This window comes from Battus philenor, unplaced genomic scaffold (genome assembly GCF_028537555.1).
Source record: "Battus philenor isolate CCGP_79_NKW_IND1 unplaced genomic scaffold, ilBatPhil1.0.hap1 SCAF_23, whole genome shotgun sequence".
Taxonomy (NCBI): Eukaryota; Metazoa; Arthropoda; class Insecta; order Lepidoptera; family Papilionidae; genus Battus; species Battus philenor.
The window spans coordinates 7,230,193-7,302,281 of NW_027181686.1; the positions used below are offsets into that span (position 1 = coordinate 7,230,193).

A 72,089-nucleotide genomic window follows, 5' to 3' on the forward strand; every position below is an offset into this window, starting at 1 on the left:
ATGTTAATGAAAAATAATCTGTATAAATTGTATTACCTATTCTGCGATTAAAATTTATGGTTGATCGGGTAAGAGCCACTCCTTAGAATAAAATTAATGATGGCCTAACAGTTCCTGACAGTTCTAAAATCAATAAAGCACATCAACTAAATTAATTATATCAAAAATATTACAGAACATCCTATTCAGGGCCATTTTACCGGAAGACTCCAAATATGACGCATGTTTCATAAATACAGCTGATTTCTGTAAGTAAACTTGTATATACATATATGTACATTTATTTATGTAATTTAAAAACCTAAACCTATCACGTGTTGCATATATAATTACAAGCGCAGCGTGGACAATCTCTGACAAGTTGGATATATGACGGTTAAGCAGGCCGCTTCCATCTGGTCCCGATGGAGCCTTATATGTCTAGCCCTGGCAGTCTTTGTCATCGTTTCAGCTTCTAGACGCAAACTGTAAGGCCTTGCTATACGATATCTATTTAGGGATATACTGCAATCGTTACCCTTGAAATTTCGCGATTTTGGTACACAAAGGATGCTGCTGCCTATCCTGCCTGCCTACTTTTGCAAATTTCAATCTTCTACCGCTGGGTAACTACTGTTCATATATAGACGTTATATAGCTGAAATAATGTTGATGATGATGCGGTCAAGTAATAAATGGCTGTCTTATCTTTTTTTCCGTATAGTGCTCTAGTCTCAATGACATATAGTAGTAGACGTTCCACTCCCGCTTCTTTAATTTACGGATGGAGTGTTAATTTAGCTCCTCCTCTTGCAGAGCGAATTAATTAAAATCAATTCGCAGCTGATCTATACTGGGCAAAAAGTATATTCTGTCCAAATTTGAAGTCTAGATATATGGTAGGAAGACAGTAGATAGGTAAAAACTGTATGAATAGATATGTATATATATGTGGCGTGCATATCGCGCGCCACTCAAACACCAAGCTCTTACCCACGTGACCGTCAATCGCATGGCGGCGGCGGCAGTGAAACAAATACATGACAGATGGCGCCACAGTAGACGCAACGAAAATATGCATCGCGCTGTTGAGAGTCTCCGCGCTCATTAGAAGGGCTAGCGGAGGTGCGGTCAACGCAGGAAGAAGTAACTGAAGATCAAGAAGCAATCGACGAACAAGATACAACCGACGAACTACCGAAGCACAAGAAGCTACCGTACTACGACCACTCCTACATATATATAAATATATATATAAATAAATATATATATATATACTTACACACACATACATATATGTACATATATATATGTGTGTGTGTAAGTATTCCGGGCCGGTCTTGTGTCGTTCGCATCCAGCGATTTCCCGCGACGGTATGAATTACGTAAATGTACCAAATAAATAATAAAATCGTCGATGTCACCTTATGGTAAAGGAAGAAAAATATTCAAGACAACCCATAAATATATTACGAAAAAATATTGTTGTATCGATCGTTGCATATTTTGTCTCTCAACCAACTTCTAGATGTCTTCGAAATCAATGTCATACACGAAGATATATCACTTTATTTATAAATAGTGACATATTGGAATTCTCGTTTTACAAAGTATTTATTAAAAGGTAATAAATCTTTTGAGTAATAACAATAAGCAAAAAAAAAACATATAGCAGTCATGGACGATCTTTTAATTTAAATATTTGTTTTGTCTAATGATATCAATTTGTCTATTAACAACTTTGAATCAAAATTCCTAAGCTAAAATTACCGTTGACGATTCATTCATATCAATATGAAAAAAAATGAAAAGCTAAATTTGTTGATAAATCCAAAACTCAATAACGACTCAATATATTTGACTACCTTTTTAATTTTGATAACAGGTGGTTATATTGCAAATAAAATAGTGAAAACATTGCAAAAACTATTTCAAAGAAGACACGTCTCTAGTTTTTTATTTATGTATTTGTATGATATGTATGTATAAACCACAGATTAAATTGAAATAGATTGGCTGTCAAACATTAGATGTTATTAAAAAGCAAAAAAAGTTTAACCAGTTTTCAAGCAAAAAATAAAGGTGTACATTGAAAACAACAATAATATACTTATTAAAAGGCAATGTTCGACACGAAGAACGCATTTATTTTAATAATCTTTTTTAAATTTAGATATTAACCTACTAATTCGAGAGAAAACTCCGAAATACGTTTTTCCATTTTCTATGGATATGCGACAGGCATATAACTTAGAACTTAACAGTTAGAAAATAATATAAATTAATTCTGTCTTTGCAAACGGACGAAAGAGTTTCCAATGTGATTATGAAGGCAAAGTAACAACTTCGTGGTGTTTTAAACATTGCAAGTCTAATAGATTACTTCTCACATATGTCGTTGGTAAAAAAGCATTACGATAAGTATTTGATAACGTATCTAAGACTTATAATGTTCACCGCGTTCAGTAGAATTTCAGCCACATGACGTCCAATGCTGGATATTGGCTACTCCATAGACTTCCAATAGCACCGGTTGGAAGCGACTTAGTTCAAAGAAATTTATTTATTTAGATTGACGTTAAGATTGATAAAATTGTTTTGCCTTGTAGAGACACAAAACACTTTTATAAAATACTTTATTTATTCTAATTATTTAGTATATATAATTAATCGTTTTTGTTACATTTATATCAAATTTGCATTAAAGAGGAAAATTATAGATTGTTCAGTATTTTTTTTTTATATAAGCACATTGTGTTACTAGTAGTACTGAAGTAAATTTCAGCTTATCTCGCGTTGGACCGGGATCTTCAGCAAGTTATGGCTTAAATAAGTTATAATTATCTGTGTACAAACTCTCATTTCTTAAAGAATATTTTCATTGTAGTTTACCATTTGGAACATTCAAACCATAAACTTTTAAAGAATTCATAAATCTCCTACAAATTCAGTACAATTAAATCAAAATTTGACATCTACAACACTATATACCTTTTTCTATGTAACTACGAGAGATTTAAAATTATAAAGGTCAGATTTATCAGGAAGGTCAGTCCTTTATAAAATATATCGCAGTCATAACCTTCCGTTTAAATTGGACTGAAATTGAATTTGTCTAAATGATGATATATGACGACTTTAAGGTGACTTCGTCAAACGACGAAGGCTTTACCGGTTTACCATTTCATATTTAAGTATAATACACTAAGGTACTTGTGTTAAATTATTCTTCATAATTTATTATTAAGTTATATACCAAACTCTAATGATGTTATAATATATACATGCAATTTGATATACATGTAGTGATTAACAATATAAGTTGGATAAATTTGCCTCTGTAATTATCTTTAATTGTTGTACGAACTCATAATCTGAGAATATACGAAAAGAAATATCAAGCGTAGCGAATTATAAAACTTCTCACCGATTTATTTAATTTATATAATGTATATTATTCATATTATAATAAAATATTAATAAATTACTTTTGTTTTTATGTATTTTAAAGATTTATCGGACAGATTATGATTTGACTCCGTATGAAATATTATTTTTGTCTTATGTGTTCTTATGTTTCAAGGTGTTTCATAATAATAGCATAGCAAAGGATTTTGGTTCAAATCCGTACTAAGGGTTACTAATATTTATCATCTTAATATAATTAATAGGAAAATGTTGTATAGTTTTGACATTACTAAATATTCATGAAAATTAATTCGTAGCTAATCTTGAGATGTTGTGTTGATGTCTTCAAAAATAACCGATTGCAAAACGTTTTAATTTTAGTAAACAACTGCTAAATCATTAATAATTTTTAAGCAACTTCTTATCAATCTCATTAACAAACAAATGACGTTACTTTTAATGTGATCAGTTCATTGCTTGCGATCTATTATTTTGACAGAATTTCAAAATGTAGAGATGTAAGGAAAATTTGAATTACTGCAAAACTCAAAGTAAAGCTACTTTTAAACATTTTTTGTAAGACTACAATTTTGCAAATCTCACTAAACTCTAAGCACACGTGCACAGGTCAGTGTTCACAATAATGCTATTGGTATATTATACTATACAAAGGTTGGTCTTAATATTGACACATTTTTTCCAGTTATGCATTTATTGATAGTTCTCATAGTATCAAAATTGAACCTAAAGGCAGCATAAAAATTAAGTATAATTTTGTGCATGTATATTCTATTTATTTTATTTATTTACTTTATTGGAGATAAACAGTAAGAAAAGGCATTAAGAAAGTATAAACAAATAAATATAAATTAGTTACAATTTTAACCTTATAACTATCTCACTAAGAACATTTAATGAATCAAAGTCAAACAATAACAAAACAAAGTAAAAAGTTGAACAAGGATCAAAGATACAGCGCATTCTGCAGAAAAGACAGTAATAATTACGAGTCACAGCAAGCTGCCACTTTCCAATGAGGTTTAAATTGTATTGTGTGTATTCAATAATTTTGAATGAAATTGTCTTTTGATAGATACTAGAAAGGACGAGAATATATCAATATCACTCATACATGAATTTTGGAGGTCACACATCCTGTATAAGGGTACACGTTGACCGATATTTGTATTAGCAGTTGATAAAAAAGAGAGTTTTAGCACGCGTTCTTGCTGCAGAAATTCGAAAATTTACCTTGGACAATAGTTCTGAACAGTTAACATGACCAGCACAATTATTTTTAAAAAGGCGGCGTCCATTAGAGAATGTCGATCCTTCAATGATAACATACGATATCTGTTTAACAAATATTTATAAGAATCCCGGGGGCAATGCATTCGTTCATTCAGAATACGAAGGTATTTTTTTACTCTTTCAATTTTATTTTCATAGATTGCATACAGTGGATTCCAAATGGGGGATAGATACTCTAAGTGAGATCTTACTAAAGATTGATGAAGAAAGATGAAAGTGTCTGCGCTTAATGGATTTTGTTATACGTGTAACAAAACCCAGCATGCGGTAAGATTTATTAACAACTTCGTCAATGTGTCTGTCGAGAGTAAGTTTTGCGTCCAGATACCTTTAGACCTTTTAAATAATTTTGTTCTGTTGTGATAAATAGAACCTAGATGAGAGTTTACGACTGTAATCCGGCTTTTTTAATATTTACTATGGCTATGTCTTCTATGAGATCAAGCAGACCACATTGCGACAAAACCAGATGGCCGCTACCGCCTTAACATCCTAGAATGGAGACCACAATCGGCAAGCACGGCGAAGTTCACCCACAAGTCGAACAGGCGACCTTATGAAGGTCGTTTTGGGACGGCTGATATGTTCAGCAGTGGATGTCTTACGCCTAAAATGCTGATGATTAATATGTAGGTACTTAAACCGCGAATTTTTACAGGCAAGGAAATGGAACACATAATAGACTCACTCGATCTATGGCTTAGTACTAAAAATAATAAGTTGAAATGAACTACCTCATTTAAACTTTACTAACCAATTACTTAAGTTGTGAATTTTACGATACTAACAATATAAAGCGAGTGTAATAAATTCTGATTAGTATTTAATTTTAAAAAAGTTATTTCTTCTCTCATACAAACACTTGTCATTAGTTTAACTAAAAATTATAAAAATCAAAACATACTGACATTTAAGTACAGTACATTGGAGTTCATAGTCCAAAGGCAGCTAATTTTGATATCAAATAACCATAATTGGCGTTAACATTAATCGTAATGGCCCATTACTTAAAGCCATAAAAACGTCGATGGGCCTTAATGAAAAGAATTTTGTTTGTCATTTTGACGTTTCGTCGATTATATAATGGCTACGTTTAAAGTTAACCTTAAAATAAGCTTGTAATAAACACCACTTTAGTTTACATTTTTCTGGAAAACTACCCAAATAAACCTAAAATTAATTAAAAACTTTCATTAATTACAATAACATGTTTCATTAAAGCATTGTATTGATGTGTATGCTTTATTGATTAACTGCCTAAATATTCCTTCCGTCACATAAAAATAAACAAATCTTTTAGTGAATGTCTTCAAACAATATTTACATTTATTACTCCTCAGCGAAATATTAATATGTCTATTGTCTGTGGTGTGGATTTAATCTTTTATTTACTTGACAATTATCAGACTTGGTTCAATTAAAACCCATTTTTATAATTTGCTTTTTATTCAATTTCTAGATAAATATTAATCTATAAATTTAGGCATTATTACATGAAGTACTTTGCAGTACAATTTTCTGATAAAATTAGAGATCATTTTTTTATCTGTTCTCATTATTAATATAGTGATTTTCTTGAATATTCTTTTTATCATAAAAACCTGCTAAATATGCGTAAAGCACTGATAATTTACGTAACATCTGTAGTCATGTCTGTAACAATAATTTCTCTACTTATTTTGAGCCTACCTAACCTATGTCATCCGCACGCTCGCTCGTTATTTATAACTTCTTCACGGCTTTTAGACTTTTGTTTTGGCAAGAGTGGACAGTATTTTTGGTTAAGTATTATTTTTAATAATGTATAATGGTTTTTTAATCTTAACCAAAGCGATATTATCTAATATTGGAAATCCAAAATATGCTTAGCATTGACTGTTTCAATCTTGTACGGTAAATTATTCTCGCTCCACCTTTTTTATAATCTCTTGGGGAAAACCTGTATGGGATAGTCCTCCGCTGTGGTGGGAACAAAAGAATTATGCCAGGACATATGTTTGGTTGACCACTGCGAACCCTTCTGAAAGGCTTTGTTGTGAGGATTAGAGAAGGGCGCGGTAAAACTCCTTCCGTCGTCCAGGTGCGCGGTTGCGGATATGGAGCCAACCATGCCCTGAAAGCGCCTTCGCCAGCTGGAACGTTAGTACACCGTGCCTATTTTTACAGTCCTCTGGGACCGAACGAATAGCTTCAAGAGTGTGCTGCCTGATCTTGAATTGTTTAATCTTTATTTCCACTATTTCAACAGCAAATGTTTTTTTTCTAGTTCTCTTGGCGGGGTTAAATCGCAAGCCATTAGCTCCTTGCGACATTAATAGATCTTTGCTTGTGGTATGGCTTCTCGATCCAATAGAGAGGATTCCGATGAAACACATACTTCCTCAAAGGGTAATTGCCCCTTGTTAAGTAGCCCCTTATAGAGATAACATCGACAGCCACCATTCTTTGAGATCCTCTGAGATGAACGATGGTACTTTCTAGTTTTTTTTTTTATTTACAAAGTCACAAATTTTTCTGTCAAAAGCTACATTTAATACTTCTGACGAGTATAAATAAAAAATAATAAAATGTTAAATAATTTTGATTTATTACCTATTTTGTAATACTTGAGCTCGAAGGTTATTTTAAATTCATTGAATAAATTACATCGTAAGCTTCGGGGTCAATGAAGTTCTTAATTGTCAAATAACTTTCGTGTTTCCGGATTCTACACATCATCGATTTCATAACTGTGTTACACGTCCAACACACAATGTTTAATTCAATTTAAAAATTTGTAATATTTTTTTAAGTTAAGTTATATAAGTTTTATAACGTCGATCCGCCTGGAAGTTATGTTTACATAAATCGTTATGCAATTATAAAAGAGTTAAATTTAGAGTCAATCTGTGGTATTAAAAAATCGTATATACCGCAAAAGTCACTGATCAACTTTTTTTTAATTTTCATTCACACGTTCGTTCAATGCAAATCATTATAGCAAATTTTTTACATACGTTTTTATGGTTATAACACAGTTTTTATGACATATATTCAATTTCGTTCGATAGGATATTTAAAAAAATTAAAAAAGGTATTACGATTTTTAATTAGTTTTAATTAGATTGAGTTTTTAGGTAAAATACGTATAAAAAAATTATTAAGAAAATAATTACCTTACTAAATAGATCTTGATATTTTTAAAAAATTTAGTACTACTTATCTATTTAATTAGTTAATATAAAATATAAATATAAATGTATATGTACATATTTTACTGTCTATATATAATATGTATTATAAGATATACACTATCGAAAAATCAATGATTTCTGATATAATAAACAATATTCATATTTATTCTATATTAGTAACAAAAATCATTTTCAAATTCGAATTCCTACATATTAAAATAAACTACCATTTACTTTCTATCATCATTAAATTGCACTGCAAGAAAATACTGGCCCGCTTTATCTCAACAGAAAAATTAAATTATTGACATATATTTCAGACTAAAAACTGTATCGAGGATAACAGAAATAGGTAAAAAAAGGTCAAAAGATTTCTGCTTACAAATGTACATTTTCACCTTTAAAGGTTTTACAGCCATAACCTATTATCTTATATATGATCAATAACTTTGTAAAAAAGAATGAAAGAGCGGGTCATAACATTCAAGTAAATTAAAATAATATTTGTACTTATACGAGAGTAAATTAGATCTATCAACAAAACTTGTTTTAACATTTTGTTAATAAGGTTTCCTATTTTTTCTTTTGGACCCACGAGAAAGCACTTATATTGGTATTACTTTTAGAGAAATATCCTATCCTACATATACATGTAGCGACTGAAATAATTGGTTGCGGTGGCACATTTATAAACACTTGCATCAGTTAAATTATTGTACATATAAGTGGTATAAAAAGATGCGTCTAAGTTCATCACCATGATGTTACCGATTTATGATCAGTACAAAATTAATAATCACGTGAGCGTCACAAAATGTAACAAAGTAGTTCTAAGATTTTAGCCACATCGTCCGCTGAAAACCATTTCAATAAACTTCTGATTCTTGGGAAAATAGACAACAAAAACCATGTGTACAATCCTACGTAAAAAGTATGTAAAACCTATATATTGGTCTGATCAGGTAAAATCAATGGACTCTACATTACTACTACTCAATTACTATACGGAAAGAAGATGGTAAGATGATATGAAAAGAGATTGTCAAAGAATTCGTCAAGGAGTTTTAAGACGGACATCATCATCTTTTCAGTTGCAAAACATTGTAAACTGGCAATTAGCCTCTCTCAGAGATTTCCAACAAGACCGGTAGGAAGCAGCATACAACGTCTTCAGATGACCTTAACATCGGTCGTCTGTCCTTGTGGGAGGACGTCCTGGACCGCGCTTGTTGGTGTATGGTCCACACTGACGGCCGGCTGACAATTGACTAGAAGAATTTTAGTTAAGAATGATAAACAATAATACTTTTAACATTTTTTTTTTTAAATGTACTTATGAGAAATTAATTGGTTTATAATAACATGTATCAACTCTTTTGATGCAATTTGACGAAAACGATTGATAAGTTAAAATCGAAAAAAACGATGAAAAGTGTTTCAACGAACGATTAATAAAAGTGTAATGAGTATAATAATTGTGTTAAAATACTGAGATATTTTGGGAACAGCATCAAAAGAATGAGCAGTGGTAACCCAGCGGTAGAGGTCTGAGATTAGTGATTATAGGGTGCGGGTTCCATTCTCAGGATACAATCTTTTATAATTCACACTTTTTACATTAATTATACAGGGTTGCCCCGTACGAGTTTTCTGCGTACCATAATACTAAACTGCGTTCGCCAAACCGTTTGCCAAAAGTGGCGATTATATTATATTCTCCATAGATATCTTTGGGTAAGTCCTATGCGTTGCAGTGAGCGTCTATAGGCTGAAACCATAACGAAGATCAAAAAAGATAAAACGCAAATCGGTACTTCTATTTCAATGTAATTTATAGTAATGCGGTCAACTTACCATTTTTTTAAATATATCTGTGATACAAGCGGCAGTAATTGAAGAGAGCTTGCATAAAATCAAAATTAAGCGCGTCCTTTGTTCATTCGAGATTTAAATAATATCCTTTCTTCATATATTCCTTTTTGTTTTATTTACTGATAATTATTTTTTGCATTAGCATTGCATTGTGTATTTTTTGTTATTCTGTTATGTAATTATGCGTTAAATTTTACATTATTTTTAACAACTTTAATAATTTTTTCATTAGCGCTTTGTTTTTGTTTCTACTTATTACAATTGTATGTTTCCTAATATTACGATTTCTTTGTGTAGTGTTTTATATAAGTTTATGTGTAACTTCAGGTAACCATTGAAAACCGGATTATTAAGGCGTAAGGCTTCTTATGTTTTGTCCGAAAGGTTTTCTTTTTTAATAAAATAAATGAAAGGCCAAAAAACATCTTTTTTTATTATAAATTTAACATTTTAAAGTAGGTATTAATTTCTGTTATAAATAAATTAAAACATGTTTTAGTTTTTATGAAAACAAATTGCCTTTAGTTTCAATAAAGCGAATTATTATGAACATTGAAAGTGGTTAATTTCTCTTTAAATTTAATCATTGATTTAATGTTGCAATGAATCCTTTATCAGGACACATTTCTTCCCAGAGAGAAAGATAAACGTCAGTTACAAATTGACTTCTTTGTAAAATATGTTTCACTAGAACAGTCCCTTTTTAACGTTATTGGCAAAACATTTTAACTGTGTCTCGCCTGACGATAGGCGATGACAAAGTCAAAAGTAGTTACTTATTCACTTTTGATTTTAACTCTCAAATTATTTAAGCCTGTAGGGTGTTCTATTTCTTCGCTTTTCGCTTTGTAAAATTAGTAGCAAAACGTTTAGTGCGCTTTAACCCGCAGACCAAGAAAAGTAATAAAGTGATATAGAATAATAATACAATAAAAGTAAAAAATGTGATATAGAATATAAGAAAATGTAAAAGTAATGAGGAACGAATGAAAGGCGATACAGAGCGAAAGGGAGAGACAGTGGAATTGTGGAAAGAAAGAAATGAACGAAAGATAATATGAAGTATGAAAGAAGAGAAAGAAAATAAAAAAAATATGTATAAAAAAATGTAAATAAAAAGTCCCTGTCCCACACCAGATAGGGGGTACAATAGGCTCCCAATAGCGGGGGGCCATAAAAAAAAACATGTATGGATGTCGTAAGTCGGTGCATCTTGATGACTATTAGAAGAAAGGAGACAGATGAATTAATTCATGTAACCTAGATCACGTCGATGAAAACTAGTTATATTTAATATTTAACAGAAAAATTGATCATTGAATGGCTTACTCCCTTACTGTGATCTCTATATTGACTGACGACTACTGGTTCATCAGATATTAAAAATATGTTCTATGAAAAGAAATTAGGGTTAAACGAAGAAATCAATCCATGTAGATTGTTTAAAGTGCAAATTACAAATCGTATAAATACAGCGGAAAATTCAAGAAGTTCTGATCTAGTTCACGAACCCTTCCGCTCCGTGAACTCAGCACCGATGAAGCTGTAAAAGCCTTAGGGCTAACAGCATTAACATCTTTAGAAACAATAGACAATAAAATAGAAGTTCTGAAATGTATTGTTCTTAGAGAATAGTATGTTGATGAAAAAAAATGACACTTCTTAGAGAAAGACTGATGAAATTGCCATTATAACATTGCCAAATTTATTCAATCTTTAGTTATGACTATGGTCTATAGATATTCTTAACAGAAGTAGTTGTGCAAACGTTCTAATTCCAGAGGACTAACTTTTAGCGCTTCGTTACAAGCAAATTGGAGTATTCGATATCCTTCCAATCGTAAACCACAAAAGTGGTAAACTTCCAGTTTTGTGGTAGTCTTTTGGAACAATTACACCGACTAGAAAGCCTTTGTGGTAAATGTTACATTTAAAAAAAAATAAGGATCTATAAATAATTACAGTATTATAAAATGCATTTAAGAAACTAAAATTTTCAAGACTAAATATTGTATTAAAATCAAAATTTCAATTAATTAAATATATAATATTACAATATTATGACCGACATTATTATATTATATTCGATTTAATATATTGGTGGGTGAATGTATTAACTTTAAGCATCAATTTAACTTAGGTTTAACAGCCGAAATAATTTTTCTTCGGAATCATTCTTTCTTTTAATCGTAATATTCATAGGTTTTCAGTTAGAGAACCAGTTGAAAAGGTTCTGTGTTCAGTATGTTCCGAAGTCTGTAATAAGAAGATCGGGGATAGAAGTCCTGCGCAGCGCTTACGGCTTCGTGATCACTCAAGAACTTTAAGGATCCGGAAATAACCTGTGCTGCGCACTATGTGGTCTGTCAACTGCTACTTCGATTTTCTCATCAATGGCGAGGGTAGCCCTCTCAAGGCTCATTGTTCACTATGAGTTTGCCAACGAAACCTGAAGAGACAGACCGCGTTTCAGTAATGACCATATTTGACTGTTCAAACTACGAGAAATCTATTCTGTCTAAAATTGTGAAGAAAGGTAAGTTTTTCAGTTTCTTTATAAATATCTTTTATTACATGAATTGTTTCTGACGTCATTTATATATTTTTTTAATAAATTATGGGAATATCAAAGGAAACAATGCAACATCACTTTGAAACATTTGTTGCAAAGCTTTGAAGGTTACAACCAGTTTATAAAAACTTTATTATATGATTGTTCCTAAAGAATTTAATCTCAATACTAAGTCAAGAGTCTGTTGCGACACACGCGTTTTGAACACGATTCATTTTGAATTATCGTCTTCGACAAAATAAATTTACGGTGAGTACTAACAATCTAACTGTTTATCAGAAAATAGAATATATAATTATAAACTAAAAATTACCAAAATGATTATAATTTTGGATATAGTTAATAAATACCCAGTGTGTCTTTTTAATTTTTCCTCGCTTGTAGAAGAAACTGAAAAATTATGTAAGAAAGATTTTTAACAGTACGGTCAGTTTACGATGTTGAAGCGAAAGTTTTATCGCCGTTCAATAAATGCTAAAGAAATTATTGAGAACATTTTTTTTTAAATTAAATTAATGTTTCTTGGGGTATAAAATGTTTTAAGTTATTTATTTTAAAAAGGTCAATTTAATACTGTTTGCCGTTTTTTTTTCAAAACATTGTTTCATTTTGTATAATAATATTTATTATTAGCGCCAAATCAACCTTTGGCTTATATTTCGGTGCACAATTTTTATTTGGCCTTGTGATTTTCATTTACTGTCAACTGCGTCAATCTGCAATAAAAGTTGCAATATAAAATAATTTTATTGGTTTCGTGACCGGAAATTTATACATGATATAAAAACACTTTATGAGACAATACAAACGGAAAAAAATATAGTTAAATTTGTCATTTTTTGATTATATGTATATAAAGGTCACTCTAAATATTGAAGGATTTACTGGCGACTACTTAAAGGAATAAATGTCGCAATATGGTAGCAACATTGTGTATTTCTACTTATTCTGGCCATAAATACTTTTTTGTAAGTGTAAATAAACAAAATATCAGTTTTGCATTTCGAATTTATCATTTTTATATGATTGCTCATTGTGTGTTCTTATTTTCCCGCTAATATTTTGGTAAATATAATGTGATATTAAAATATAGTGAGGTGATAAAGAGAACCAAATCGCTGTAGATGCATTACATAAAGTAGATATTGTGGCAAATAATTTTTTTAAAATCCTCTATACACTTGATATTAGTAAAATTTTTGTGAGCCGAGCTTTTGACAGGTACAATGACACCTCCTCTGTTTTGAGTAATATTTTAACAAACAAAATAACCGTATTCATTTCGAAAGCTCTAAGGAAGCTTACCCGTTAGTTAAAAGAGTACAATGTGGGCATTATCTGACTTCAGTGAAGGTTTGGTGAGCTAGATTTTTGAAAACATATCAAAATATCTAGAAGGTACTTAGGCCCCTCAACAACGCCATGTTAAATGACCAAAATTAGTGGTTTCTGCAAAATAGCGCTGGGTCATAAACTTCAACCACCTAATTTTAGTTAAAAACGAATGTTTTGGACTTTACCAGAGCTGAAAACTAACCGTCATCTTGTCCTGATCACTCCATCCACTGTATTATGATTTATGGTTAGTTTTAGAGATAAAAGCTAGCTGTGAACGCCATGATAATTTAGTCCCTAAAAAATCAACAAAATTGACAGTAATGAATTGTCTTATAATAAGAGTGCGTGCTTCTATTGATAAAAATCACTGTACCATATCTATTTATTCCTCCATGTTTAAAGGACTTTATTGTAGCTCATGGAGACCTTTTCGAACATAATTTATATTTTTAATAATAATAATAATTTTATTAATTAACACACTGTTATAGTACTGAATAAATGTTGTTTTTCTTTGTACCAACATTTGTGGTAAGACTTAATAGTTATGTATTGAGGGTTAAAATATAAATTTTATCTTCATAACATATATATTTTTTTCCTTATTTCATCTGCGATCAGTCCCACGACTATAAGGGATTTGTTGAGTGGTTATAGCTTTGGAAGGGGTCTTCCCGGCGGGAGAGACTCCTAGTTCACCATCGCGTCTAGTCTCTGGATGTCATGGCGTTTAAGACGTTTCCTATATTTCTGTAATCCTATATTTATTTCTTATATTCCTATATTTATTTAAAATAACACTTTTTGGTAGGTAAAGTTAATGTAAATATCAAATTATTAAAATACACAAATTACTTTACACCCAAAGTAAATTTTAATCGTATTTCCAAAAAAGTTAATAATTATTAAGTCACGTGGAAATTATAACATACTAAATAAACGATGAATGCAAACATGGATTAATAATTGATATAGCAATATACTTATGATCATATAAAATGTAATTTTTATAATAATATAAAAATATGTTCTAAAACTTCTTCGTAAATAGCGTGATCATTTTGTTGTGTCAAATCTTAAATAGAAATTCATTAATTTATTTGAGCCTTAATTTTCGATATCCTATATCATTCCATATATCACGTGTATTAATAAATTGTTCAAAGTATTAAAACGGAATTAAAATTATATTGAGTCTTATCGTAATTATAATTTTGGAAAACGATAGTCAAGAAAATTGTTAAATAGTGTGTATCCACTGTTCTTTCACTCTCAAACTTTAAGCTGCCATTTAACTCCTCCGGGCTCCTGTAGCTGTTTCTTATTTTAAATAGTGAGGAAGTTATCAGATTACTTGGCCGCCCGAAGATCGGTGCTTTGCTGCGGATTATCTTATTTCGGTTTCAATCTCGCAACGAAGTTCTGAGCATAGCGTGGTTCATTGCTCTCTAGGTCACCAGGTGACGAAGAACCTTCTTGAACCTTTTGAATTCGCCTCGATCACGTCTCGAATTCTTTTGTCATTACCAGCATCACACTGTCTAACTATGTTCAGCCATTACGGTACTTTAGACGACAACATGTTTCGGTGCTTTCCAAACGGATTCGGCAAGTGACGTCATTTTTAAAGTTAATGATTATAATTGATACGTCTTAAAACTGTAATTTAAAAAATAAGCCCAACTCATATAAGGCACGTCGTATATATTTTTCGAATATTAAATTAACTCCTTATAGGCATTCGTGATATTCACACCCTTAAAGATAATTTTTAAATGTACTTTCAATTTTTGGCTGAAAAGCCTTATGATAGGGAATTCCCTACTTACATTTTTTCGCGTCTCTCATAAATCAAATAAAAACCAAATTGTACTATTTTAATGTTAAGACGGTTAAATAGCTGTACGTAATACATAATCGTGTCAATTTATGTTTATCTGAAACTTCGTTTTTCACAATAGAAATAATATATTATTTTCACACGTTAATACTCAAAAAAGTTCGATATTTATCACTAAACATTGAAATGACGTGATGTTCTCACAGATGTTTTATATATATAATTTACATTTAATTAATTTTTGGTAAACAAAATTTTAAGCTCTCAGTAATTGGTTACATAGCTCGAAGAAACTTGAGTGTATTTATTTAAGTTATGAAAATAAAAAAGTTCAAGTCATAGAAAACTTCCATTTATACTCTTCAACACACTTCTGTGCAATTATCCGCATGAAACTATCTAGTACTAAGGCAATTTATTGGCGCCGTTCAATAATAGCGTTCCGACATAGTATAACGGCATGATATTAACCTCGACATAGACCTAATGTTTAAAATATACCCCTTTAAAGGAGGTCGGCGGTCAAGCTTGAGTCACTATGTGATATATAAAGACGTTAAACTTCTGATGATTTTTATATAGGGATAAAACGGCGTCAGTGTGGGTTCCTATGGTGTACTGTAATGTAGTATTGTAAGTTATACTGGGTTATAATTTTTTTTAATCTCGGTTCGCACACGTATGGTTAATCATGGGACCTTGATGTAAAACTAGAAGCCTGGGTATATTAAAGGCGCTTGGAGTAACGGGTTTTCAATCAATTATCGCCAAGGGAACTGGAATTGCGAAGGACTTTCACTCGATAGCGGCTATTGTGGTGAAATGGTGAAATAAAATGGTGAAAATAAATTTTGAAACGATTCGTTCGGTCCTAGAGGACTGGATGAACAGGGCTTTCTCGGCATGGATGTTTTGTAAATACCTGTACTGCAAAGGCCTTCAACCATTCGCCACTTTTGTGGTAACAAAGAGGATACGGATTAGAACACCTACGACGATTGTACAGCTTGGGATGAACTGCACCGAGAACTCACCGATATTGTGGGGAGTGACCTCTCGTTACCAGGCTTTGTTAGGGCGACGATACAGCAAAAAGGAGCAGTTATGGAGAGCGTATATAACCTTCAGCGAAATAGTGATTTTGCAGAAGGAAGCTGCAAAGATAGAGTAAAAGAACATCCGGGCTCCTCAGCCGCAATTGGAGACCTGGACGTCGGAAGAGATTATACCGCGCCCTTCTCACATGGCCGTGGTGATGGATCGGGGTGATCGGCTGCACATATTTCCTGGCCCTGCGATGACACGCAAACTAAATATCTAGTATTTATGATAACGGGTGGGGGACTGCAGATCTGTTTGTGTATGGAGTTGAGGCGATAGGCCACCGCTGATGAAGCTACGGTAGTATGCAAAGGCGTTTCCGTAGTTTTATCAAAAGCCGTCAAAGAAGACCATAGGGTATTTTGCAGGATTTCCTCCCGAAAAAAATAAGGTTATAAAAATTTTCTATCTCAATTAATTCTACGGGGAGAGATTACCAACGTTTATGTACCAAATATTTGTACACTATACCTAAGATTTTGTTTTTAACTTTTACAGATGCATTTGCAAGAACATCAGATGTTTCTTTACACTGAAGAAGATAAACAGGCGGAGAAAAAGGCTATAGGCTTGAAGGATAGTGTTTTGGAAGAAGACGTCGATGCAACACTGGAATGGGTCAAGACCCAACCACATTTGTCCGAAGCACTTATAGGTATGAGAAATAATATAAAAAAAATTATCTCTTCATGTTCAAATGGCAATTAAACGTAATTATTTAAATTTTTAACCGCATATTCAAGATAATTTAAATTTAATTTTCTCTTATTTATATTATGTCTTTGTGAATATTAATAAGATGCAACATTTTTTTAAAATTTTTTAACTTGTCTGTTTTGTGAGCATAAGTCAAATAGCTTGCGTTTTTAGTTTTCAATTCTAGTTCACGGACCCTTCCGTTCTGTGAACTTAGTACCGACGAAGCTGTAGCTGTAGCCTTAGGGCTAACAGTAGCTATATAGAATATCATGGTAGACGAGGCATGGGTATGTCCACTTCTAGATGAACTAACGACATAGTTAAGGTAGCAAGAAATCGCTGTTGAAAAGAAATCATAGTTATTTTTGTTAAATTAAATCAAGTAAATTGTAACAGGAAATTTAATCGCATTTTTAATTCTTTTTTATAAATTTATAAGCAAATAAACTTTGTGGTCTTTCACTTTTGGGCCTCATTGTCAAGCTATAGAGAAAGAGCTATAGAGAGAGCTATTGTCAAGATTTCTCTATGAGATTAAATCAGAAGGAATGAAGTTAGGTGGATAGGCACAACGTAATGGCTTGAAGTGACAGTTGACAGGCTACATTACTAGCAGCACAGATAGCTATTGGGGTCTGAAGTTTCTATAGTGGGGGAGACCCGGCAAACGCAGCGTAGGATGTGTATCCAAAAGGAAGACAGACGACTTTGTTAAGGTCGTCGGAAGACGCTGGAAGCAGATCGTTTCCAACTGGTGATAGCAGAAATCTTTTGAAGGGGCTTATGTATGAATAATTATCAAATATATTTCAGAACGTCACATTGTCGAGAAATTTCTAATAGCTGGAAAAGGCTATCGAGAAAAGACGAAGAAAAGACTTGATAATTTTTATAAACATAGATGTTTGTCATTCGAATTAATACAGAGCAGAATTGCAGCACTCTCTAACCCGAATATTAAAATGTGGTCATTTTTGTAAGTACACGTATTTACTTAATACATATATGGTTTTTTTATATACAAGGGAATGTAATGGATTTATTCTTCAGAAAAGGAGTGTCTTTATTTAATAAATATATACACAAAACATGCATTACGATCTGCGCTTTATATTTATCTCTGGGTGAAGGTTCGAGTATTAACCAGATAGTCACCAAAGTCTGTTCTCAATTACAATATTAAAAAGATAATAATTTTACTCTCACCGATGAGGTTAGATATTCGATGCTAATGTATGGTTTTTGTATTCAAACTATTGCAATTAGTAGCTTTTATTGTTTTTATATAAATTCCAAGAGCCTTACTTAAATCGACTCTTTAAATCTACTAAAATAATCGTTGTGGAAAAAGTTGTATATAATAAAACATAAATTTATTTTCAGTCGTCAAGCAGTAATTCCAAAGCTATATAATGGAAAACGTATTATAGCGATCGCTTTTAGCCCAGACGCGAGTGCACTTGACACTGAGATTATGTACCGAAATTTCATACTTGTAAGTATGACTTAAACAATAACTCATATTTATGGCTGTGCTATTGATACGTGTGTTGGTAAATGGTTGAAGAATTCAGTCTTATTTCTGACAACTGTGTGTTCAAAATTTTAAATTCTTATTAATGATTTCCTAGTCAGAAAAAAATAATAAGAGATTATCTAGACCAGTGTTTCCCAACATGAGGTCCACGCTTCACTGCGGGACAATCTAATTATTAAGGGAGGCTATTACAAAATGGATTCGAAACGTATTTAACCCTTTCCTGTTAAATATTAATTATGTATGTTACGAGTTACGGTTCGAAAAAGTTTGAGAAACGCTGATCTAGATGAATGTCTTCGTGGTACCGACAATTGCTAAGAAAGGAATGATAAAACTCAGCTGATTCCTTTTAATAATTACCCTGTTATTAAGCAACCAATAGATCTATGGTTTGGCCTTCAAACGACAATCCAAATTAAAATTCAAAGGATTTTGTGTAGCATCTCTAATTCAGGCTTGAACTAAAATAAAATTAATGCTTAGACTCTATGTAAGGACTTCCAGTACTACCGTCCGTTCGTGTACCTTTGAAATGTGTAAATGTCAAAATACTTGGCATATGAAATGTATCGATCTGCTACCATCTTGATGTGCATAGTTTTTAATTCCAAAGTCGTGAGTGGCAGTTGGCATGTCATATAGAGTGAAGATGAGATGGTCTAGCAGAGATTACGAACCGGTAAGCACAGAAGACGTCCTCCTACAAGGTGGGCAGACTCCTTGATAAACTCGTTGAAAACGTTGGACGTTGGCTGCTTTGAATCAGTCCTATTAGAAATCGATTTGGGAGGTTCATGTCCAGCTGGGGAGTGAAATATGATGGTGAACCATCGATTTTTAATAAGACGAAGACCTGTGATTGTAAAGTACAATTAGGAATAATTTTCTAGTGACGAGCCACGAATCAATATTGATTGTTTAGTATCTCCTTTTTCAGTAATTTAAGAATAATGATGTCTAATGTCAATCATCAAATTAACGTTTTTTCTTTACAAAAAGGAATAGAATTGTCTTTTAATTCTAACTTGTAAATAAGATTTTTTTTTTCCAGACTTTCGATATGCGACTGAGATATGATTATATGTTTAGTGATATTTGGATACTCGATTTGAATGGAACCGGTCTCTCACACTTATTGCGTTTGAATCCAGTTCTTCTTCAGAAGGTTGTAGCCATGTACCAGGTAAAGAAATAAACATTAATTATTTATATTTGCGTTGATACACTTAAATGCTTTATCAATTTTTTTACAATTATAGTTTAGATTTTTATCACCGAGAGAAGCAAGAGCCATTCGAAATAACAAAGAGAATTTTTAATACAACTTAAAAGCATTTATTTAAGTCTAGGAGCTACAGTTACCAAAAAGCTATATGTATAAATATGAAATAAAACGAAATGGTGGTGCTATTCGTTATAAACGTATACAGTAACATAACAATTTCGTTAAAATGTAATAATTAAACAGGTCACTAAAGATATGAAATATTATTTAAAAAATAACGATGCAATGTTTGAAACCCAGATTTAAAATTTCAGAAAAATCAAGAACGTATCTTAAATACCACAAGGCCATACGAAACAAAATAGTATAAATTTATATGTTTCTCAAAAGTTCTTCCAACGCTGACTTATTCTAAGTAACATAGATCTTAAACACAAAAATTTGCAAAATACACATATTTACACGTTATATAATCAAAATAATTTTAAAGATATAATCCACTATTTTATTTATTTATTTTTAACGGAACAGTTTTAAAAATGTCAACCATAATTTCCAATTTTTGATATGAAATGTTTGAAATCAAATCAATCAAGCATCATTAAAATAATTTTATAAACTGCATATAAAATCTACCTAAACATCATATCAAAAAACATCTTAATGATGATAATTTCAATTTATTCAAACAAAAATAGTGGGTTTATTATAATGTGCTTACTTATAAGTAAATAGTGTCCGGTGGCAGAACCTGCGTTCTTAATTCAAATCATTTGATAATTGTGAAGCAAAGGAGCAGAAAAGGACTGCACTAGTTTCAATATTTATACGGATTTTTAATTATTATGTCGTATTAGAAATAAAAACAGCGCTCAAGCGTATTGAAAAGCCAATGACCTGTATGCAATTGCGCGACAATAGTTTCGTTCTCGATGCAATATTCGACGGTTACGTGATGTTGAAAGTAAAGAAAATATTCATTCGTTGCTAGAACTTAGTGCATGATACGCATCAATTACATCGATATTAATTTCAGCTGTCCATCGCTCTTAATAAATGTACAAAAGTAACGTATAGTAATTTATTATTATATGTATAGTATGTATCTTTCTATTTGGATATCCTAAGTAATTCTTAATTAAACACACTAGTAAAAAATTTCTGAGTAAGAGGTATTATGCAGAAAATATAATTGTTTGTGTAAGAAAGGTTACTTTCACATATATATAGAGTTATGAAAACATGTCAACTGTTTTAGGAGAGCATCGGAATACATGTCAAACAGATCCACTGCGTCAATGCACCTATATTTGGACACCACGTTGTTAACTTTATGAAAAAATTCGTAAAACCGAAATTGATTGATCGTATTATAATACACGAAACGTGTGAGAGTTTGCAGCAACATGTGCCAAAAGAGTATCTTCCAAAAGACTTTGGCGGAGAACAACCAAGCCTCATGGAATTCACAGGTGTGTAAACATTAATTACATTTTACTACAAAACAGCCTTAATACATACTACTGAGATCAAAAAGTAAGATGAAATTGTCATTTAAAACGCCCGAGCATTAGGAAGGCAAGTAATTTGTTTTCTTAGACAGGTAGGACTGTTTTTAATATTTGCCAAGCGTTTGTTTGTCGAAAATTTTAATATCATTTGGCTTAGGTCACACTATTTTTAAAGATGCTTTGTGTCTCACGTGTCAACTTTCGATTGGAGGTTGCTAAAATCATTCAAATATTTCGGAAAAAAAAAGTCAAAAACTCGACTCGTATTATTCCAAAGACTATTCCGATTGTTTCGAGGACCGGAAGCGTTAGCATGATTGATATTTATTTGCGACTACTTTAAAAGAGATGAAATTGATTTGGAAGAATAAAGGAAGAATTTGCATTTTATAAATAAACTCAGAATATTACATAAAAGATTATCCTTTACAATAATATGTTCATGATACCTCTAACACCTTAAAGCTTAGAGACTTAATTTGGTATGAATATTTCTTGCACCAATTAGAGAAGAAGATAAGATAAAAGAAGGATTGAGCAGTGGTAGACAGCGGACGAGGATAGAATTTTCAAAAAGAACGGTTTTTATTCACTTTACATCGTTAAAAATAAAATTGAATACAGCAGAAATGCAAATAATCATAATCCGATATTTTAATGTTTCGGATAAATTACAAAGTTATATTCAAGTTAGTTTCATTTCAACTATTTTTGAAATATATATTTTGAAAACACTTAACAGCAAACTTGGATGTTCCTTTGATTTGATTAATTAAAAAAGTAATTTATTAAAAATTTAGCAATTAAAAACATAAAAAGGTCTCTATAAACTTTACACAATACCAATATCAATATTAAACATAAATATTGTTTTAAGTAAATAGTTACTGAAAAGTGACTTAAGAAAACTAGCATACAACTATAGAATAAAAAACATAAAGTATGCACATCAACAATGACAAAAAAAGTATTTAGGAAAATTTCAAAGCAACTTTTTTGATACTGTTTGAAAGGCGATCATTTTTTTCGTGTTCCTATTTTAAACTTTCTTTTTTAAAAAATGATTATGACAGCACACATTGATTTATTTGATTGCTGCAGACAAAAGACTCATTCAGCGCTATTAAGGAAAATTTGCTGATGAAACTATACCTTTGAGAGCATGTCATATCTCGTTAGTTGGTGTCACGCGTCACCTAGTTCGTGGAACTACCACAGCTGTTACACACTTACCTAAATGTGTCGGCGGTTACGCATCCATTATCCTGGTTTATTTTAATTTACATAAAACAAAATTATGGATTACCGCATAATACATACTTTATTGAAAAGATAACAATGAAAAAAAAAGTTAATAGGTATAAATTACAATGTTAAGTTCTATAAACGATCTTATATTAAAACACTTAATCCTAACAGAAATTAAATAATGATAACTTTTCTGGATATCATACTTCCATTTTATATTTAATCGATTTAATGGCGCTTTTAAATGTCAATACTTCAAAACTTACACACATTATAATAAAGCAGTTATAATAAACAGTGATAATAAAATATATCAAAACAATATTATACAACCAAATAATTATGTTAAAATAAACAAGAACAAAGCAATAAGTCGACACAACAACTCAAGTTACAACTGACTGGTTATGATCCAACAGTTATTTCATAAAGTATACATAGTTACTTGGCGGTGAACTAGGTCAAAGCCTAGTCATGGTGAATTTCTAGTTTTTCAATATTAGCTCAAAACGAATATAACCTATTTAATAATAACCTATTTTTTTAAAATTAATAATAAAAGTACTTGTAGCTTAATATAGAGCCATGTCGGAAGATTTATGCAAGCCACTTGTAACCGGTCTTATTGGAAATCGATGAGGAAGGCTTATGTCCAGGAGAAGAAGTGATGATGATCCTGTGATGGGTTAAAAAGATCATTTTAAGGTGTAAGAGTTGACATCATCTATGCTCCACATAGAGCATGGATGCACAGACCGCGGCCCGCCGCTCGAATACTGATGGCCCGCCGATAGCAAAACTAATACCGAGAGTATTATACATTCGAAAAATATTGAATTCTGATTATTATCAATTCTTTATTGTCTTTAATTACCTATACTTCTGGCGGCCGGCCCGCCATCAGTTCATGATTTGCCCGAGTGGCCCCTAGTCTTAATAAGTCTGTGCAACCATGACATAGAGTTTTAAAATACGTACATTTACGTACTTTTATATAAAATTTCATAAAATTTAAATGTCACATTATTATTTCAGAACAATTAGAAAGAGAAGTTAGAAGTGAAAAAACAAAGTCAGTGCTTATAGATTATTGCAAATTAGTCTCCGATGAAAGTAAAAGGCCACGGGAAGAATACGACGAAGAATGCATTGTGGGTTCTTTCAAGAAATTGGATTTCGATTGATATTTTTAATTTAAATAGTTATTAAGATATTTATAATTTATGTTTAATTAGCTGCAACACTTTTGGTAGTGTTAAAATTATTGACCAGTCGTCGCTGTCGCAAAATTAACAAATATATTTCAGTGTGATTAATTTATTAATAAATATAATATGTTAAAGAACAACGATTGTTACTTATGTTACATACTCTACAATGCTATTTATTTTCAATACTTCATAATACACGATTTTTTTTATTGATCCTTGCCTTTACTGAAATAATGGGTAAAGAAAAGTGTCTTCTTTAGTTTTCCCGTATTTTTTTCTCTGCATAAGAACGGGGAACTCGTGCCTTTGCGATAATATAAAAAAATACTAAATAGGCTGAGTCGTTTCAGAGTTTGGCGCCTTTTCTTATAAAGCGATTCATTTTATTTATATAATATAGAATTAAGGATAATGCAATTATTTAAATATAAGAAAAAAATACATGTAAGTTATAAATCACAAATATTTATTCAAAAATTATTTAAAACCATTTCATTGTTGTGTCCTGTGAATCATTTTATTGATTATTGTTGTAGAGATAATAAATTTTTAATAAAATAAAACATATTAAAAGGGTTTAATGTTTTTCTATTAGAAGACGACCAAACCTGGCCTCTATGTACTTGGCTACTTTTCAAAATATTTACAGCACTTAATATATGAACACATACAAGTGTGAACTTCAACGGAGAATTAAGTCATCGAAAATTATATGCATAACTTGTTTCTATGACATGAAAATTTTTAAATGCTAAACATACTTTTGTAAATGCAATATTTATACATTTTCATTATCAGTCATGTCTTGTGTGTTGTCAACTAATGTTATTTTCCATCTCTGACATTTATTTGACTGTACAAGTTACGTAATAATACTAAACATGCAAGTAAATATATGGTTACCTGTGTTGCCTGTTTATATGCTATCCGTAATAAGTCCAATCTTCAGAAAGCGTCATGCAACTATCTATATAAAGTAATGACCTGACAATATTAGCGATTACTTCACATACCAAATTTATATGGCGCTGTGGTAGCCCAGCGTTATAAGACTGCGACTTGCGATCGTAGGTCCCGGGTTCGATTCTCAGGACAAAATTTTATGTAATTTAAATTTTGTGCATTAATTTTATGGGATTGCTAATGCTCACAAACAAGTTTCCAGATGATGAACAGCAGTCTCCTTTGCGAGCCATACTATAACACTGCGATCCCCTACACGCCTGCCGAGCGGGGCGATTATGTTATATCCCACGACATATGTCTTTGCGGGACACTTGAGCTTTACCGTGGGCATATATGTGCAGAAAAGACTATGAACAAATTTTGATATGTTTATATAAATTGTATCAAAATCGTAACTACTGGCGATTCAACTGCCTGAGTTGTTTCAGCTGGATTGAGCAGAAGATTCATAGTACCGTGCTAAGTAAAAAAAAATTCTTCGAGTTCTATATAAAATACGAAAGTGTGATGTTCCAACAGAGTATATATTGGGGCGCCTGTAACAATTGATATAGCAAATTTTGTAAAGGAAAATAACTATATCAAAAAGAAAGCGTTTATAAAAAATAAGTAATTTTAATATTACTTAAACCTATTATTTATTATACACTAATAATTTTTCCTTATACTACTAGACGCCAGATTTAGTTCACTTGTTATTACTTCTTATTGGATGTATAAGAGGGAGGCATGTGGATATACTGGGTATATATGGTCCTGTGACTGCCCTGAAGCTGAAATGAAGACAAAGATTAAACTACTGTTCTGAATGAATAAGAGCATACGGAACCAGACTGGAATCAAACGGTAAGATGTAGTTCCTGTGGTAGACCTGTGCAGTGTCTTGATTTATGGTGGAAGTTTAGAAGCCATAAAATGAGTTGGATAGTGTGTTTTTCGGAAGGCACTTTCTAACCTAGATTAGGCAGGAGGAATATAGTGAGCTGCATTTGCTATGGGAAGTAGGTAAGCTGATGCTTTCCCAACTTCATATTCCATGAAAACGGAAGATAATTAAAAAATAAGAATTATTGTGTAATAAATGACCAGAAATAACGGATTTTATAATCGTTATGACGAACCCTAGAGAATGCTACATGCATACATGTCAGCTAGAGCTTTATGTATGTGTTATTAATTCCAAAGTCTCCTTTCTTCCATCGGACAACAAGACGCACGGATTCACGACATCCGTACACGGTTGAAATCCCTTCGCATTAAGTGTTTTGCTACTACTTATAGAGCGAATATCCAAGGAGGGGAACACCCTACCAGCCTCATTGTTTCCAGCCAATTATAACTTAAGAGTCTTCAAAACAAGAGTGAATAGGTTTCTTCTAGGCAAGCATGTATCATTGCAGTCCTCGACATTGCTTTACGAAATATGATAAAATATCTATTTATATAGAGAGAACATGCATCAAGATAAAGTACGACATAAATGTTTTTTTTTGTCACAAATCTAAAATAAATAATTGCAGTACTTCATAGAAGAAAAACACAATATTATATTAATTTGTAAATTATAACATTTTATCCTCCTCCTTGTGCCGTATCCTTAACCTGTTTGGAAAGTTTGTTAAGCACTATTCACTGTATTATATTTAATAAGGACGTGGAGTTAAAATCTAAGTTAATTCGTTTCGAAAATACACCAGAATTAGAATTTAATATATAGATTTTTTAGATTTTAAAATTATATCAACTTTGCAGTGTCGAAATATGTTGTTCATACGATTTGTAATTTAACGTAAAGTATAAGGTTTTTAATTTCGACGATGTCTTTAGCAGCGTTTGTATTTTTTGAGCATCATAAATGCCAGAGCATAACTTGAATGCGTTCGTTCAGTCATGACCGAGTGTCTCTTTGTCAATGCTCTCGGAAAAAATAAACAGATTTATTCTTGTACAAGCTCCCATTTTTCTGACCCATATTTTTTTTAATTTAAAAAAAATGTTCTTAGGAATATTGTCTTTAGTATCTACAATATTGTGAACCCTCGTTATTTAGATTAATAGTATATTCATTTCTTTATTAGATGTCGCTTTTAGAATTTTATTATAATAATATGTGTTAAATAAAATGCAGGCTAAATTTTTTGGACTGTATTAATTTATCGTAATTTTACACATACAGTACAAATGCTATTAAATAATAGCGAGGGATGTACTATTGCTAGTAAATGAAAATACAGAAAGCGTCGCCATGAGATACTGCTATGTATTACAAATATTCAATTTAATTTAAAGTTTAATATATTCATTAAACTCTATGACTTGTCCAGGTTTCAGAGAAAAGTTTTTTCTAATGTAAATTCGAGACAAAAATAGTTAAACCTTTGTCACTATAAGCTTTTCGACAGAGGTTCAATAATAATTACAAAAAAAAAACAACAAAGGAAGCATATAGCGAAAAAATTCTTATAATTGACATTTTAAACTAGTAAAGTTAATGAAGATATTTGTTCTTAGATTGCATCTCTAGATTTTTTCTTCGGTGATTTCACTTATCTCCCCGATGAAATGGCAAGAGAACGTGAAAAAAAAATCTATTTTTTATGTTATTTATTGCATCCGGGCCAGGTACAAAAGTCTAGTAATTGTGTAATCACAAAATATTATAAAACCAAAGATAAGATATATAATAATATATACATATAATAGTTTGAAACAGGTTTAATACGTAAAGAGAATTTTATTAATCAAACTCAAGTTTTCTAAAGGATCCTTCGCATCCAAAGAAATCGTCATAACTTAGATACCGTGTCCTCTTCGACTCATCGCTAAGTACTTTCTCTTGTTCGGCGAAGTAATTTCGCCAAGCATCGGTTTGTAGCGCTTTGGTCCAGTTTTCTGCAAATTAAATTAATCAAATACACATATGTTTTACCGGTTGCTACTACACATTTTACTACTCACATTCAAGTATAGAACACTAGCTTACTATTGTTATACGTTCTTACATCTTAATTTTAGATACTGTATTATATTAATTATCCTTTAAATTTTTGCAAGTTACATTACTTTATGATACATTATGTCTGTTTGAAAAAGCGGGTCTTTTTTAAATTAGTTTCCTTTTACTGCATTGTGGTAGCATTCTGTTACTCGTACCTTGATCACTAATGGAAAATTTAAAAGAAATATGGAACAGCGACCACTGCTATGTGTGGGCTCAAATATAAATAATACTCAATGATAATCATCCTAAACTTTTAAGTTCACGGACCCTTCCGCTCCGTGAACTCAGTTCAGATTAAGCTGTAAAAGACTTAGGGTTAACAGCGCCTACATCTACAGAGAAAATGCAATTATTTTATACCTCAGATTCGTTCGGATTGGATTCGTTGCAGTGGTGTAAAAAGGCCTTGATACATCGATCTCTGCTCTCTGGAAGACGAACTCCAGAGATAATAGAGAATATGGGAGAAATTTTGTATACGGCAACGTCATAACCCTTTGCCCTTGCCTAGCTTCCTCTTCAAAGGTGAGTTTTTCTAACGAATCCTTGTTACTGCAGCACTTGTAGCCTATTGTACGTACGAACATTATAAATATCACTCAGATTGCTCACACCCATTGACCAATTAGAATATTAAGGTTGCATACCTCTTATTTACAGTGTTTCTGTATTGTCTGTGTTAATGCGAACATGACTTTCTCATTTCATTGGTCAATGGTATGTAGCTAATCCATGGACGAACGAAAGCAACCGATATGGCCCAATAGGTTGGCAAGTTGTTTGGGAAGGCCACATAGCAAACAGACATATGTCCGCCAAGCCTAAAGGTTTTGGAGTGGAAATTACGAACCAGCAAGCGCAGCGAAGAACGTTTTTAAGGTAGACAGACAACCTTTTTCTGCTCTTCAGTCCTATTGGAAATGTAAGGGCAGAACTATGTTCAACTATGGACTTAGTGACAAGGATAATTTACTGTTTTTTTAACATGAGTACACTACACTATATGGATTAAGAGCAGTTTCCTTTGTTCCTAAATTGTGAAACCTTTTCAATCATCTGTCATCAAGTCTCATCACATAATATTATAACAATAGTGAAATTTTGAAAAAAATTTTGAAGTAACCTTCATATTTGTGCAACATTTAATCCTGTCACTTTCATAAAATAGTTCTACTTTTTTAAATATATTTGACTGCTCCCTTAGTTTATAACTTTTTCGTGATAGCCATAATAATTTTGCCTAATTGTTTTTAAAATACCTTAGTCACAATATCTTTTCTACGAGCATTATAAAAATTACCTGATATCTCATCACAGCTTATTTCGTCACCACCGTATTCTACAGGAAAAATACTCTTGTCAAAAATTTTGTAAAGTTCATCGAAGCTGTTGTATATTTTCACTCTTTCAGCGATTTTTGGGCTTAATAATTTTTTAACCAAATTAATGATCGGCGTGACATACGGTGGCGTATTAACAAATAGCAATCCTTTGATGCTCGTCCCATAGCAAAACTAGAAAAAATAAATGAACCATTTTTAGCTAGAAAACCATTTTTTTTTCTCAAAAAACTATAATCCGTACAAATATTATATTATACTAGCTGATCCCGCAAACGTTGTTTTGCATAAAAAATTTTTTTTTTATTCACAAATAGAAAATAAGGGTTGATCGTAGAGGGATGAAAATTTAGAGTTGTATGAATTTTTGTATGCTGTGTCATAATAAAATAAAAACCAAAAAAATGTCTAAAAAAAAAAAAAAATTAGGGTTGGACCACCCTTATCACTTAGGGGTGTGAAAAATAGATAGTAGCCGATTCTCAGACCTACTGAATACGCATATAAAATTTAGTAAAAATCGGTCAAGCCGTTTCGGAGGAGTTCAAGTTCGAACACCGTGACACGAGAATTTTATATATTAGATTTACTAGTGATTTAACTTACTTTATAAGACTAACTTAAAAAAAAACATTAATATTCTTTTTTGCTCCTCGAATACAACTAGAAAACTTTGTCTAGAAACTACGAAGCATCCTTTCGTACAATATCTCTCAGTACTTTAAAACGAAGGTTTATGTAAATGTGTGTTACCAGTGAGGCCTTATGACTGTGAAACGCCTCTGTTATTGGACCTTATCAGCTTTAGTATCCCAAAGATTAAAGAGAGCGGCTGAGGATCGTAGGTCACGGGTTTGATTTATGAGAAACTGTACCGAGTGATGTTAGTGTAATATAACCATTTCTCATATAAGTAACCAGAAGTAGCTAGTCCTGACGAAATAAATACATACATTTTTTAATTTGCATCAATTTTTAGTGAAAAGCCACTTACATTTACAGAGTTAGAAATATTATGTTCTTTTTGATCACAGTTTAAATTGAAAACGACTTTCTGTAGTCATTTATAGTTTATGACGTAAATCTTGAAAATTAATGTTTAATAGTTTAGTAATTTTCTCTCCTATTCCCTTGTTGAAAAAGCATGGGCAAATCTACGCGCCAAAAAATAGGACAAAGAAAATTTCCAAAAGAATTGCAATAAATACTTTGACATTAAAGTTGTTTTTTTTTTTTAATTTAATAATGTTAGAAGTGATAGCTAAGATAGTAATGTGTAAGATATAATAGAACAACATCTGTCAGAAAAATTACTCATCAATATATTTATTAGTAGTATTAAACCAAAAGACTTACTCTTATATAATAAATAATTTTTGTAACAAGCGTCGGTGTTAATTGTACGGAGTTCTGAAAAGAAAGATTCTTAAAGTCATGGATCCATTGATCACCCAACGACACGTCATTACGAGCTCGATAATCGAGTATCATCAAAGCCAGTTTAGCAATGTCGGCCACAATGAATTCAGACGGTGTTTTAATTCTGAAATTACAACACATTTTATTCAATTAAAATTATAAATGCAAATATTAAATTAAAATTTCGAACAATTTTATTTATTCAGTAATATTATTATAATAAATAATGAATTAATAATACATTTAAATCAGGAGTTCCGCTTTGAAGAATTTTAAAATTTGTGATAAGATCACTGTAAGCACATCTTTTGTTTTTTTTTTTTATTTGGAACGACAGATAAATGTATTTCATGAGTTAAGTTTCCAAATTAATAATTAACAAATATATAACCAGCACAATTAAAAAAGAAACAGTACAACGTAAATAAAAACAAAAGGCTACAAATTTAATTTATAATAGCAACAAAGACATTGTATTTCCATATAAAACAAACATTAGAAAAAAGAAAAAAATTACGTCAGAAGATAGCCCATTCAAAACATCTTTATTAAATTTGTCATAACAAATATTCGATAGTCAAGTCGTCGCCCCCACCGAATTAACCCATAATCGTAAAAATCTAATTTTATGGGAGAAACTAAAAAAAACGAATTTCTTCTATAACTTCCACTATACTCAACCTACAAGGGTCATTTATACACCAAATAATCATGTACTTAATTTCTGTTTATATATTCTGGAAATAATCTGAGTTATTATGGAAAATAGGTTTTACTGGAATTAAATTTAAACGTTTTTGAGAGTAACGTTCGTTCGTGCGAAATTTTACATTGACCGTCAACTGTAAGGTTGCAATACAATATTATTCACTACTTCTTCAGGGCTATAGTTTTTTTAGTTTTTTTTTTTAAATCACTTTGGCTTATTATATGATCGATTCTTTAATATATGTATAAACAGTGTTTTCGTAATATATTAAATATTTTAACTCGTCAATGCATTTTATTTTTATTTCTGTGTACACCTAAAAATATTGAAAAAAAATCACAACTTATTTAGCTAAATTATGCATTTTCTGCAAGCTTTTCGATTTACACGGTTTTGACTTGAAAATTTTTAATTTTCCATTTACACGTTTTTCTCAGGAACGTATCTACCGTGTAAATCGGGAGATAGGTGTATATTATGTTAATAAGACGTTAACGTCAATATATTTATAAGCGATATTTATAAGAGCGAGTACGATATATCGCGAATAATATCGTACTCGCTCTTATGATTCTACTGCTTACGAGAATTTCGTTTCCGAATTATATCGTAGTAATGACATACATTTCAGGTTCATTAAACTATGTTCCTAAAAGACTATTACTGCTTTTTTCATGGAAAACATTAATGGTCGAATAAACTGGTAAAAAATCTTCTTCATTTTACATTAGAAAATATCCCAAAAAAAAAAAACACAAGGCGCATAACTACCTGTAGATGTCGAATGTGATAGAACGTAAATACGGGTTTATTCTGGGGAGGCGACGAAATACTGCCTGAGACGGACTTTCAAAACAGCATTAGTAGAATTATTTCAGTTTTGGTTTGGTAAAAAAAAAGAGTCTGGTCGGTGAAAGTGAAGGCAAATGCATTAAAAGCAGTCCACCTTAAACCTTCTGAACGGGTCATCGGCCCCGAGCACTGTGTCTTAGCCCTCTCACTATATTTCAATGGATTACCTACTATTACCCACACCTTGAAAGATCATTAAAGGAGTTACGTATTTTCTTATGAAGTCGTTTTGTAAAAAGTACCAAAGCATTATATTATTTTGCAGTTTTTGCTAAAGTATAAGGTTTACCTTAAAATTGTAACTCTGTGATTGTCAATTGTCTTCTTTGGCAATGGAACAATAAATCCAAATCTTAAACAATAATCAATTTTGGAATCCATTGGATCTCGGTTTGATAAATATTCTGGCATTTTATGTTTGACAGATAAACAGGCGTCTATTTTATCTTTGACCTTTTCTGCGCTGAATTTTGTTGATATCAAATGTTGAATTATCATGTGGTTTTCTGAAAATATATTAATTATACAGTGCTAGTAAAACCGCTTTATCACGTATTAGAAAAGTGTGGCAAGGTAGGGGCCGAAGAAAGACTGGTGGAACGGAATAGTCGATACTTACCGTCGTCTCCCTCCGAGTTTAACTAAGGCGCGATGAAGGCTGGTAACATGCGTTGTTAAACAAATGCAATAGAAATGCACTCTTTATTTTTAATGTTAACATCTTTATAAAAAATATATAAATTTATTAATCATAGAAAGTTTTTATATAAATACTTTTTATTTATTTGCTATAACATATGTTTGTATTCTGGTTACAGATTTATTTTTATTAAGTATAAAAAACCATTGTTACCATTGATAACTTACGGAATAGAAACGTGTTTTCTTACTTCGTGGCTTATTGACAAGCTTACAATAGTTCAACGAACCATGAAGAACAAGTCCATTCTTCTAGGGGAGACGGGCCGAAATTTCTCTATGACATCGAATCGGTGAAAGGGAGATCAGTCGACGAACGTTAGTAACCAGCAGCCCAACGGATTGACAAGTTACAGTGGCAGTAAACAGACCACATAGCATGCACAACAAATAACCTCTCGGGCATAAGATTTACTCTAGAAGTAGAAAACACGGACCGGCAAGCAGCGCAGAACATCTTGTTAAGGTCGTCGGAAAACGCTGGACGAAGGCTACTTTCTATCTGTTTTATTGGAAATCTATGATGGAGGCTTATGTTTAAAGGTTTACGTTTTCTGGCTAAAATCCGGAATATAACGTCGATAATAAAACATTAAAAAATATTATTACATCATATTGTAAGCCTTCGTTCCTTGCAAACGCTTTGCTTAATTATATAGACAAATTTTAATGTTAGATTTTTTTAGTTGCTATTTACTTACGTTCTACAGCAGTTGCTCGTACTTATGTTAACCAAGATTCGATAAGATAAAACATGTTGTTATATGGAAAATTTTCCAATATGTTAGTAACCATTAGTTCAAAGAATATCTTTATTAAATAATAAAAACTAAATCACTAAATCACGTTTAATTATAACAACAACGTGTATTTCGTCTTTTCAGCTCATAGACACCCACACCAAGACATGGGCCTCCCCCAAAGATATATGTGTGGTTGGATACACCACAATAGCCACGCTCGGAAGGAGGGTTGTGGACCGCGGTGTGGTATTATGAGACACAGAGGACGCATATCTTCTTGAAACTTGTTTCTGACCAGTGTGAATTATTAATTCACAGTGTGAAATAAATGATATTGTATCCCGGGAATCGAACCTCTGAACTACGATCGCTAGTCTCAATCCTATAGATTTGTATTCGAATTCACAATTTTTAATTCTGTTGTTTATGATAAAGAAAAAAAAAATATTACCCAAATAGTTATCAGGGAGATGAGGTTGCTTCGAATACCACTCTTGTATTGACTTTATCATGTCTTGCAGTGCAACCTGTGATACGTTGTATTGTTGAAGTATTGCATCTATGTCTCTCGTAGTTACATTTAATATCTTCTCGACGTCTTGCGATAGTAGCAGGAGCTTATTCTAAAAGTTTAGTAGCTAACTATTACATCTATACCCATAATAATCACTTTATTTATTACTTGTTTTAAAGCTTTCGATTTCTAAAGTACCCGGCATTTAATTTGTCACATCGAGTAATAGAGACTAACGATAAATATCAACTGGGCGCTCTTTTGTAGAGGATTTTTTTTAAGGTTAATTATTTTAAAGGTAAGACATGTCTTATCAAATTAATACCGGTTACAATAAAATTTATAGTAAAAAGTTATTTTTTATTTACTTAATCTTACGAACTTGGATCTAAAGAAAAAATGCATATCTTCGTAAATCCTTATAACAATAAACATGAAGCTTTGGAGTAAATAAAAGGTGATATTGGAAACCGTGCTTTAAATTTTATTACTAATAGCACATTAGAAACGTTACTTATTGAGAATCATTACCAATATCGATCACTTTATTGATCAAGTTATTTACAAGTATCATAATTTGGTTGGCGAGGGCTGTAACACCTAACACACAGTATGAATATATGGTAGATACTTTGTCAATTACAACGGTTTCAATACGGCATTTTTTCCACTGTTCCTGAACAGTATGATCTCTATAATCTACAAAGACTGATAACCTCTCCTCGTTCTGTCGTAATCTTGATTGCTCAGTCTTATTCTCTCTCCACGAATGCTTTCATAGGTAGTGCTGTCATGGTATAATTTTAAATGGGGGGGGAGTCCAAACTCGGGATCATCTCTCAGACTTTTAAGACCAAAAAGTTAATCAGTGATGATGATATTCAATTAAAAATCGAGGGTAACAATTCTTAGTTACAGTGCTAAACCATCATTTAACAAAAGGCACAAGGTATATAAGATACATATATTTGCATTTCGGGATTCGTCGCAGTATTGTAAGGTCTCTACAATATGCTACCAACGTGTCTTAAGTTATTTTGGACTCATTTCCCTCAGACAATTAGGTAACACGAAATCGATTACCTACCTGCCGATCAGATGTAGTCAATTACATACCCTTTTACTGGTGAAGAAAACAAGACTTAAAATCATAGGAACAGATGGTCATCGTCACGGTCTTACAAAACGATTAAAAGAATATAAGGTAATTTTTATAATAATGAAAAACAAAAATTAAAAAGACATTTTCCTTTAACACAACGCGTGACGTGGGAATAATATTAAAATGCAAATATTAAACAGTATTGTATTTACCACCTTTGTATTTACGAATACATTTTTAAGAAGTCTTGCAGTTTAAAAGGTTTAACCTTGAAAATAAATATTACGCTATATCCAAAAGACATGTGAATGTATTTAATTATACTTGTGGTAATTCTGTCGATGTATGTAAAATTTTAGATAAGAAAATTTATTTAAACCAAAATTGCATGTTTATTAACAGTTAAAACTTTTATTTGTTTTTGACATGTTATTCATACAAAACGCGAAAAAAATATTTAATTTACTTGTATAAATGTGATCTTTCTATCGAATATCGCAAACTTTGTATAAAATTGAACTATATTGAAAATGTAGTGTAAAATGTATTTTAAAAAACTGCAATTATATAAGGTTGAAAACACTTAACCATCTCAATAATTTAAAAAAAAATAATTGATTAGTTTTCACTCGAATTTAATATTATAATGCAAAATACTTACCAGTTCTGTATTTTCTTTTGCCATTTTGATATGGAACAGTGGTTTAAAAATTTGTTATAATATTTACAATAACACTATTATCGCGTGAAATACGAACGACACTGTAGGCACGTATTAATCGAGTGATACTTTATTAAGATCTGTTTATTCAAGACATTAATGCAAGCAAGTAAAAGTAACTTTATATAAGACATTTAAAAGGTAATCTGTAAATGCATACAGACCACAGAATAAAACAATTATTAATATCAATTTGTTTTATTTGAAACTAGTTACTTCTACTGATTTTTACTGCCAAAAATTATTAGTTTGTGGAGAAATAAACAAATAAAAAGTATTGTAAACTTATCACTTTATTTATTGATTTAATATTTTATTACTAACAGCTATTACACCATCGGACTTAAAAACTATAATCACATTATTACTAAATCATTTGCTTAGTTGATATTTTAAAAAGCTTTTTGATTGAAGGTTTTTGGTAACATAACATTGTCGGCTATAGGTGTTTAAATCTACAGTGTGGTTTTTAAGGTCCAAACATGCATTAAAAATCTATGGATTGCTACGTTTAGCAGTGTCCATTTTACAGCTGAAAGACGACCACAATAAATGATTGCTTGAGAACTAAAAAACTAACTTTAAAAAACGCGGGCAAACAGTGAAAAGATAATCACTGTTTTACTCGAACATTTGCCGTGCATTAACAAAAATATGGAAAAAGAATTGGTGCTAGGTCTATAAGCTTATATTAAAAGTTTTTTTTATTCTATTGAAATACGACAGTCTAATAAATTCAGTCAGTACAAATGTATGAGTGCGCATGAAGAGAGAGCAATAATTCCTAGTAATAGTTTGTTTTCTAACAACAATGTGACGTTTGTAGCGTGAGTACTATTTATTTCATTTGCTTTGAGATACATCGTTTAGGATAGTTATTGAAATAAAACTTATTGAATGTTACTGTCTATAGTCAAGCCCATCAGATAGATTTATATGCAATGTCTTTGTGAAGTAAACTTTTCAAAAAAATCAAAATTCAAAAACATTTATTTAGTTTTAAAAAAAACTTTGTATAAAATTTTATACAACTAACACAAACATTTTTAACCTAATTATAGTAAATAGCAAATATTTTTAAGCTCCTTAATCAACTTCAAGTTTTCTAAACGATCCATTACATCCAAAGAAATCATCAGAACTTAGAAAATGTGTTCTTTTTGATTCATCACTTATTACTTTATCTTGTTCAGCGAAATATTTTCTCCAAGCATCCGACTGTAATGTCGCAACCCAATCATCTGAAATTTCAAGTAAAATTACTAGAATTAATCACTTAGAAGAACATATTTAAAACATATGACTGCAGGATTACTTTTCGCAAACGAAGTTGTATAATAAACAAGATAAATAAGTTAAACTGTTTTATGTTATTTTATGGCGTTAATAATCTGTGCGCCAAAGAAAGGAGACGTAGTTTTTTTTGCGAGATCAAGTCATGAAAGTGGAGTTCAATCAGTTCAATGTTCTGTAGTGAAGACCACGTATTAAGAATCGTAGTGAAAGACGAATCACTTATTTTATTTATTTCGCTTTATGTTATTACAAAAACATGTGTCAGGCAGTCAACCTTAAGAAAATTTAAAACTATATTTCATATCGGCAATTATTATTACCACCAACTAAAAATAACTATTATTATTTCTGACTAATGAGGAATTTTCTGGTATAAACTTTTAGATAAGCTTAAACCAAAGAATTACATACAGCAAAAAGTTTTAGTTTTTGATAACCATCTGGTTACTGTTTGTTAAAGAAATAAAATTTTCGTCGCATAAGGTAGATATTCTTCGTGTTTTTTTGGTTGACGTTTGGCGTTTACAATTCTACTAGAATTCTTTATCGACCCAGAAGAAGCTTTCTCGAGCATTAATAAAAAGTTAAAATAATAAATAAGCCAAATTTAGGGATATAAAAGCATAATAGGCTTTTAGCAACATGTTGCAAATTTTTAGCAATATGTCATTGCCATGTTTACAAAATAATATCTTCAACCATTTTCATATAGTGAAATTGAAGTATTTAGCAATTTTTATTTAGTAGATTTCTATAGATATTGGAAAATAGTTGACTTTTACTGTCAGCTGTGTGGCAAAAAAATTACAAACGAGTTAAACAAGAAATGATCATCTATTCACTCTTCAGCGTCCTTATTACCTAAATTATAATACATAGTAAGAAATAGTAATTTACCTGTTATTTCATCACAACTTCTTTCGTATCCTCCGTATTCTACGGGCAATATGTTCTTTGGAAATAATTCATAAAGTTCTTCAAATTTTTGATACAAATATATCCTTTTGGCAACTTTTGGTTTCATTAACTTCTTTAATATGTTTATGATAGGTGCAACAAAGGTTGGGACATTTACGAAATGCAAACCTTTTATTTTAGCTCCGAAGCAAAACTAATGTGAAGAAAAGAAAAGAAAATATTTAGAACATTACTAATATTAACTATAATTTTGATTTTAATTTTAATATTAACTGTATATGTAATTGTGATGTGTTATGTGATCAAGTCGTAGTTGTATTTGTTGTTATAACAAACAAATAAATACATTTTGTTAATAACTGACCAAAAAAAAATTTTCGCAAATGTTATTAATTTTCAGTTTCATTTAGCTGAAGCATATTAACTGCACTTTTAATAAACTTCATCATTTTTATTTCAGCTGTAGAACATCCGCTAGGGAACATAGACCTCCACATATATTTTCAATAGCTGGTCGGTCCCTCTTGCAGGCTGACGTCCTATTGCCGATGTATATTAACATAGAAACTCTTAATATATTGCTTGTTTTTTCTTAAAATAACAGTGCTTGTTAGTAAGAAGGATATACAATTATTACAAATTAAAAATAACAATATTCTTTATATACGGTATAAATAAAAGTAACGAACGTCTCTCGCGGAACATTTTTCCTTCATAAAATGTACTAAGATATTTTAATTATTATTAATAACAGTATTAGTCTAAACATATTTTACGATGGTGTTTAAGAGAGAGCGCACTCGCGTTTGTGTGTATGTTTGTGCGTGTGTAAGTAGGTACTTGTGCGCGCGTGCACGGGTATGTGTGTATTTCGTTTATCTAATTGTACAATGTTGAAAAATAATACTCGTATTTAAACGAACCAGTAACTATAGTCGAAAATATTAACCCTTTTCTTGATAATGTATCTGTAGAGATACATCAGAATTAAAAAAAATTGTGGCATCAATTTTGAACGCAAAGTAATCATTTGTATGTGAATGTTTAGGTAATTTCTTAATTTTCGAACGCTTGTTCAGTTTTTTTCTGTTGACATCCTTGGGTGTTAAAAGTCAAGTGGTATGAATATTAATGTAATATTAAAAAAAATCTGTCAAGTTAAATCCAAGTAGCAAATATTACATTTATTAGTAAATAATGAGAAACTTACTCTGATGTAGTATACAATTTTTGAGAGAAGCGTCGGAGTCATTTGAACTGAGTTGTGGAAAGTGACATTGGCTAGGTCGAAAATCCATTGCTCGCCCTGCGCCGCATCGTTAAGGATTCGATATTCCACTATCATATAGCATAATTTTACTACTTCAAGGACATCATACTCGAAAGGCTCTTTCACTCTGAAATAAATATTAAATGCCTTAAACAATAACGTCCTTTTTCAAATGTCCATCGACATTTCAGCTGGAACTAAGCCTCTCCAATACATAAGACTATTTGTAAATTGTCTGCATTGAAATTATTCCACCGACCTCAACATAATCGCACAGACGACCTCATTGAAGTCTTTGTTAGAGGTCCATTTTGTGGGTGGACACCTATGCTGCACTTCCCGGTCTATGATCTCCACTTTACTGGGCTACGTAAGTTGTGAAGACATATAAATCCTTCACATATTAATTACTTCGAGCTATAAAACTAGTATAAATTCACTAGAATATTATTCTGTTGCATACATTATACAATATAAAAATTCAGTATATTTTTGTACTTCTAAATATAACCGGTATCAACGCAAACAAGGCGTTATTAACATAAAAATTAAAGAAAAAACGTCGACGTTTATTTTTAATAAGATAACTTGAGCATGTAAAAATATGGTTATTTTATTTTTTCGAGGCAGTGAGTACTTTAATGCGATCGGTGAGGAAATAAGCGGTCTCTATCTTTGTATTCTGATTTTAATCAACGATTTGTGTATTTGTCCAATTTTTACAACTATAACATTTTCCGTAGTAAAGTAGAGACAAAAATAAAATAAATTAAAAGAAAAATATTAGATGATATTGATAAAATTAATTTTATCTTTATCTAAGGAATAGAAAGCATCATTTTACGATACAAAACATTACAAGATATTTATAAACATCATATAATGTACCTGAAAAATGAAAGTCGGTGGTTAAGAGGCGTCTTCTTTGGCATTGTAATATAAAATCCAAATCGTAAATATTTATCAATCGTAGGAGAAAAGGGGTCTCTGTTCATTAAGATTTCCGGCATTTTGTGTTTCGCTGACATCCAATTATCTATTTTATCTTTAACTTCTTCAATTTTAAATGCTTTCAAAATCAAATGCTGAACTATCATTTGTCTACCTGAAATTAAAACGAAATAATTAAAGGATTATACTTTACGCAGTATTATTCTTTCTGATTTACACATGGTTCTAGTTATAGGGAAAATAGACTCTAAAAGAATAATGGAAGTTACCGCAAGTCAAATTAAGTTGAAACAATAACTGGACTATGACTACTGTCTTGAAGAAAGCAGGATAGGACGATAAAGAAATATCTTATCATCGATGCTGCCAAGCCGTTACAAGATAAACAAGAACCTCAGTAATAAAGAAATGATTGAGAATAAGTTATATCGACTATTGAATGAAATTACTTTTTTGCTTTGAAATTTTCTACTAATTTTTTTATTACAGTTATAGAATTATAATATACTATAAAGATCTTAGAGTTTATACAGTAAAGACATCATCAATTATAATTTTCGTTGCCATTCGATCAGAGAAAATTCTTCCCGTGGCAAGAATTAACTTTTTATATATTAAGGAACACAGAAAAACTTATACAGACTGGTAAGAAATAAAATAAAAGAAAAGGCAAAGAAAGAATAAATTTGCATTAAACTGCCTCGAATGCTTATTTAATGCGTTTTTTTTCTGCTTTATATTATAATCAGAACCTTCAACAAAGGATACGTGAAGTAAGGACGTACAACAAGTACATTAAACACACATTTTTATTTGTGTGACTTATCCCACAATTGTGGGAGACCAAAACGAACAAACCCAAATACAACGATAAGAAGAAATGGAATACTTCTGTCATCGGAATTATTATTATGAAAAAAAATTATATATTATACAGAATAATTAGCTATAGATGTAAAAGCTTTAAATTGATGAATGTGTGACCAGTTTATCAGAAAAGGTTTTAGACCTTTTTTCAATAAACCTGTTTAAAGTGATCAATCTGAAATATGTAACACAAATATATTTTTCTATTGAAATGAAACTAACCAATACCTCTTCAATAAATAACCTCTGTTAATTCAAAGTCTGCCGAGACAAATAGTAAACAATAATTACTTTTATTATGTAGTTATCTGAATTTAGGAAAAGTTTTTTCTTACCATGTAGTATATTTTTTTTCTTTATATTACTAATAGATAATATTATCGTTACGTTATTTATAATCTCTGAATCCATTCATTTTAAGTAGGGTGTATCATACAACAATTGTCTGCATACGAACTATACATTCATCCCTTTAAAGCATGGTTGCACAGACTTATTAAGACTAGGGGCCACTCGGGCAAATCATGGACTGATAGCGGGCCGGCCTTCAGAAGTATAGGTAAAGACAATAAAGAATTGATAATAATTAAAATTCAATATTTTTCAAATGTACGAGAGTATTATTTTTGTTATCAGCGGGCCACCAGTATTCAACTGGCGGACCACTGTCTGTGCATCCATTCTTTAAAGCTTTTACATGTATATATAATCAAGCATGTATATAAAATAAATCTAGTTCACAGTTCAAATTAGAGAATTAAAGTATTTTGAATAAACATCAAATGATCAATATAAATCGACGAAAGATCGACGTAAAAGGCGATATTAAATAATACCGTTTAAGTTTATAACTTGTAGATCAGGTTATAGTTTATATTTAAATTAGTTTGAACAGGTTTAAGTTAAAAAAAGAACGACTTACTTAATTGTCCTTTGGGTAAATGCGGTTGTTTCTCATACCATTCTTCTATAGAAAGTATAATATCTTGCAATCCTTTCGGTGAAATATTGTTATGCTTAAATATATAACGCCTATCGTCGGCGGTTACATTCAAAAGTTTTGTTACGTTTTGTGATAACTCTGAATTTCTCTCCTGAAACACAAGTGTTAAGCAAATTCGTATTTTTTTTGTCTTTCTATTTTCATATGAGTATAACAATTTCTCGCTACAACATAACACTAATTTCTTTTTTTTTACTGATTATAACACCAATTTGTAATATATTTTTTAATATTTATTTGTATTTAAATCACTCACCTCTTCTAGTTCTTCAAACATTGTTAAAATTTGTTGTTTTTAACTTGTGATGGATTATGACCGCACCGACCACCGTCTGTTACAAAATGAAAATCAAGCGTCATTCCGTCTTCGATTACCATATATACTAAAATTATAATAATAACTCGTATTTTTTGGAGATCGATAGCTTGTTTTAGTAGCAAGGTCAAATTTTTAAGCTTTGAGAATATTCGTTTAATTTTAAATAACATTTTCACGCAGCCGCATTATTACGTTCTTAATTGTCTTTGTTGTTATTTTATTACTTTATATCATCAAAATTTTGGGCAAAATACGTGATTCTACAATGAAAAACCAAGTACTCGACCCTACATCTCGATATGATCAAGTTAGTAAGCTTTCTAGGCTCAAGATACAGGCTTTTACAATAGGATCCCAGATGATGTCTAGAAAACCCTTACTGCTAGATTTAAAAAAAAATGTCAAAGAATGCTCGTGTACTTGGAGTTACTTCTTTTTCTTCTTTTCAGCTAATGGACGCCCACTGCATAGGCCTCCTCCAACGATTGCCATGATCTTCAGTATATCGTTGGTCCCCCTAGTCCCCTACTAGGGGGACCAACGATATACTGAAGTACATACCCACGCCGCGTCTACCGGCACCTGTTCACCACTTGAGAATCTTTCGGCCCTAAAGGCTATCAGTTGCATTAGAATTACTACACTGTACTTATTAATTACTTTATAGACTTCATTGAGGGCACACCTGAAAAATGATGTATTGGCTTTCAGACTATTCCAAAATTAGTTAAATTTGTGATTTTAAATTCTTTAAAAATAATATCAGCCCCGCTTATCTTATTTCAACAGTTCTTTTCAGATCTGAGGCATTTATTATTGAACAGGCGAGTTACTAATATTGACATCAGTAAGAGAAATAATCCATCCTTTATTCAATAAAGAGTTTTTGAATTATAATTTATATTTGATACAGTAATACGAGTTATAGAAAGACGTGCTGTATGAGCAAAACACTTTAGATTTTCTATACATATTTTTGTCTACTTGGTCAAATTCTTGATTTGTTACTCTTTTGATCCTTTGCTTTTGCTGTATATTTCTTACTATTATTTAGATGATCTTTGTTAACTTAGACCTTGTTACTTTTTCTATGTCAGCTGGAAAAAAAGTTGCTTAAATTTTTTTATAAAAAAGTAAAATCTGTGTTGTAATTCATAAGAAAGGAACACAAATTCTTAAGGATAATTAATTTTTTTAATAAGATAGTAATTGGTATAATTACGTACTCGAAATTGATTATGACCACTACAAATCTGTTCTAATTTCGCAGTACATATAGAATCAATTTGAGAAATGTCCGCGTTATACGTGAAAAATCGTTACGTGAGTAACATTAGATCACTTATTATGATGGGTAAAGCCTAAAACACAGTAATATGTTACATTATATAGCGGTACTATTATTCTATTGTTTTAGTGAAAAGAATATTTATGATTAATTTTTTTTTATGGTACTCTGTGATGTTAGATAAAAAACGTCTTGGTTTAGTCAACGAAAAAGTTCGTGTATAACAAGTAAATACCTGTTTACCAGATTTAAACATCTGTTAACATAGATTATACCATTAAACATATACATATATAGGCCAGCATTTTGTTATACATTAATATTTATGTAATAAATATACAGTAGGTATATGTATGTTAGTTATTTGTATATAGGTTTATACATGACGACGATGCGATACTACATCCCGTCAAAAACATCTTCCGTGGAAGGACAAGATACCGGACAAAATAATCCTGGTACCCAACAGGAGTATTTTGCCAAAAACACGCTATGGTATGTCAGGTTTAATTTTCCGAAAACTATTCAAGTATAGGTCTACCCCCAAGATATCTATGGAAAGATATAGATAATCGACACTAGGCAGGTGGGTTGGCGATCGCAGCGCTAGCGGACGTTGCAGCCCATCCTCTGGTTTTTTTTTTTGAGCAGAGGCAATTCTATATATTTAATACACGATGTGAGAATTATATAACACTGTATCCCGGCAACCGAACCCACGACGTACGATCGCAAGTATCAGTTCTCTACCATTGGACTAATACTGCTTGTAGTATCTTGGCATATACGTTGAAGTTTATAAGTTTATATATACAATATCTTGTATCTTTTTTATTTAGTAGCATATATGCACACTCAAAGCTGACCTTTCCGTTATTTATATATATAAATGCATGGGTTCTCTGGTAGAGATCCACACGTACGATAAGACTGCCTTCTGTACCATCGCTGCATAAATTTTATACCCTTCATTATTTACACTTTCTATACTTTATTTTTTATCGTGTATCCTATTACATTTGTTGTTTTTATAGTATATAAAAATAATTAAATAATACCGTTAGAGAAGCTAGGTTTGTATGAATTTACTAACGATAAATTACAAAATGTACATTTTTAACAAATAAAAGTACAGTTAACTAGTCATTCTTTGGTCAATATTTACCTAAAATTCAGATTGATATTTTGAATAGTATCTTTAAATAAGAATGAAAACATTTTGTACCCCAAGATTTTCTTTGTCGTGTAGTTGTTATCATTACTATTTTAGCCCTAGAACTTCCAAGAACATCGTTAAGCACCATTTTGTAGCTTAAAAACACTTCCTCATTCGTGATTCTGCGACCAACCGGTCTCGGCGCATGCGAGGCCGGATCATATATCACAGAGGATGTTAGCCAACACCTAAATACACTAGACAGAAGCGTTGGTATGCTTACCGAAGTGATAGTTGTAATATTAGCCAGGCAATAGCAGGCCGACCTTCGGCTCTCTCGGATGCCCTTGTGTCCTAATGCTATGCAAGTATTATCATTGACAGCCCAAGTGGAGGTCCCTCTGTGGGAGCTTTTGATTGAATATAGTCATACCATGGAGCATCCGCCGAAGGAATTTAGATTTTATAACCTAGGATTTCTCAATATCCGGTAAAATAGTAGTAAGTAACGACCCGAGCCGAGGCTCTCCAAGAGCCTTCTAGCTTCGCTACCTTAAAAGAAGTTTTCGGCTGGTGGCTCCCAGCGCCTTGCTCTACCAAAACGAGAGAGTCCGTTTCAAAAAAAAATCCTCTTTCATACCAACAATAAAGACACACTTCCAAAATAGAGGAAGTTATTAAAAAATCTATTCTTTATTACATCATTAGTATTCATATGGTTTAATTATTGAAAAATATTCGCAACAGAATTTGAATAACTTGACTCATAGCACAGGAACTAAAGTTTCGAAGTGTATGCCAAAATCTTCCATCTAGAAGCGATCCGCAACTACGAAGTTTGACTCATTGTTTCTTTAGAGGGTAACAGGTATCAAAGGCCTAGTTAGAGATTGGAACTGATAAAACTCTCTGGCTACTAAGAAATCGTTTCACTGTTTTTAATTTCTGTATATTTTTCGTCATTTGAGGTCTTTCGTAAATAAATTTGATTTTGACCTGATTTTAAATGAAAAATCGTTAAAAAGTTTCATAGTCTGACAGACATGGCAGATATTTATTAGTTTATTTACACAAGCTAAAAAGGAATGGTCGACTAGGTAGTTTGACCCATAGCTTGACTTTAAAGAGTTGTATGCGTGTAAAAAACTAACATTTATCATCAAATTATAACATACACGTCGGCAATTTAAAAAAACAAAAATGGTTAAAACTTTAGAAAATATCTTTTTATAGCTATCCAGATATCATCTAAAATCTATTTTCAGGATAACGTGAGTAAAAGTACAATTTGTTAAAGTTTAGAGGTGCCACTATGTAAAGTGTCTGACAATACATAATGTAAATTCGAATGTTAATCTGTAGGATATACCTCAAAACTACTATTTCTTAAAATTTGACGCTAAGAAGTTGCTTCTTTGTTATTTATCATGTCTTTATAATTAAAAGCGTCAGTGGTGATAGTTCAACGGCTGAGGACTGAGACGTGCGATCGATAGTAGCAGGTTCGATACCTGAGACATAATCTTATATAATTCATACTTTGAATATTTAAAATTGCTACTACTACGAATAAGTTTCTAGAGGATGGGCAACCTTTGCGTACCATAATACCAAACTGTGATCGCCAACCTCTCTGCCAAGCATGATGATTACGATTTATTTTACTATAAACATCTTAAAGAGAAGCCAATGCCTTGTAGTGGGCATCTGTGGGCTAAAATGAGACGATTTATTTTAAATTTAATCAATATTACATTTTGCTGTTATTTTTGTATGAATACTGACCCGGTCAGATAATGCGAGAAATATATATTTATTTACTACAAAAACAAAGACACACACACAAATGAGTAAAGAAATTAACAAAACATAAAAATAATACAAACGTAAAGCATGAAAGTAATTGCAATGGTTATCTTTAATGGCCTCCAATTAAACTCGTATAAACAAAAAATAATGTGCAAAAAGAAACAAAGACAAAAAGAGAGTTACAAGATAAAGCAGTATACCCATGATATGTAAGTTATATAAATGATTTATAATGGAGAAGCACTTCGTTTCCTGATCATTAAAGTTTGTAGAGGTGATTTAATTGTAGTCGGGGCTATCGAATAATAGAACATGTTTTTAGTTCGAGTTATATGGACGGAACCGGTAATTTAGATTATTTATGCAATTTTATACGGTCAATACCACAAATATTTTTTAATGTTGAGTATTAAAAGTTTTCAAATTCCATTTCAATATGTTTGTTGCAATGCTGTAAACCGTAATTAATTACAGTTTGGCCTGAAATAGAACCCTTTATATAAACTAAACGTGAGGTCTTCTTCGGGAGTCTTAGCTGGAGTCGTTATACCATTTTTTTTCACCTAGTCTTTTTACTGTTAATAGCTATTAGCATATCGCTATGTAATAATTAAATAAAAAAATTTCAGAGTGACCTTTTTACTTATTTATAAATATCAAACATCGATTAAAAATCGAATTTCTGGTTCGTACATTGCAAATATATAGCATCGTTGTATTTAAATTGTCATTGTTATAAGTAAAAGATACTTTTTGTTTGATTACATCGCATTACGCCATTTTGGTTATGAGTGACGTCATAAGTAGCCTTGGACAGGTTTTATTATTTACACTACGATTTATATGACAAGAAATTATAGAATATATTATTCTATTATTTTAGTAGCAGCTTTTCCTTAAGAATATTCTTTTTCCTTAAAAATATTCCTTGTGCCTTAGGGATAATGTGAAAAAATACTAACTGAACGAGCCGTTCATATTTGTTTATTAATAAAAACAAGAATTCCTCTTACTTTAAATTTCGCTAAACAATCAAAAGTAAGGTTATGTATGGGACGCAAACAAAGTGTAAAAAACTATGTAGTCTCTCCGAATTGTTGATATTATATGAAATTAATGGTAGTAGTAATTTAAACAGAACAAATATATTTGAGTGTCCTAGAGAATGACTAAAAATTCAAAATTTATCATCCGATATACTTAATTTCTTCTTTTATTATTAGGACAGAAGTTGTAAGATGTAAGAATGTTGCATTATTTTGGGATTATTAGCCAAGAAAGAACATGAAAAGTCTAAAGAAAGCTTTTGAATAAAATTTAAATGATTTTATATGAACAAACCGGATCTCAATAATTAATAACGGTAATATAAATGTTTATTTATTTGCGGGAAACATTATATTTAAACCCGTTTAAACTGAGTAAGTTTGTTCAAAAAATATAAATCAAAATGTCTTCCAATAACAGTGGTTATAAAGAAAAATTAATGTATATATTTTGAATTATTAAAACAAAAGTTTTGATCGATGCTATAACAATGGAAAGTATATATGTTTATGAGAGATATAACATAATCGCCACGTTTGGCAGGGGGGTTGGCGATCGCCGTGTGGTATTATGGAAGTCAGAGGTCGCTGCTGCGATCCTCTGGAAAATTGTTAATAAACACTGGCAATGCTATATAATTAATGAACTGAGTGTGAATTATTTAAGTTTGTATGCCGGAAATTGAACCTACGACTTATGGTCGCAAGTCTTATTCGTTTATCGCCGGGCTACCACTTTTACCTCATTTATTTCTAAAAAAATACTCATAATACACAAAAGCACGTTTTATGTGATACATCCCACGCGATGCTTGAAAATAAGAATAAATAATGAATATTTATATAATGCATTTAAATTTTAACATAAAATTAAATAATAATGATACAACTCGGTGAGGAAAATGTATTTTGTGAATTTTAAGCATGGCAACTTTTTGTGGCCTTCTCGTTTTGTAAAAATTATATAAGACAGCACACATAGTGATTATTTTATTAATAGTTTAATTCTTACAATAATACAAGGAAACAAAATTTTTATGCCAAAATACCGGTAAAACAAGTTCAGATTGCATATTCATATTAATAATGCTAACGTATAAAGTTCACAAAATGCGAATATTCTTCCTTTGTTTTGTTTGTAACTGTATTTTTTATAATTAATGAATAAATTTTGAGATTCTTGGGCGATAGCTAACCACGTATATCATTATTATCTTTTCAGTCGAAATATGTCATCGTCGTCAATGCCATAAATTATCACCGGTAACACACATTAGTATTAGAATGTTGCAATATAGCCTACACACAAAATGGAAGTGAATAATGCAATCATTGCAATTTGTATTATTCGGTCAATTAATAAAGAAAATAGTAAATATTTTGTATTCAAATATTAGGTTTTTTTTGTACTTAAATTTTACTTCTCAAACTTTCTTGTAAAACTGGAGAGTAAAAAATACGGTGAGCTTTAAAACCGATGTCAAGTTACCTAATTCTAATAACCTTTACGGGAATTTTATATGTTTTCTTTTCTATGTTCGTAGTCCGATATTTTAAAACTTAAAATTTATTCCTAATATTATTTAGATAAAAACAATTATTTTTAAAGATAAATATAAATTTAAAATGTTATACATGTTATAGAAGTATCTTTTCAACCAAAAAAAAATTACTTAATAAGTTATTTATGGGTAGGAAGTAGAACTTTATGTAATAATGTATTATTAATAAGTGGCTAGGAGTGGTAGCCCAGCGGTAGGGGACTGTGGCTTGCATTGTAAGTCGCGGGTTCGATTATCGGAATATAATCTTATATAATTCACACTTTATGCATTAATTATATACGATAACCACTCACTGCTCACTGACAAGTTTCCAGGTGATAGGCAGCTGCGTCCTCTGAATACCACAATACCACACTGCGATCGGCAATCCGCCGGTTAAGCATGACGATTATGGTATATTTCCTCATAGATATTTTCGAGGGAGATCTATGACTTGCAGTCGGCGTCTATGGTTTGAAACAACTGCTATTAATAATTTTTTTAAGTAAGAAAATCAGATAATTGCCGATGGTTGATGTAGATGTACAGGAAACCTTTATTTAATTTATGATACATCTATACTTAAACAATTTTGTAAATTGTATTTCTTTATTACAATATAAAAATGTTAAATAAGTAAAACATTATTTGTGATATGAAAAAAAAAACAGACTGTACCAGCTTGTTAATAGAAATCAAATGTAAATTAAATATCAATTAGCGTTATACTTTTACAGATTACAAATAATTATTTTATGTTACAACCTCTTGACTTTAAATAAGTGGGGTTTTCATTCTATTTTTATACTGGAGCTTTAAGTGTAAAATATTTCTACTTGAGCACGTTCCCAGTGGAATATCTGGGCTAAGTGCCCAGGTGTATGTTGAAATGGACTAATGGCTAACATAAATGAATTTATATAGTTAACAATATCTATTATACATTTCGTTTCTATTGCCGTGAGTGACGTGTTGCTATTTTAAGACGGAAATTACGAAAGATGTTATATTTTACATACAGTATCAATATTTGCAGTTACAGTGGTATGTGTATTTTTAAATTATTTATTTACGCCTTATTGTACTGTAATAAGTAAAAAATGTAACAATTTATATAGAGGTACAAGAGGCGGTGTTATCGCACGAGGCGAACTCTGACAAATAGCCTTTGAATGGAGATGAGAGACATGAAGGAGAGAGCAGTTAAGGGTGTACAAACATACATTACTATATACATACATAATCTACAAAACTACTTATGTATATATATATACGTATACATATGTATATATTAATAGACGTAGAAAAAGTACATATTTTTTAAATCTAGCATTGAAAATAAATAAAGATTGATAGATTGGATGTATAAAAATGTGTATCTTAAATCTGACCTGACGAAATGAGGAGATCCCTAGATGAACGAAAATAATCAAATTGGCCCAGCTAATGGACAAATTGAAATACAAGTGGGCAGGACTTAATTTTCTGGAATGGAGGCCAAAAACCAGCAAGCGCAGTGTAAAACAACCACCAGCTGATCAAACGACCTTGACAATGTCATTGGTTGACGCAGGGTGTGGACCGCTTTTCACCGATCATATTAAAAAACTAGGGGGGTTGGAAATAAATGGTACTAATGTACAAAAACTTAGAACTTTATAACTAAAATATTACCAAAGACAAAAATTCAAAGTAATTATTTGACACAAAATAAAACAGATTTTAAAAAATAGCACAGATAAATAATGCTCAACGTTCATGCGACAATACATTCATTTGAACTTTAAATCGGTATCACTGAAGACATTGATTTCTTGTGAGACAGCTGCGAGTTCATTGCGCTTATGTATGAGTTCATTGTATTCATTGTACTGATACATGTAAGAGATACAACGACGTCTCATATTAATGATACTTGTTTAAATTTGAACACTGCTACTTTTTACATATTACATATTATAGCTTTGCCTCTAGTGCGAACTTTATGTCCTGAATATGGAGGGTAAAAGCTCCTTTTTCTTTTAGCAGATGGACGCCCACTGCAAGGCATAGGCATTCCTTCAAAGTCGCCACGATGACCGGTCTTGCTCTGACCGCTTAACAATGTCTTTGGTCCACATAGTGGGTAGGTAACCCACGCCGCATCGACCGGCTCGTGAACGCCACTCGAGAACCTTTTGGTCCCAACTACCACAAGCGATTTGCCCACTGCCACTTAAAATGAGAAATTTTCCTAGCCATGTCGGTGATGATGATTCTTCTGCGGATATTTTTATTTCTGATTCGATCCCACAGCAAAACTCCGAGCATAGCCCTCTCCATCGCTCTCTGGGTAACCTCTAGCCTTATTATGAAGCCCGTCGTGAATGACCACGTCTCGGATCCGTATCTCATCCGTATATCTCCTTAGTGGAAGTAATAAAACTATTTTTAAGTTTATACCACGGTTTGTCAAGCACAGTGCAGGCGTTCAATAACAGGGTGGGCAGACGACCTTGTGAAGGTCATTGAAAAACGCCGAATGCTGGGCATTGGACCTGTCTCATTGGACCACTATGCCAACTATTAGGGTTCAGTAGAATCAAATCAACATTAGCCGATTACATAAAAAATAATAATTTTCTAATTGATATCCTGTGTAGTTCGTCTAAAAACATTTAAATAAAAGGCAAAAAGCATTAACGTCTTCGTCGAATAGTTTGTCTTCAAATTTTGAATAATAAAAACACACATAGTATTAATTTACCGTTAACACTTTTAGCTTTGCCAACAGTTCCTTCTAATTTTTGTCTACAGACTAACAAACCCCGCAAAGTTCGTTGCTTTGTGAAGTAATAATAATGTTAGTCATATTAATAGCATTTGACTCAGTCGTCTCCCTCCGGTTGGGCGGCAATATAGGCTAAACAAAAAAATATAGCGTAGTATGCACTATTAACTACAGTATAATAATCCGATTTGAGCGTCAAAAACGTGAAATCTGAACGAACAGCGCCATCTGTTGTTAAGCACACAAAAAACGCTCAACATTTGGCATGTGTTTATTGGTTACATATAATTCTTTATCTCAATATTTCACAACCAAAGTAAGCTACTGAAGTATGTATGTAAAATTTAAGGTTATAATATTCCGCAAGTAATGTCCCGAGCAAAATGCAAGATGCTGCATTGTTTGTATAATGCAGACTGTAGCCACGCCATGCCCAATAAATAAGAGGATTTCGCTCGTAGAGTTCACAGCGAGGGTTAGGTGTTTGTCAAAATTTACTATGCAAATGGTTTTCAGCTAAGAAATTACTACTCACTGTACCATGCAAAGTTATAGGCTGCTCGCTAGACATCCTTTGTCTCGAGTGCTATTTTTACAATGAATAATTTTGTTTTATTAAACGTTTTGAATATTATGGTAATCATCTCTTTTGCCTGATAACATATTTACTACATATATTTAGTCTAACCATAAGTAATTTTAGGAGGAAAATTCTTTTTATTCCTTAAATTACGTAAAACCTTTATTACTGTGTTTTAGTTAGTTACATAATATAATAGAATTAAAATTATAATATAAACCTCATTGGGAATAATTGCCATCGTTCTTTAAGCATTAAGATCAGTTATAAAAAGTCATAAACTCTCTTCGTGGAAAAATACTTCGCTTCCAAACATTCAACCATGGTTTAAAACTAATTCAGTTTTTTTTTATCAAACCCACTACAATTTAATATCATCAAAATATTTAATACATTTTAGCGTGAAAATAAGAAAATAAAATAAATGTTCATATGAGAATAAGAAATTCCATATGGATTTTTAAAAATTACTTTAAGTGTAATTCAAATATATTCATCAGAATATCGAAGTTTACAATAATTATAGGTAGCCACAATATATTTTTAAGTGTTTTTATTTTTTTTTCTTCTTTTATATTTTGTCTACTGTTCTATTGTCGTTTAAAGACTCCATGGACTTGAAAGAGCAGAGCACAGAAGGCGCTTCGCTCTAATCTTGTTTACGTAACTTACCTCGTGGGCTACCTCGTTTACGTGATGTAACTCGTGAGCTCCCTCGGAAACCTCGACTCGGGTCATTACATCACATTCTATATTATCGGATTAGGGTTTTTCTGGAACCGTTCTAAATTTTAAATTATTTTCTATTAATTTGGAAACTTTTGTTGACATCCACAGGTGATAAATGTAATTAACACAAAATGGACATAAATGTCAGTACACTTTGTTAAAAAAATATCGTTTGATAAAACATATCATGCTATCGTATTTAGTTCACAAAGTACAAATGAAGTTTATGTATATATTCTCTGTGCATAAATAATCCCATTCCAGTGTACCTATTTTTACGTGATTTACTTATTTAACTCATAAAAGTAATCGCAAAAAAACCTGTATCTGTTTTGGGCTATTCCCAAATCATAGCACGCTTGGAGCTCACGTATCTTCATAGCATATATATTATAGTTTATATTAGATTTCCATTACTGTTCATATCGAAATGGGCTCGGGCATATTTTTTACGCTTTCTGGTCCGCGTTTAACAACCAACTCGCCTCAACTTTTTCTCTGTTTACTTTAGTCTCTTTGAAAAATGCGTTTTTAATATATTAATAACTTTTTTATTATTTAATGTATGTTTACTAAATTGAAGATTCTACAAAAATATATAGTAACGCTTCCTACTTACTAACCTACAAAGGTACTTTGATCAGAAACAGTACATATATGTATGTCATCATAATTTCAGTCGTGAAACGTCTACTGCTGGGCATATACCTCAACAATAGATTTTTAATAGGACAAGTTGCAAGCGGACTGCGTCCAACGTCTTCTGTGTGTTTGGACAAACTACGCTGAACTTGTCGTTCCGTCATCTACACTACAGAACCTTGAAGCTCTTTTGAATATAGTAGTAATAACAAGAGTAATAATTAATGTTCAAAAAAATAGACGGACGATGTTAAATTTGATAAATATACAATTGTTATGTTTTGATTATTAATATTTTTTTTAATATTCGCTGATCGTAAAGTGATAGTAACTATTATTCAAAAACTAGTCCTAATATAATACAAAGGAGTTATTAGTTTAGTAACGTCATTTAATAATAGCAGGGAAGATAGTTCATATCAATGTAAGTCGTATAACAGAATAAAAAAATCGCACCTGTATACTTACTTAACGACGTGTAAGTATCCTCAGATCATAATAATTAAAATACAACATAGTAAAATTCTTACGAATTTTAAGCTTAAAAATAAATAGTCCAACCGTAACAAAATCTAGATAAATTAATTTTCATATATTCAAGGTTAGTTGGCTTCCGAGAAGCTCTTTCTGTAAATACCTTGTGATGAAAATCTATGCTCAAAACAAATTGCTTTCGAAATTGAATTGGCGTCGTATAAACTAAAATAAGACGTTGGATATCGTTTTAGGTACGCGAGATATAACATTTTTTTAATGAAAAATGATTAAATACTATGTAGGAAATAAGTTAAAGGTTAGAAAAATTATATACATTCCGATCAATAACCTTGTGAAAGACGATGTTCGATGAATAAATAATATTAGTGTTATTTGTAATAAAATAAAATTAATAAAATTAAAGGAGGAATTTTCTTGACGTAAAAAAGTGTTCATAAACGAAACAGTGAAAAATAGATTCAATAAATATGTTTTACATTTATTTAATTAAATAATAAACATCATGTACACGTATTTTGTTCACAAAACACGGACGATTTTTTCGTGGAAATTATTAATGAACAATACGTAGATTTGTGGATGAAAATATTAGACGTAAAATATTAAGCGTAGCGTAGGAGCCCGCATACAGGGCTACGACCTTGTGAAGGTCGCCTGAACACTATATGAAGGCTGTCCGGCAGTGGAGAACATACCGCTGAAATAATAATCTTGATAAACAACCGGTTTTTGACTAGACAAAGTTTAGTAAAGTTGTAAGGAGTTATTTTCCGTTGAAGTTTTACAGGCTCGACTTCTGCGCATTAACTTTTTTAGTAATATAAGGATGGTTGTAAGTTTAACTATAGAACAAGTAATTAATTACATTTCTTTTTTTAAAACGTAACTACCGAGGTGCCTTGTTTTTGCCCTGTAAAACTCACAATTATAATGATCCCAACGACTTTTAATGTGAATTTTTATTTTCTTCGCAAAGCTGCGAAGAACTTAGTTGTAAAAGTCGGACATTTGTACTTGTTTATTAAGGTGCTTGTAAATGTAAAAAGATGTCCAATTTCATCTAAATTATCTTTTGAAGTGAAAATGAGAAAAGTTTCCTCGTTCGTTTCAACCAAATTCAAAGAATTATAAAAAGAAATTATTTCAAAGATACCAATCTTGATTTGTAGATAAACATTTTTGTGCAATATAAAGTGTATGAAATACGAGTATTAATGTATGGCCTATTATATGCGAACAGTACCATGTCCTTATATTAATTGATACTTGAAAAAAATATACCAAGCAGTAGCAATCTAATATTTAATTTAACTTTAACACAATCATGAATCCAAAATTTAATTTTTAAATTATTTACACACTAGGCGAATAATAAAGATTTCAATGTTTAAATTTTAATTAATAAAAAGGAAGTTTATAATAACTACAATTAAATTAAAGCCTTAGTAAGTATCTTATCAAAGATTAGGTTTGGTGATATTTTGCAAATTTACAAGACAAATATTTCCTTGAAATGCTTTTTTTTACCTTAATAATAGTATGAGTCAAAGATGGTTAGTATATATTATTAATTCCTTATCATCATCATCATTTTAGCCGTAGTAAGTTCCATTCAAATAGATTTCCAAACAGACGGTCTTTCTACGACTTTAACAAATTTCCTCCCGGCTTTTTCAGTTTTTTCGTTTGTCCACGCATCTCCTCATTCATTTGATCGGTAATTTTATTAAAATTAGAATAATTGCCAACTCCGCTTCCATAGAAATGTTGACATTATGAACGGTGTATTTCTTCTAAACATCTGCCAATAATTTTAATATAGTAATCCTGGGAGAAAAGAAAGGGATAACTGACTAGAAGAATATGGACTGAAGATGTAGTTGACGTCCTGTACTGTCTGTAAGACCCACAAAGACAAAATGGTTTTACTATTAAATAGGAAAAGGTTCTGGTAAAGGTAAAGGTACTACTCACATAAATGGGATCAATAAGAATTAAGAATAATGACGAAAGCTTATAAACAAATTGGGTACTCTTAAATAATCACGTAGTCCCTGAGCATAGTGAAGGCATGTCGGCTTGGACAGCGCTTCATTAATATTTCAATTTAGACTGCTGCGCAGTGTACCGGCGTTTAAAGTACAGGTTCTCGTTAACACTCTTAATGAAACACGCTACATTAAATTAAAATCAAAGATAAAAGGCTGCCTTTTAATCTGGTTTAATGCACATATTTTTAAAAATCTCTTACGTTGTTAAATATTTTTACGTAAACATATATTTAATTTTTACGTATTTCGAGTGCGTATTCGATTATTATTTCGTTCGTTAATAATATTAACAAATTTTTTTAGTTAGTCAGTCTTACAAAAAATACTAGTGTAAAAACTTTTAACTATATAATTCAACCACAAACCGTTCCGTGTTATGTATAAATGGTATGGTGTAGACAAGATCGCTGACGTAGCTCGAAGAATTACTGGTCTGAAGTGGCAGAGGGGACCCGATGGCCGTTGGGGTGGAAAGGTTCTCGAGTGGCGACCAAGAGCTGGTTGTATATATATATTTGAATGATGATGCGCGCTGTTAGCCACACAGACCACGATCCGGTAGACGCGGCAAGGAAAGGCCCTCCACTAGGTAGACCAACGACATAGGATTGCGGGTCGCTGGATGCAGGCAGTACAGGACCGGTCCTCGCGGCGATCTTTGAGAGACACATAGGTGTCTAAGGCATAGGCCGTGTAAATTATTACCTAAGCCTCATATATTAAACTAAGTAATAAATAAAACATTTTATAAAGTTAATTAACTAAAATATTTTAATACTTTCCTTACCAAAACTGGCTTAATTTTTAAATTATTTTTTATGCATGATATAAAATTTAAGGTAAGTGCGTTTTAAATACACTCTGTTCAGGAGTTTATCGGCGGACTGTTATAAAAAATAGAAAAAAAATATTTTTATTCCGACCGTTTATTTACGTAGATTGTTAAATTTTAATCACATTATGATATGATTTTTATTACAAATACTTAACTAGCAACTTTAAGAAAGTCAAGCTTTATCTTAATTATCTTCTAAAGTGAAAATGAGAAAACTTTCACCGCTCTGTTCAACTGAATTTACAATAGCGGAAGCTTTTTCGATGCTTGCTTTTATCTTATCTTGTGTAATGAAAATAAATAACACCTCTTTTGTCTGTTAAAAATTGTAAACATTTTTTAAATACAAGGAAATAAAAAGATAAGCATGAGTTTATGTTAATAAAAGCAACGGTCTGGTGGTTAAAGCCTGTTGTTTGCGATCATAAATACAAGCTTTTTGTAAAATATATAAAATGATTGATTATACTTGGAAAAAATAGAAAAGGTGATTACATATATTTATACATATGGTGTAGCTAATTTGCCTTCAATTCATTTATGGAACCTTTTTAAATAATCGATTAGTAACATGTTTTTATGAATTACAAATAAAATGTTTTTGATAACCTATATTAATTCTCATCGATCTTTTGAATAATTAATTTCATTAAAAATATACATCAATGACAAATATATTTGAATTTGTACACAATTCTAGATGAATTCTAAGAAAACTTAGTTTTTCCAGAACTAGGTTCCAAAAGTTAGTTTTCAAACCCATATCTGCTGAAACGTCTGTAATGGATGGAATTCATCACAACAAAGGGTAATCATAGCTTAATCTTTTTGGCCATCCCTAATTTATTTTAAAGTTATGTATGAATTTTGGACATTTGTTTTACTTTTTATAATCTTTAATTTAATTCGATGTTTTATTTTAATTTCTATTGTGCTACTCTCTATACCGTTTTGACATTTTTTTATATTATTTGCAAGTTATTCTTTCAATGCCCATATACTGTACATGAGTATAATAAACAAGGCTGACTACACATATTACATACTCTCCACTTTGCTTTCGCAGGAATTTATCTATTTTTCATGATTTCACTAAGTCACCAAAATCATTTCCAAATGTTAACAACTTTTCTTTCAACTATTTTTTGCTGGCTATTTTCGGTGGATAATTATTGTCCTAAATATATAAACTTATGTACGTATCATATTTGTTCATTGTTTATTGTAAAATCTTAGTTTGTGAAAAGTTTGAAAAGAGTTTCGTTTTTGTTAATTTCACTTTTTCTTTTCATTTACCTTTTCGCTTTCCGTTGGTAACTGTTGTAACATACTTTATAAGGTATTTCTGCCTTTCATTTTTAGTCCCATATTTGACAATTCTAGTTTACTAATTACCATTTCTAGGAAGGTGGTAACGTCATATGATGAGAGAGGAGAAGAAGAAAATGACAAGAATATTAATAGACTGGTATCCACGAGACAGTAAAAAGAGTAGAGGTAGACAGAATATGGCCGGTCTAACATGGATGCATGCAGCAACAACGACAACGACAAGTTAAAATGAATTAACGACCGTTTATAAATATTTATGTTATCTTATTATTATAAAAAATATTTTCAACAATAAGGGGTATTCAATTTATTTCATTTATGTTTAATCTGTTAGCCCTCATCAACCATACGGGACCGCCTTAATCATTTTACGCTTACTATATATAAATACATTTCCGATTTGTATTCAGTTTTATCAAATATATTAGAAATGATATCTTTCAGAATTATTATATATATTAAAATAAAAACTGACTTAATTTAATTACATCAAATTTATAATAAAATATAAATGTACAAACTGAGGTATCTTTGCACAGGAAGTGAGGACATAAAACTTCTCAGCGCTATGCAATTTATTGCTCAGGTACTCCATTATGAACTTAAATGTTTAAATGTAAGTAAGTTTAATAAAATCCAATTCTGGATAATTATGGTGCCGTATTTAAGTTACAGATCATAAATTGACATGAAAATTAATCTCTGAACTGAATCTATGCCTGATATACGGCAGAGTATAACCATTACCACATGTGAATTTCAATTATAACTAAAGACGCTGAATGCTGACCGCCTGCAACTGGTCCTATAGAAATTCCATTAGAGATGCATCTCAGCATCCGCAACTTCTGAAAGATGATGGCGGTATATAATTTAAACGATAATTTAAATGGTGTTTAGTTAGATGATTTATTCAAATAACAAATATTTGAATAAAAATCATATTAAGATTTACGCCGACGTAAACTACTTTTCGACCGCGATAAGTAAAAATAGTGAAAAAACTTCAGAGGATCTCCTATCTCCTAACACTCTTAAACAAACTCATCTAAGCCGACTTTGCGATTAAAAAAATTAATACAATTAATAGAGCTCGAATCGTATATTTTACTTACTTTCATAGGATTATGGCTTATAGTATTATATTGTAGGGCAGTGCCGCCATATTTGTTTCTTTATATTTCACAACAAAGAACTGTTCGGGAGATTTACAACTTCAAAGGAGATTACCTGAGAGGTGTTTTATCAATTATACTTTTATTTTATTAATTCTGTAATAAAAAGCAGCTATGAACCAAAGTAAAAATCTTACATAAAAATTGTAAAAAACACGTGACAAATATAAAAAATAAAAATTAACACGTAGCGCCTAAATTTCTTCTAAATTTCGTCTTTTAAACTTAACGAATTCTTCTTGGGTCTGAGTATACGCACAAATTATGTGGTTCGAAAAGATGCACTAGACGTTTCTTTTCTTAGCTTTAAAACTAAATTTAAAAGTAATATATATTATCAAGTAAAAGATTTACTCCACACTTAATGTCTTAGCGTTCGACTTTTTGGTTGATGGAAACGCGTGGAACTTGGTTTGTTGACACATTTGCATGCTTGATATTATAATGTACACATCAAAAACTGTTATATTTTTATTTAAGAGAGCGAGGCGGATCTTTACATTAGATCAGCATTCCGTGCCGGTGGTAGCTTACTATTTACAAAGTTTAAATAATTAAAGATCCATAAGGAGACTTACCTCCTTAAATAAAGACATTTTGAATTAGAATTAGTACACGAATAGTTTCCGCCATTTTGAGTTATTTAACATTAATTGATTTTGAGTTATTTAAAACTATATTAAGGAAAATTTATATATATTATTGTAATAAAACTCCTCAATTTTTCTATGGCCAACTAATTATATTCTACTTAATTTCTTCATCATAATTATAGTACTAACATTGAATTCATTACGTTCGCAAATTTATACACATTCGGCTATTTTTTTTTAAACTTTCGTTAAGGCTTAAGGAAATTTCTAAAGTAGAGAACGAATAGAAAATTTACAAGGAATAACACTTAACTTACCTATACAAACCACAGTAAAAACAACACTTCTCAAAAATCAAAAAATATGTGGCAGAATTAACATAGATGTCCGCCCGCCTTCAGGTTGAAGACAATATTTTGTGAACAGTACTGTTGTAACCTTATCTAGCAAGCCTACAGACTGTCTTCCCCCTTTTCATCTCTTTGCCAAGGTACAACACATTCATTATTTTTGTTATTGACCTAAGTTGGTTTATCACAAACCTAACTTAAATATGTGATAAAATAACCTATATGGACATATCTCTCGATCTCCCCGATAGACTTATAATAGAGTCTGTTGATAGCGGCCTTCGTCCATCGAAGACTACGCTGTGGTTGCCAGTTCGAGGTCTCTAAGCTTTAAGGCTCCAGCAGTCATCAGTTCTGCGCGCAGCCTGTGTCCTGCCCGTTGCCCTTTTTGACTTTGCCTTTTTCTCTATATTTTAATTAAATATATTTTACCACAAAAACAATTTATAAATCTATTGTTAAAAATGTTTGAAATGAAATTAAATGTTTTATTTTTTAAAAAATAACGTGTTAAATTTCAATATCGTAACAGTAACAAATCTGCCATCAGTGAGCATCTAGTTCATATATAAAACAACAAACAAACTATTTGCTTTCATTATAAATTAATATACATAATGAAATTTAAAGAATATAGAACCATTTTTTTTCTAAACCATATAACGACGAAACATGTTTATTAGAATGTAGTAACAATTCTACATCGCATAAATAGTCTGCTTCTATCTCGGATTCGAACACATGACTCACAAACCCGTAATCTGATCAACACAAGCGCGTGGCATTCTAGCGAATAGATTCATTTTTTCCATACACGTTCGACCGCTTCGATTTAGCGCAAAGCAAGAATGTTGGTGACGTGTCATGAATAAAAAATGTTATATTCTTTGCCACACCCATTTTCATAACTCATAAAGGAGAACCTGGGAAATTGATATTTGGAGGGATAATTTACTTTTTTATTTACAGTACGTGGTCAGTTATTACCAAGTTGCTTTTAAAAATCGAGGAGTTTTAGGTAAAAGTCTGACTATAAAAAAAGGCTATCGTTTGCCGATAGGTAGCTAGTTATAGAATAATCATCGTCAGAATTTCAGCTGTAAAACGTCTACCGCTGGCTTTTCTCAAAGATTTCCAATAGGACCCGTAGATGGCAGCCTGCACCGTCTGCAGCGAGCATCGTCGTTAAAGAAAGATTTATAAAAAGCTCATTCAAAAACTTATTCGGGCTGTAATAGCCTATCAGTAAAGGAGAGAGACTTGCGATCGTATGGCGCAGGTTCGACTTCCTGGATATAGTCTTATGTAATTCATACTTTATGCGTTAATTATATAGAATCCCTAGTGCTCACAAGTAAGTTTAAAAGGGTAGGCAGCAGCGTCCTATGCATGCCCTAATACCACACTGTGGTCGCCAATCCGTTTGCCAAGCGTGGCGATTATATATCCTTCTATAGAAATCTTTTAGGGAGGTCCATGACTTGCAGTGGGTGTCAATCGGCTTAAAAGAAAAAAAAAACTTCTTTCTTTGCTGTTTATTACATTTTGAGCGAATATATTGTAAAGTTTTATCTAATCAGTCCTCTGTAATTCTTTCTTCTTTTAGCATATTATTTGAAAATGACAAATAAGTATTGGATGCAGGTAACTTTTCGTAAGGTAATGTTGCGTCATATTCTGATGTCAAGCTGTAACACATAAACACTGTGTTTCGATATAAAAGTTACTAAGTCTGTAAAACGTACTTCGATGCAAAATTTTTAACATATTAGAAGATGACACACCTGTTGGAAATGTATACTCATTGACAAGTTATATTACAAGTATCGTTTCCATGCGTGTATGTAAAGAAGGCTTTGTTTTTACATGCTAATATGAAAGTTTCACTTCTTGTGATTATGCTTAAATTCATTTAAGTAACCTGCACCCCCCATTTTCTTAAATTATATCCTTCTTCAAGCGTGAACAATCAAAATTGTATATTAGTTTCGTGGCGAAATTACACCGTAGTGTTTCCAACCAAAAACCTTTCTTGTGTTAGGACCTTGAATAAGTTCTCGCCGTTTTTTTTTTTTTTTTCAAAAAAAAATATTTAAAATACAATGCTTACAATGACATTACTCAAAGTATTGTCCATCATTAGAGACCACTTTTTCCCATCTCTCTGGTAGCAATTGAATCTCCCGTCAGAAAAATGACTCATCTTTCGAGGCAATCCATAAATCAAGGCATTTTTCGGCTTCTTCAAAAAAATGGAAGTGAAACAAGTGGTAATCAGAGGAGGCTATGTCCGGTGAATACGGCGGGTGGGGTAGAACTTCCCATTGAAGTGTTTCCAGGTAAGTTTTGACTGGTTTTGCCACATGTGGCCGAGCATTATCATGTAATAAAATCACTTTGTCGTGTCTGTCATATAGTGGCCGCTTTTCTTTCAGAGCGCGACTCAAACGCATCAACTGAAGTCGATAGCAAGCTCCCGTGATAGTTTCATTAGGTTTAAGCTGCTCATAATAAATTACGCCCCGCTGATCCCACCAAATGCAGAGAAGAAGCTTAGAACCATGGATATTTGGTTTAGGCGACGATGTTGATGCGTGACCCGGCATACCCCACGATTTTTTCGCTTTGGATTGTCGTAGTGAATTCACTTTTCATCTCCAGTGACGATACGGTGCAGAAAACCTTTTCTCTTTTGTCGTTGAAGCAACAATTCACACATAAGAAAACGTCGCTCTACGTCTCTCGGCTTTCAACTCATACGGCACCCAATGTCCTTGCTTTTGGATCATTCCTAACGCTTTTAAACGTTTTGAAACTGTTGACGCATCTACTTGTAACGTTTTCCCAAGCTCTACTTACGTCTGACATGGATCTTCTTCAAGCAATGCCTCCAATTCTTTGTTTTCAAATTTTGTTGGTGCTCCAGAAAGCTCTTTGTCTTCAAGGTCAAATATATTACTTTTAAAGCGCCTAAACCAGTCTCTGCACGTTGTATTCGACAAAGCATTGTCACCATATGTCTCAACGAGAATTCTGTGTGCTTCTGCTGCAGATTTTTTCTGAATAAAGCAGTGCAATAAAATTCCCCACAAAAACACTTTATTTGGCACAAAAGGCAAATAAATATGTAGTTGACACTGTGGTAAACTCTATTCTACTATAATTTGAGGTTACATATAGCACTACTTTGGTGATTTGTTACCGTACGAAATTCCAGGCACAAAGCGCCGCAACGCCATCTTTCAAAAAACAGCGAGAATTTGTTCAAGGTCCTAATGTTATTACCAGCCTATTTCTTCCGGTCTCAATAATAAAAATTATTTAATTACTTAAAACTCCTGCGAAACTTCGGTTTCTTCTTAATAAATAATATTTAATATAATATGTTAAGGTTAAGCGTCTCATATAATACTAGTTTACGTTTATGACACATTGATTGATTATTATCTTCAAAAGTTGGTACAGCATATAAATGACGCGAGTCCATAAATCTTGGGTTGAAAAGATAAATAAAGTTTATTCTTTTTGTTGCATTTTTTTGGTCTTCAAGCGGTACGAACATCTATGAATTTCACTTTTTTTTTCAGTTATCTTGCAAAAAGAAATCGATTAAAGACGAGTTTCGAGAAAATGTACTAACTGACACTTTTAACTCTACTGCTTTTTCCACCATCGCAGTCATTGGAACCGTCTGAAGTTCCCTCTTGGATGTAGGCCTCCGTCATAGATTCCTAATGAGATTGGATGAAAATGGCCTGCACCTAGCATCTTCCGACGATCTTAAGCTGGTCCTCCTTTCAACATATGTACGGCATGAGCACCTTTGAAAATATTTGAACCGACTCTCAATCAAACACCTTTAGTGTATTAACCTAAGTTAATCTATCATAAACCTAATTTAGGTGTACACAAGCGTTAATAGCTGCACCTCCATCTTGTGGACATCTTCTACTTTAGAACCACAAGACTCCATCGGCTATTTGTTCTCCACACTTTGTGACTTGCACCTTCTACGTCAACTTGCCAATACGCTGTGCCTCGTTACCTTCATTGCATAAATAGATTGTATTTAATATCTCTATATCCAATAATTTTAGTTCTAAAGTGCTAAGATGTTTAGTCATACAAAAATTGCCTATCAAATTCCTCGCCAGGTGTACATATGAACCGTGTGCACACATAACATAAATAAAACGTACATGTAATTTTACAACAAAAAAAGTCCGCTTTTAGTGGTTAACGCCGGCGGGGTTGCGAAGAATTCGGATGACCTTGACGTTACGTGACAAAGGCAGCAAACACGACGAAAGCTCTTACTGAAAAGTATTTCAGCGTTTTTAAAGTAATGAAATTGTACTGTTAACAAAACAGTTATTAAAATCAGTTTTATTATTATTATGATAAAAATGAATTTTGCTTAAATTTATAGAATAATAAAAGTTAGTGGAATTTTACGTTTCCTTTTTTTAATGTTTAATAATTATAAATATACTTTATTCTATTATATCTCTTCTATTATATCAAAATATTTGAATAAATATAATATAGAAGAAATAATATAGAAGAGTGTTTATAAAGTAATTGACAATAACGTAAGAAAACGAAAGAGTTTAAACAGCAGAAATTAATTGACAAACTCAAGGAGAAGCTACAATGGGTAGAAGTTTCGAAGTGAAGCTTTAAGCTTTGCCATCGCTAACTTTTGGTGCATATAACGAGGAAACTTTGCGGCGTATAGGGAATAAATGAAGTGGGACATACTATTTCCTTCCGCAGATAGACTAAGGTATAAGTCAATAGATAACTTTCAGTATGTACATCTTTATGTCAAGTTATTTCAATAATGTAAAATTATTTGAAAAAATAATTTTAAATAAACCATGATAGATTTTTTAATCTAAAATCAATTAAATTTTACGTCAAAAACATATTCAGTTTTATGTACCTCCTACTTTGTTATTTACATTAAATACGGTGTGGATGTAATTTAAATTAGTTTTCTTGTATGGTAATACAATATATTCACATCTAAAGTGTTTGAATTATATTTTTATAAATTTAAGAAATTTATTAATCACATATTAAAGTAAAGTTTTACAATGGGAAGGATTTTTAAGCGACTATAAAGCTTGGAAATGAATTGCTGTAAATATTGTAAAAGTCACCACAAAAAACAGTGGAAATTTGCTATGGGCTCTTCTTAAAACAGTTCGCGTTCACTACCCTATAGCTCTAAGTATGCCATTATAGGGTAGTTCAATTTGATTCTAGTTTATATCGAATTGGGCTCTTTAAAGTCAAAGCCAATACAGCTTCTTTATCATTTATAATCATCACCTTAAAGTTAAATTTATATAATTTCGTAACGCGCCAGCAACTGAAAAAAACTAAAAAGAAACTCAATTGAGCTTGCAATTTTTTGGATATTTGTATTAAGAAAACTATTATTTTTCCTTAAAAATTATAACATTTTATTTCCTAACATCTTTATAGTTAACATACTTCGAAAAAGAGCAATATGATTTATGGCAAAGCCTGTGCTCATGCCGTACTCCTGTGGTCACTGTAAATGATTCTAAGTAGATAATATCATGAACGAATATAACAAAATATTTCCATTGAAAAAGTAAAACATAGGTTTACTTTTACGCCGTTTCATTCATCTTATAATTTGATCATTGATTTACGTTATATCCAGTATTAAGAACACGTGTTCATTACTCGTATATTGTATCTGTGGAGTCTCTGGAGCTTCGTTAGTGTCCACAAATCCGTAATGAATCTATTAATCTTTTTATTAAGTTTATCACTATATTCGTAATAAATATTTTATTATATCCTGGATGAAGGTAATAAATTAACAGTACTAAATTTAATATGTTACATTGAATGTATGAATGTAATGTAATAAATGTATGAATATAATGTAGTCTTTTGTAAAAGTCGCAATAAGAATTACAATTAAAAAAATATTAACACACTTTATCTATTATTTTTGTTCTATGTATAGTTAAATTCCTTAGACACGTCAAAATTAATTCGACTACTAGCGCCATCTCTCGACACTTTTATAAGTTATATGGTTCCGACATATTAATGATAATTGTTACTTAATTGTCGAGCAGTAAAGCAGATAACTTCACAAATATAATCAGTGTAAATTTAAATACACTTCAAAAAGTAAGTGTAATTTTTTTATTCATTTGTCATTACATTTACACACGTAAATTAATTTGTGTAGTATTTTAATTTTAAAAAACTGCGTAGTTTGTAAAAATGCGCAGAATTATGTGTAAAAGACATAAAAAGTAGTGCAATGCTCCTTACTTGACATCAAACAAGGCCGCCATCGTTAATTTTATTTTTCAGACAATCGTTATTATTGGTATTTAGTGTAGTCAGCGCGCAGAATTGGACGCTGGGGCCTGAAGGTTTAAGGTCCATGACCTTATGGTATAGAACCTAACACAATGCGAATTTATCATTTTAAAAAATAATAAAAAGAAACTGTTAGCGGTTCACCGTTATACATAGATTAAATTGTATAAAAAATGGTTTCTAAATGATGTTCAAAAGCGCCTGTGTATTTTATATAGCAATATGTTGTAAATAGATAATAGTGTAAAAAATGTACAGGAATATTAATGGAAAAATTTGTTTCACTAATTGAAGTATTAAAAAACATTTTGGAACAAATAATTCAGATCATTGTAAGTATTTTAAAAATATGTATAAATATACTATTATAGAATACAGCTATAATAATAAATGTTTAGAAAAAGAAAACGTCATAACTTACTCCGGAAAATATTTTCAATTGAGGGAAAAAAGTAGAACGTAAGAACCTGAAATTTGTTATGTTAGCTGACTTTTGTGAAAAGGTTGATAACACAATACTGATACAGACGTTGATGGTTCGTATTCAGCCGTTTCGCCTTTATAGCATACCTTTATGTTTATATACTTTTCGAGTTCACCAAGTTTTGGCAAGCTTTCGTTATTCTGTATAAATAAACGGGAATAATCAGTAGAAAATAATAGTTCTTACGCACCATTTGTACAATCCTTAATGAACTGGTTTATTAAAAATAAAACGTATTTTTAAAACGTATTTTTTGTACATTGTGCATTTGTGATCAACAATTTATTTTCTGAGGCGGCTTATAAATCATTTATATTTTTAGAACCTGGTACATATTACGAAAAAAAAAATTTATTTAAAGAAATCCCGTGATATTTCTGTAACAAAAGTAATTTGTATTGTTCGTAATCAATGTTGCTTATGTCTGTACATTGCATTTAATTGAAAAAAAAAACATTTCTGTATTTACATACAATTTTATTTTCTTCTTCACCAAGAGATTTCTCATAGTTATAAACGGTAAACGTAACGTGTAAACTGTATCAAATTCCGAAAGTTATGTGATATCTGCGAATTGGTACTACACTTGAGTGATGGATTACTTAAAATATATTCTTTCTCCGAAAAAAGATCTTTTTTATAACAGGGAGAATACAAGCACATAGCTAATAATCAAGTGCATTGCATTGATACAGAGCTACGAGAATTTATTTCGATGTTATAGTAATCGTGTTTGTAAATTTGTTTTCTTAGTATGTAGTAGGAATGGTACTTATAAGTGATGATTCGAGCAGACAAATTACGACGTTATCCCAGTAGATATTTCTACTGAAGGAGCTGTTATAATCCAAGAATCTCGTTATTAAAGATAAATAAAAAACTTTTCAGAGTGATCACGTTGTCTATAAATTTTATGTCTTAATAACCATCGATGATTACTTACAAACATATTTTTTCTAGATTTGACTATTTGACTTCTAAACATTGTTATGTTATTTTATATTTTATTTATATTGATTTATAAGAAACGGCACTATTGGCTTGATTCAATGATACGCATTTCTTTCTTTTTGATAGTCAAGTTTTTTTTGTGTAAACTTTGTTTTATTTACTTTGTAAAAGTAAAATGATGTCATTACCATTTGAACCGCAAAATATATTTTCATAAAAAAGATTAAAATCTTTTATTTTGATAAAAATCTTTCAAAAAAATAAATCTGGCAAAAAAATAGCGGAATTGAACAAGCCATTCTCCAATTATACGTTCGACAACACATTTGGCGATTCATTTGCATTTATATAGATTTCTTAAATAACACCATAGTAAAATTTACAGGCGCATGGTATGTAGACGGAACGGTACTTGAAGACTGAAGTATCGAAGAGGGGCAACCATGTCGTAGTCGTGGTAACCATGCCCTATAATGGATGTCCTAGAAGCTGGAGTCATATATTATTATTTCAATACATTAAACACACAGTCACTTGACAAGGTCCAAAGGAGCAGTGAGAGAAACGATCAGAGAGATAGTACTATATTAATTAGAGAAGTAATGCAAAATAATAATGGTGCATTTTATATTTGACTTAATAAATTCATTGTATTGGTGGATAATTAAACTTATGTGGAATTGGGTCACAGGTTGTGGTGGCACCAAAACAAATGAATTCGAGTCTTGTTCAATTTGTTATCAATGTCAATTTAAATTATAGTTTTTTTGTAATCTCAAGGTTTAGACGTCTAGTGAACATCAAAACGAGTCTAGTCCAAACACGTAAATAAACAGTAATTCCAAAAACTGGTTCCTTGTTAACGATACGTCGTATGACGTAAGATTTGTATAATAAATAGTGATTCGTTAATCTTTGTTATTTATATTATTATCATTCTTATTATTATTTATGATAGTGCGTTGATAAAACACATGTTTTATATAAACAGTTTCTTTATAATTTAAAGCTAAATAGAACTTGTAAATTACTTTTTCGGATAATCAATATTGTTATGTATTTTAAATAAGATCGCATTTGTACGAGATCTTCAATGAATTAGTTTTAAGTAAAAATTACAATCGTAATTATTATAATGAAAGTAAATGAAAATTTAGTTAAAACTAATTCATCGCTTATCTTAAAACAATGGTATTAGAGTTAACTCACATTACATTCTTGTATCAGTACTGCAGTTTTCTTACAATTCGACGGTAGATTACAAGCTTTTTGGGCTACAATGATTATTTTGAAGTAAAAACTAGTGTTTACTCCTTAGTAAAGGCGAAAAATTACTTTATGCGAAAAAGTTGTAGTGACATTTAAATAATTAATGAGTTTAAATTATCATTTAAAAGTCGTTCAGGTGTTATAAGAATTAAACCTTTCGTTTTGATTGGTATAGGTTACGTCGCCCCCGAGCTGAGCCCATAGTTGTAGCAAGGACGACAGTAGATGTTATTTTAGTCTTCTACGGTAAGGCATAGAACAACCAACAAAATCGGCCAAAGGGGTATGGCTCATTGGAGGCGACCGCTCTGAGATAAGAAGAGTATGTAGTTGTGACAGTTGCCCTCTTAGTCAGATTAGCCTCTGAATCACCCTTAAAGCCTTTTACCCGCGTTAGGCAAAAAGACCACGAAATTAGGTGCGGTAGATCCCCCTGAGCTTTTCCTTGGAGGGAGAAGGAGAGATCTTCTCTCCGATGATTCAGTGGTTTTGTAAAAACCATCGTATGGTCCCGTTGAAAGGGAATGTTGTAGAAACATCGTAGGAATCTCAGTCAGTGGAAACAGGTCATTCTAGCCCCGACAAGGGCCAGTATGCGATGGCATTTACCCACGTAATGTACAAAAAGAAAAAACGCGGTGTCGAAATTAATATCACGTACACTTAGCAACAAAATGAAATAAAAATGTTTATGATGAGTTTTATTGCGTTTCGGGGTCGTTTCGATATCAAAAAAGTTTTCTACACAAAATTATACCGAAGCCATTATATGGAAAATGGAAGCTATTCTTTTGAAAAGAATGATATGTAAGGATAAAAAATATAATTAATACCACATTTACTATAACCTTATAAATACATCAAGTTATGGTAAGTATAGAAATGATAACTTGTTTTACAGTAAAAATTTATCTGTTGTGAAATAAGCCGCAGCAATTCTTTGTCATTGACTAATATAATAATTTGTAAGAGTAAGTCAAAAAACGGCTGGACGGGATTTCTGGTGGAAAAGCGCTAATGACGTTCAGTCAGTATCTCTTCATTTTAAGTAAGGGCCAGGGCTCCATTGACGCCATGGCCGATGTCGATACCCTAGGTAGCAGTATTTACCAACTTTATTTGTACCATGCCTTACCAAAGCCTGCGAAAGTGTGAAACTCGTGTGGAATCTACTGACGAAACCCGCCCTAGACAATCAAATTACCCCTCTGTGAGGCGTGGGCCCCTGGTTGGGAAACAATGCCATAGATGTTTCTCCGGATTGCGAAAAGTAATTTTCTCTTTCAAAACCCTTAGTATCTGCATTGCTTTAAGCAGAAAGTATTACTTAATGGTGATAACCTGTTCTACTTGTTACGTAATGTAATTGAAAATATATTTTTATTTTATCATATAGAAAATGAAACAGGAGCTATATATAATTTTATTTAGATGGCGTTCTCAAACTAGCGTGCCTTCGTGACATACAATTATCCGCGCCTCCTAAAACATATTTAGTAAGCTCTCTTATCTTGTAATATATTTAACAGCTCTTTAAAGGTTTATAATAAACATTTGTCTTGTATCAAATAAATAAACGGTCTTTCTTATTTGTTCAAACTTTTTGATTTTTATGTTACAGCATATTCGCAAGCAGATCTTTTTTTTTCGTATTCCTTATAGCCTTTAAAAAAATGTTCATAAATATAATCTTATTCTAATGATTGATGAGATTACAGAATACTTCATCGAGAACTAGAAACATACTATTTCATATGCTAATATGCAGGATTAGGCGCTATGTTTGACGTATATAACATATTTTTTGGTCAAAATTTTAGAAAACAACCACAAACTTTTTATTAAAAATAACAATGTATAGTTACTTTGAAGATACACAATAGAATTTGTT

The 72,089-nt window shown here is 31.4% G+C and overlaps 3 protein-coding genes across 3 annotated transcripts; 1 reads left to right on the forward strand and 2 right to left on the reverse strand.

Annotated features, from left to right (window-relative positions):
- The first annotated feature begins 12,476 nt into the window (after positions 1–12,476).
- On the forward strand, positions 12,477–24,047 carry LOC137924292 (clavesin-1-like). Its single transcript, XM_068767676.1, has 7 exons — positions 12,477–12,564; positions 17,093–17,249; positions 18,107–18,269; positions 18,677–18,788; positions 19,885–20,016; positions 21,317–21,530; positions 23,853–24,047. The coding sequence occupies exons 2-7, from the start codon at positions 17,093–17,095 to the stop codon at positions 23,999–24,001; spliced, it is 927 nt and encodes a 308-aa protein (XP_068623777.1). The 5' UTR covers positions 12,477–12,564; the 3' UTR covers positions 24,002–24,047.
- Positions 24,048–27,731: 3,684 nt separating this feature from the next.
- LOC137924383 (alpha-tocopherol transfer protein-like) lies at positions 27,732–34,308 on the reverse strand. Its single transcript, XM_068767778.1, has 5 exons — positions 34,209–34,308; positions 32,605–32,821; positions 30,692–30,878; positions 29,296–29,509; positions 27,732–27,886 (listed from the first exon to the last, which is right to left on the reverse strand). Exons 1-5 carry the CDS (start codon positions 34,267–34,269, stop codon positions 27,732–27,734), a joined length of 834 nt encoding a protein of 277 aa, XP_068623879.1. The 5' UTR covers positions 34,270–34,308.
- Positions 34,309–36,436: 2,128 nt separating this feature from the next.
- LOC137924284 (alpha-tocopherol transfer protein-like) lies at positions 36,437–42,728 on the reverse strand. The gene is made up of 6 exons (XM_068767669.1): positions 42,656–42,728; positions 42,319–42,490; positions 40,467–40,683; positions 39,519–39,705; positions 38,288–38,501; positions 36,437–37,335 (listed from the first exon to the last, which is right to left on the reverse strand). Exons 1-6 carry the CDS (start codon positions 42,674–42,676, stop codon positions 37,181–37,183), a joined length of 966 nt encoding a protein of 321 aa, XP_068623770.1. The 5' UTR covers positions 42,677–42,728; the 3' UTR covers positions 36,437–37,180.
- Between the last annotated feature and the right edge of the window lie 29,361 nt (positions 42,729–72,089).

Bases quoted from the DNA above. Each gene is read 5' to 3' on its own strand.
- LOC137924292 (XM_068767676.1), top strand. From the start codon at position 17,093: ATGCATTTGCAAGAACATCAGATGTTTCTTTACACTGAAGAAGATAAA. The intron at 17,250-18,106 runs GTATGAGAAATA...AATATATTTCAG, and splicing joins TTTGTCCGAAGCACTTATAG to AACGTCACATTGTCGAGAAA. The intron at 18,270-18,676 runs GTAAGTACACGT...ATTTATTTTCAG, and splicing joins ATTAAAATGTGGTCATTTTT to TCGTCAAGCAGTAATTCCAA.
- LOC137924383 (XM_068767778.1), bottom strand. From the start codon at position 34,269: ATGATAAAGTCAATACAAGAGTGGTATTCGAAGCAACCTCATCTCCCT. The intron at 30,879-32,604 runs GTAAACCTTATA...TTGTAATTTCAG, and splicing joins CACAGAGTTACAATTTTAAG to AATTAAAACACCGTCTGAAT. The intron at 27,887-29,295 runs GTAATTTTTATA...TTTAATTTGCAG, and splicing joins AAGCTGTGATGAGATATCAG to AAAACTGGACCAAAGCGCTA.
- LOC137924284 (XM_068767669.1), bottom strand. From the start codon at position 42,676: ATGTTTGAAGAACTAGAAGAG. The intron at 39,706-40,466 runs GTACATTATATG...TATTTATTTCAG, and splicing joins CACCGACTTTCATTTTTCAG to AGTGAAAGAGCCTTTCGAGT. The intron at 38,502-39,518 runs GTAAGTTTCTCA...TCTTCACATTAG, and splicing joins AAATTGTATACTACATCAGA to TTTTGCTTCGGAGCTAAAAT.